This window comes from Hemicordylus capensis, chromosome 4 (genome assembly GCF_027244095.1).
Source record: "Hemicordylus capensis ecotype Gifberg chromosome 4, rHemCap1.1.pri, whole genome shotgun sequence".
NCBI classification, from domain to species: Eukaryota; Metazoa; Chordata; class Lepidosauria; order Squamata; family Cordylidae; genus Hemicordylus; species Hemicordylus capensis.
The window spans coordinates 52,647,274-52,713,428 of record NC_069660.1 but is presented as its reverse complement, the minus strand read 5'-3'; the positions used below and the strand labels follow the sequence as shown (position 1 = coordinate 52,713,428).

Genomic DNA, 66,155 nt, shown 5'->3' with positions numbered 1-66,155 from the left:
GCGCAGTATGAGATGATGTCTTTCAGTATCTTCCTATATTGCTGCTGCAAGACATAGGTGTTTCCCATAGTCTGGGAAACATGCCAGTGGGGATTTGAACTGACAACCTTCTGCTTGTTAGTCAAGCATTTCCCCACAGTAGCACATGGAGTTTATCTTCACAATGATCCTGTGGATCAGACTGTGCGATAAAGAGCCCTTTCTCATGTTCAGGGCGAGATTAAGCTAGTGCAGAGCCTGCAGCATATGTTTTAAAGGAGCCCTAAATTTTAAAAATGCACATAAATATTAAAACATAAATTATTTACTTGCATAGAAAAGTAACTCAGTGTTTTCATTTGCTATCATCATTCGAGGCCATCATTCAAGAAAGAACACCACAACGAGTTGGCTCGTGTATTTTCTCTTCCCCCTTCCCCCCTTGAAGCGGGCATTTACACTCGCACTCGCACTTACAATCACACTCGCAAGTCACAAAGTGACAGCAATTAATTGACAGTCACTGATATCTGACTGTGTCCAGCCCTGGAGTCGCACATCCCTTGTCACAGGCTTACCGTGGTGGCACACCCCAGCGGTGTAACAGCGCATGCTACCGCAGCTTGGGAGCGTGGGAGATAGCGCAAAGGACACCACGCCTGCACACGACACAACAAGGAGCCAACCAACACACGCCTGCACACACGCAGAACCCACAACACGTACCATGCAGCATGCAGCTTCCCCGACATGTAAACAGCAGCATTGCCAGATCGTGAGAATACGGTGAGAAGCCGATTTCACCAGACAGCAGGCAAACATTTACTGCGGGGCCCTCGGAAATGCGGGGCCTGTAGCATATGCGACTTTTGCTACTAGATTAATCCGGCTCTCAGAGCAGGGAGGAAGGCTGCTAGCACCTGCCTCCCTGCAGACAATCGTTCTGTCATTGCTGGATGGGCGGATTGCCCACCTGGATTGCTAGCTGCACCCAAGGTACGCAGTGCATTATGGAGATCCCCCCCCCCCGATGCCGGCTGGGAGCCCCGCAGTCTCCTAGCCCCAGCTGCTGGCAGACGATCCGGAAAACGGGGCTAAGAGAGTTTAAGAGGGTGGCCTTTAAGAGGGTGGCCTCTTTGCAGGGTTTGTGGCTGTGCTGCCGCTGGGAGCTGGCCATGCGGTTCCTGGCGGTACTTATGATCAGCAAAGCCTGGGCTTGGCTTTCCTAGCCCAGTTTAGGCTGATCGTAAGAACAGCCTCAAAGACTTGCTCAAGACTATCCAGAGAGTTACATGGGAATGGGAACCCAGCTCTTCCAGTCTTCCGCACTGAGATGCTGGCCATTGCATCCCAACATGCTGTTCACTACACTGCAAAGCGATGGAGGGATATACTGCTCAGTATGGTAAAACCAAGTCCATACGTTGTATGACACTGAACTCAGTTCTTCGTTCACAGAGGTCCAAAAGCTAATGCATTTAGTCCAGTGTGTGTGCAGTTCTCTATTCACCCAGAGTGAGCTAGTTAATCCTGCCAGCAAGTTGCTTGCCAAACCACACGACTGAGTCAGGGGGAACCTTTAGTGGTTTGGGAAATGTTCTGTCATCTGCCAGACTGTCATGGCCTCTATCCTCACTCACATATTACCTACTGAATTGAATAGGCTGCAGCCTGTCCCATGCTTTCAAATCCTACAGAGGTTTCAGAAAGGATCGCCCCACAGACTCAGTGCTGCATTCCACAGCTTAGCACACATGCAACTGTGTACACATCAGAGTTTCCAAGAAGCACATATAACGGAACTAGAGAGCAAACACTTGATGAATATGAAAAAGTGTGGTGTAGTAGCTTAGACCGGTTTAGCTTAGACCAGGGGTCCCCCGATGATTTTGGACTACAGCATCCAACATCCCCTGTGCCCTTGTGGCAGTGGATGATGGGAGTTGTAGCCCAAGTCCAACATCATCCAGGGACCCAAAGTTGGGAACTACTTAGACCTGGATTCAAATCCCTGCTCAGTCAAAGAAGCTGACTGAGTGACTTTGAGCAGGTCACTCAACTTAGCTCACCTCGCAGGGTTGTTGTGAGGATAAGGGGGAACCAGTTACACCAACCTGAGCTCTGTGGAGGAAGGATACAATGCAAACGTTAGCAAAAGAAACTCCTATGTTTTGGAGATGACTTCATGGCTTCTGCTTCAGCTGCACCATATCCATTCAATTTTAGCATCTTTGCTGATGTAATGGAAAGTTCTCTCCTCAGCTCATCTCATGGTCTTCCTGTGAAGCACAGAAGCATCCTCATAGCATGTGCTGCCCTGAAACAAAGTCTTTGCTGGAATGAAGGGGGGAAAGCCCGGTGCAGGGCCCCTTTAAGGACCGCATCTCCTCTTGGATGACAGATTTATGTCATAGAAACTCTGCCCACATCCATCCGCACATGAGAATCCAGCACTGACCTTTCACCCACCACACGAGGAGCACAAGGCCCCTATTGTGTCATGAACCAGGCCCGCCACCGTGCTTCCTGAGGAGTTAGTGATCTGCCAGTGATGCCCACCACAGAGCCCTTTGTGCTGCTTCAGTGCTAAAATATCCGTCCTAGCCAGAGATACTAATCATCCTGCACTTGTTTCAAACAGGCCTGGCTGCCGCTCTGCTGCGGGGCAGCTAGACAATTACAACCACAGTCAGCAGAAGCCACTGGCCTCTGGCCTAAAGACAGCCGACACCTCAATGTTTGCTGGAGGGCCGGCCAGCATACCTTGCCCCAAGAGCTCAAGTTAGGATCTGCCTGTCTCTGTAGCCCTAGGGCCCCTATGCACACATTATGTTAAATGGATGGACCATCTTGCCTTATCCAGACAGCATGTACATGCTCTTGTGTGGAGGAATGTAGATGTGTTTGTTCCCTTTAAAAGTGAACCTGGGTACGGGCCTCCCCAAATGCAGGCCGCAGATTGAAAGTGTACTGCTGTGTATATGTTTAATGTAGCAAGCATGAATTGCCCCCTTTGCTAAGCAGGGTCTGCCCTGGTCTGCATTTAAATGGGAGACTACACATGTGAGCACTGTAAGATATTCCCCTCAGGGGATGGAGCTGCTCTGGGAAGAGCAGAAGGTTCCAAGTTCCCTCCCTGGCTTCTCCAAGACAGGGCGGAGAGAGATTCCTGCCTGCAACCTTGGAGAAGCTGCTGCCAGTCTGTGTAAGTAGTTTTGTGGGTGGAGAGCTGGTCTTGTGGTAGCAAGCATGAATTGTTAACTTTGCTAAGCAGGGTCCACCCTGGTTTGCATTTGAATGGCAGACTATGAGGTCATTCTCATGACCAGGAGGGCGGGGCAGCAGGCGAGCGGGGTGGTGGGGGAAAGGCTTGGTACATGGACCTTCTCCCCAGATGACTGAGTTCTCCTGTTGGGGGCACAAAACACACTCCCAGCTAACAGTGCTGCGTACAGTGTATGCATATGCACATCTGTACACACACACACACTTATTCATTTATCTGTGCCTTGTATTGGAGGTTGCCTGTACCCAGGTTCACTTTTAAAACGAACACATGTACAGTCATTCACACAAAATCCTATACATGCACAGACCCAGTGGCACAGCTATAATTGAAGAAGTAGGGGACAAATGTCCCTGGGCCCATGAGGAAGGGGGCCCACTATCTGGGAAACAACCTGCTCTTTGTTCTCCCCTCCTCTGGCCTCCCTGAAGAGCTGCTGGCTCCTGATCAGAGTGTGGAGCGTGTGTGATATCATTTGCACAGGAGTGAGAGGACGGGCATGCCGAGAACATTTTGTTTCCCACCATATAGATCTTCTGCAGCAAAGGCATGGGGGGCTGGGGTGGGGGGGGAGAGGAGGGGGAGGAGAAGAAAGCAGGGGGCCCAGGGGCCCATCTTCAGTTCTTGTCCCAGGGACAAGAACTTCAACCTCCTTGCTACAACCCTCTGCAGACACTTGTACAAATGCACAGCAGAATGCCTGAATACGGCGCATGTGTCAGTCATTAAAACATCTCCTGATCAGGGGAAGAGCTACATTACCTGGTTCAGATTCAAGAAAGGCACACTGGAGCTCAGTTCCTCATGAACATCATGTTCTCTGGCCCAGGAGCCCTTCTATCTCCAAGATGTACCAATTAGGAGGCTGTGGTCACAGGCTGTGAAGTCACTCTTCAGATGTTTGCACTCCCCTCCATTCGAGTCAATACTGCAAATCTGATTGGCTGGCTGAACAGAGGCAAGGCCATGCCATTTTAAAACCCACCCATCCGACGTTTCTTTTCTCATATTCATTTCTCTCTTTTTTCTTCCCCCACTAAGCAGATTATCTTGTTTCCCTCCTGTCCTGTAGCACAATTCTCCTGGAATTCAGGAGGTTTTGAGGTTAACATCCCTCATTCAGTAGGTGTAGATTTTTGGACAAGCTGCCATTTTGCTGCTATCTCCGCCTCCCCAACCTGCCATTTTGTAAATGACTCCGCCTCCCCAAGCTGTGATTTTGTGCTGGGTGGCTCCCAAGGTTCTGGTTAAAATAAAGGAGCTCCTGCAAGTCTTAGGTCTGCCTGCTCCTGCACTAAACAAATGACAATGTGCTGCCCTTAGTGGTAGCCCCAAATTTGCTGCCTGAGGGAAGCATTCTCACCCTGCCAAATGGCAGGGCTGGCCCTGAGCACTGCACAGGAGGTATTGATTGGGTGACTCAACTCCCACTATGGTTTTTGATCAGGACTGACAAGACTGCCTCTCCTATGGAAACTGTAGGTGACTTCAAGTATTATAAATTTCCTATATGGATATAATTGAAGATAAACTATGAAAACCATATGTATATTGTCACATGTGAAAAATTGCAGTACACATGTCTAGTATTGAATTTGGCTACATGGCCAGAAGCTGAGACTGACCACGGCTTCCTAATGCATGTGTGCCACCCATGATGATTTGTGGATGGTTTGCAAGCTTTTTCCAAAATGGAAAACCAAGTAGGAAGTGTGCTATATTTGAAGCAGCCTACTTTTGTTCTCAATTCACTTGCCTACATAAATCAGACGGTTTTCATACTAGCTCTGGAGAAGTCCAAATGCAGATAAGACAAGGTATGCCGGATGCTGCTTCATACCGTGTCAGGCCCTTGATCCATCTAGCTCAGTACTGTCTACTCTGACCAGCAGCAGAACTCCAGGATTGCAGATAGAAGTCTTTCCTCGTCCTCACTGGAGATGCCAGGAACTGAACCTGGGACTTTCTGCATGTTTAGCAGATGCCCCATCCCCAATGCCCTGCAGAAGGGCATTTGTGCAGCTTGATCCAGTCACCCCCATGAGAGCCTATTCTGGACTGAAGGGTGTGGTTTAAATATTTCCATAAATAAAATAAATCCAGAACCTAGGCAGCTTGGAATTTACTTCTAGCAAGTGATCCTAGAATGCCAGCCCTCATCTTAGGAGGTCTCTAGCAATCAAGGAGGAGGCACAAATCTGATTTGAAAGATAAAAAACCTGTACAATTGGAAGAGGAAAGTAGGCCAGTGATGGGTTAAGGGGGCTTATAATTCTACAGTTTTATCCTGATTTGACCACTAAACTATACTCCCCTTTCAAAACCCAAATCAAAAACCAAGAGTATGAACTTTCTGCTATGTTAGACCTTATCTTCATACACTCCCACCTTAGTTAGAGCTGACTAAAGTCAACAAGTTCACAAAGGAGATGGAAAAAGCCTTGATATCTAAACCAGATGCATTGCATTCACCAACATGGTTTGCTCCCTGCCAAAGAAATACCAGAGGCAGAATGGCATCTCTACTGGACCATATAACAAAGTATATGGTTATACTGACACCCGCTGGCAGCATGTGTTCATTGCATTACTCATATTTTGATGGGCGGACGGGAAAGGGAGGACAACACTTCAAAGCCTAAGGCATTTATTTTGACATGTGCTTTTGGGAATTACAGCCTACTTCCTTGAGTGGTGCAGTCACATTTCCTGTTATCGGAAGAGCAGCAAATTAGGATATCAAAAGCAAATCAGTGCTGTAAAAAACAAAACAATTCTTCCCAACAGTTTTTGCTTGGGAGCTACGCATAAAAATTGCAAACTGCACAAAGCAAGCAAGCTTAAGCCCAAGGCATTTAAGGCATGCAGGATGGAAGTCTATGAAATAAACTGAGGAATATAATGCTTATTCCTCAAGAGAATCAAAAGCATTTTACTCAGGCTTTTTAAAACTGCACAATGGTATTTTAAGTGTAATTCACATGTGTAGCCATGCACTACCACAACAAACACACCTGAGCATTTACCTTGCCTGTGCACACATACTCTGTTGCCTAGAGTCACATTCCATGACATTCAGAAGGATGCATGGAGTGGGAGAAAATCCTCAGAACTGGGAAGCACTGTTGCAGAAAAATGTTCGCTTTATTGGTGAAGACAATGTGGGAAACAATGACTGCGTGAAGTGTCTTTGGCAGGGGGAAGAGAAATGGCTACACTTGATCAGGGTCTAGGTTCTAAGGTGACTAAGGGGAGACATGATCAAAGTGTATAAAATTACACATGGAGTGGAGAGAGGGAAATTTTTCTCCATCTCTCACAACACTAGAACCAGGGGTCATCCCATGAAACTGAAGGCCGGGAAATTTAGGATTGACAAAAGGAAGTACTTTTTCACACAGCACATAATTAATCTATAGAATTCTCTGCCATGGGATGTAGTGATGGCCACTAGCTTGGATGGCTTTAAAAGGGGCTTAGACAAATTCATGGAGGACAGGTCTATCAGTGGCTACTAGTCATAGGCCATTTCCAGCCTCAGAGGCAAGAGGACTATTCCATTTTTCTCACTGATCAGTCACGTTTTACAACATAATACAGCTTCTGCATGGCTTAAATTTTTGAACTATACAAGTGTTCTTTTGGAACTGAACATTGTTTCTGGTTGCCCTGATTTTATTTTTAATTTTTATTAATTTAACAAATTTTATGCTGCCCAAAACTCACGTCTCTGGGCAGTTTACAACAAAACAAAATAAATGACAACAGAAAAAGTTAAAACATTACAACAACTGAAACTTAAAATATTGTTTTAAAAGATTAACAATGTTAAAACTATCAAAACAGTATTTAATTAAAAGCCTGGTTGAACAGATGTGTCTTTAAAGACTTTTCAAAAGTTGTCAGAGATGGGGAGGCTCTTATTTCAGCAGGGAGCATATTCCAAAGCTTGGGGCAGCAGCGGAGAAGGCCCATCCCCGGGTAGCCCCCAGACGAGCTGGTGCCAACTGCAGACAGACCTCTCTTGATAGTTTCAATGGGCGGGTGGGGTTCATAATGAAGAAAACAAAGTTCTCTTAAATACCCAGGGCCCATGCGGTTTATCACTTGCCATCCAGAATTTTTGCTAGGATACAGCATGGAATGTTCTCTATTCATTGGGATGGGGAAAGATAAGGCTATGGTGAGCATAACAAAACCTGCAAGGGAGTTAGGCAACTTCCAGCTTTCCCTTCCACCATCTCTCCACCCAGCTTCTGATGTTCTGATGAACAAGGCTGATGTTCCTTCCTGGTTCCCAGTTCCTTATACAGTAGAGCTGTATGAGCAGCAGCCTGAAGTTTAAATTCCAAAACACGCTTTAGGTCATATCAGATCATCTACTTTCATAACCAAGGAACTGTCCCCTTTGATATCCTCTGTCTCTGCTGGCCCATGGCTCTGTATTTGTACAATGTGCAGGGAATGCTCCCAGATCATACCATACGTATTAAAGTGTATTGAAGAAAAACAGAGCCTTGGGCCAGAGAGGATCTTGGAGCCGCTCATAGGGGGCAATCTCTCATTCACAGGGGATTATTATTTGAGGAGGCCCACATGTTGTTTTGGAGGGGTTTACACTTCAGGTCCTTATTCAGACTACTTCATGCAATTCTATGTTGCATAAGAAAATGGGAACTAGGATCTAACGCTGGCCTTCTGCCAGCCTCCCACTGATCCTTCATCTGTCCTTATGACCAGGTCATTTCAAAACAAAATGACCAGCTCATTTCAAAATAACACATCAGTCATTCACAATGAGTGCTGGCAGTTAAAATTTTTTAGTACATTGTTATTGTAACTGACTTTCTATTAATCTTCTCAGCTTCTGCACAATCCTATATAATAAAAGGCTAAGTGAGTGGCCGTGGCCTTGGAACGTTGGGGATCTGCGTCCCTGTCTCTCTGGGCTGTTTTGGGCCTGTGCAAAGCGCAGGCCCAGAGCAGCCCAAGGGAGTCCGGACCCCCAACGCCAGTGTTCCAAAGCCACCAAACACTCGACCTCCTGCCGTCACCCGCCCGCCCTCCACCACCGTTCCGGCCCCACCGGCAACCATTTCGCGCCTATCACCGGTCCTCAGCGCTGTCTGCCCACCCGCCCGCCCGCCTCCCATCACTGTCCCGGCCCCACCCGCGGCAATTTCGGGCCAATCCCCGGTCCTCCTTGCACAGAACCCACGGGCGGCCATTTCACCCCAAGCACTGCCGTTGGCCACCCTCCCTCCCGCCCTCCCAACTGCCGAGCCCTCCTTACCCCGGCCCTGTCCGTCGGGTTAAAAACTCCTTAATTTCCGAGAGAGAGAGGAGCTCGCAAGCAGAGCTCCTCTCTTTGCAACGGCTCTGCCTGTACTGGCGGTTTGGGCGTAAAGGGCGCCCTTTATGCCCAAACCGCCAGTACGGGCAGAGTCTTTGCAAAGAGAGGAGCTCTGCTTGCGAGCTCCTCTCTCTCTCGGAAATTAAGGAGTTTTTAACCCGACAGACATGGCCGGGGTAAGGAGGGCTCGGCAGTTGGGAGGGCGGGCGGGCGGCCAACGGGCAGCGGTGGCGGCGGCGTGGGCCAATTTGGCCCGGACGAAGGACTCGGAACTTGGGAGGGAGGGTGGGTGGGAGGGCAGCGGAGCCAGCGGCAGAGAAAGAAAGAGAGAGAAAGAGAGAGAGAGAGAGATAGGGGAAGGAGTGAGGGAGGGAGATAGGACAATAGAAAGATAAAAAGAAGGAAAGAAGGAAGGAGAGAAAAGAGAGAGGAGGGAAGGAAAAGGACAATAGAAACAAGGAGGGAGGGAGGGAAAGTAGGAAAGAGAGAAGGAAGGAAGGAAGGAAGAAGAAGAAAAAGGAGGAAAAAATGAGGGAGAAGGACCAAAAAAAAAAAAAATGGGAGGGAGGGAGGAGCAGCCAGCCCCAAAGAACAAGCCCATTAAAGAAAGAAAAGAGGAAAAGACCAAGAAAACAGAAAGATGGGAGTTAGAAGAGGTGGAAGAAAGAAAGGAAGAGAGGGAGAGAAGGAAGACAAAGGAAAGACAGAAAAAAAAAACAAAATAAAAGGAAAGGAGGGCGAACGAGAGAGGAAAGGAATAAAGGGAACAACAACAACAACAACAACAACAACAGGTACTAGCACCTGTTATTTTAATGGGCTTAAAATTACTAGTCCTCTATAATAAGATACCTGTTTCCGTCCGTGGACACCCAGGCGTGTGTCCATGCCTCCCTCGGCCGTTCTGGGCATGCACGGAGCGCATGCCCAGAACGCACCGAGGGAGACACGGCCGCCAGCACCAGGCGGCCATGTTGGACAGCCAGAAGCGGCCGCCGCGAAGAAGCCGGGGAAGCCCTGCAAAGCCAGGGAAGAGGCGGTGGGGGAAACTGGCCGAGGCCTGGCCGCGCCACCGGAGCCGGGCAGGGGGAAGAGGCGGCAGGGGAAGCTGGCCGAGGTGGTGGTGGAGCCGCCGCTGAGGCCTGGCGGTGCCACCGAAGCCAGGCAGGGGGGAAACTTTGGGGCCCTTGCCTGGCCGGGGAGACCAGCCGCGGCATGGAGGCAGGCGACAGCGGAGGGAGGGGGAATGGTGGTGGGGGCCCAGAGCTCACAACTGCACTAGCACCCGTTATTTAACGGGCCGAAAATCACTAGTAGAGATTATAAAACATAATGGTTGTAACGTTCACTCTAATCCGCAAAAAGGAATCTTGACAGCAGACTACCTTGCAGGCTTGCTGTAAGCTTATCTCAGACCGCAACACATTGGTAATATAGGGATAATAACTCCCCAAACCACAATAATATCTGAGGCTACAATAATATCTCTGAGCCTCACCCCACTTACACGCACATGATCTGCAGTATAAAGGTAAAGTAAAGATAAAGAGTGCCGTCAAGTCAGTGTCGACTCCCGGTGCCCACAGAGCCCTGTGATTTTCTTTGGTCTTTACCAGGAAGGGTTTACCATTGCCTCCTCCCGCGCAGTATGAGATGATGCCTTTCAGCATCTTCCTATATCGCTGCTGCCCGATAACTACCAGTTGGAATTCGAACCGGCAACCTTCTGCTTGTTAGTCAAGCATTTCCCCTCTGAAGAATCTCTTTCCTCCTAGTGCAAGATGGCATTTGTGGCAGAGTAATAAACAAAACAAGTTTATTACTGGTTTTCCCCGCATAAGACGAGTTCGAAAGAGGACAAGCTTCGATCTTTGCTTCCGCTTTGGAGTGGAGTAGTGCGGTGGGACGCTGCTGCTGCTCCCCAGTCACCGCGAGAGCGGGATCTCTCCATCGTCTCTTTTAAGCAGCTGTCACTTACGAACCCTATTCAGACGTTACGTTGAGTGTGCACTCAGGTAGTCTCTGTTCACATGTCCACCACCTCTCTGTGTGAATGACCGTAGATGCTTTCAATTCCAAAATGAGCCTCTTAAATGCAGGGTACAGACAGGGAGTGCACTACTGTGCGTGGATGGACATAATCTGTGCAGAGCTATGTGTGCGTGCGCCCCGCTGCCACCGCTTTAAGAAGGGAGAATCACAGCATCAAAATAAACCAGGAAATCCGGTCTGCATACAAAGGAACTGCCGCACTCTTGAATTTTTTTTCCTTCCTTTTTAAAAATAAATACTCCTCCCGCTCGCTCCTCCCAGTGGGCGGAGTTGGACTCGCTGTTCTCCGCCCCAAGCGGCGTGCGCGGGCTTGCCTCTGCCTTCGCTCGCCGACCATGGCGGCCCGGGACCCGGCGTCCGCCTGCAGCGTCGACTCCTTCCAGCTGAAGCACATGCACTTGGGGCTGCGCGTGGAGTTCGGGTCGGCGCCGGGCAGCGGGAGCCTGCAGGGGTCGGTCCGCCTGGAGCTGACCTGCCTGCGGGATGGCGCGAGCGAGGTCGTGCTCGACTCGCATCCCACCGTGGAGGTGGAAAAAGCCGCCTTGGCGCCGCCGGGGAGCCGCTGCAACCGCGGCGGCGGCGGCGGCGGTGGAGACGGCCCGGAGTCCGGCGCGCTGCGCCCGCTCGCTTTCCAGAACCGCCCGTTCGCCCGCTTCGGCTCCGCGCTGCATCTCACCCTGCCTGAGCCCTTGACCTGTGGAGACACGGTGGTGCTGGAGATCTCCTACCAGGCCGGAGGCGGCCCCGGGGTGAGTGAGTGACGGATCCGCAAGAGGGCGGCTGGTTCTCCGATGCCCGCCTGTCCTTGAGCCCTGCCTGAACCTTTTCCCTGGAGGCTGAAGCGGCGTGTTCAGAGCACAAGTTCTGCTTTTTGACCTGAAAGCCCTCCCCGTCAATGCGGGAAGGTGGATGGAGCCTGGTCGTGGTGGTTCGCTGATGAAGGAAAAGGCACTCTGCGCACGCTCAGGAGTGCCGCTTGCCTCTAAGGCAGTGCTCTTCATTGTAGGATCCTGGGGCCAGCGGCAGCCCCCATCAGTGCTAAGTTCAGCCCCCTACTTGTCTATTGGGCCTATGTGTGAAGCTTCACCCAAAGCTGAATACTCTGCACACACTCCCTAGAAATGTGTTGAGATTGCCATTCTCTCTGTGCAGTGCTGCAATTTGCCCAGTGCTGGGGTAAGTGGTTTCCTTTAAGGGGAACAGCTCTCTTGAAGTGCCAAGCAGGGAGTGCTGGGGAGTGTGTAGCTCTTTCCAGGGCTTCCCTCCTCTAACTCTTAAGGGAGGGCTCTCTCTTGAGGGCTCTCACAGCACTGAGAAAAGTGCAGCAGGAAATGGCTCTCCCATTGAAGGGTCTTTGCCAAAGTAGGACCCGCTTGAAAAATAGTGAAGATCGCTGCTCTGAGGCTTCACGACTGTGTTTCCAAAACTGAAAGCTGCCTGGGACCTCTCACCTGAGAATATGTACTTGCTCTGATTAGGCCCTGCCTTTGTTTTAGTACTGAACCACTGTTCCTTACTTCACAATATTATCATATTGAGTAGGCTTGTGCTTCTTATATTTGGCCTCCTGTCTGTGTGAGAGAATTCTTGCCTTATAGCCACACCCTCCCCTAATCTGGAGCATCAGCAGTTCTGTGCAAAAAGCTTCTTGGACCAAAGGGTAAAGAAAAGTCGCTCCCTTGCATTTTCTGCACTCCCTGCTTATCTCATGACCAGCTCTTTCCCTTTCATTTTGCGTGTAAGAAGAAAAATGACATTGACAGGCTTTTCACTTCCTCTGCCAGTTTATTAAAATTCAAAGAGCAAGGCCTCCTCATTTGCACTTCCCCTAATCATAAGCTCTCCGCACACTTGGAAATGAGTCCCACGGGATGCAATGGGACCAGGTAAAAGTGTGTGCGATGTTCCCCCAGCCCTGCTGCTTAAGATGCTGAGGACTGAACCTGGTACCTTTTGCCACTGAGCTGTGGGATTGCAACATCTAGTACTGGGGTATAAGAAGTTTCTTGAGTCTTATTTTCTTACAATAAGCTGGACTCTCTGCAGGAGAGTCTTTTACAGGGGTGCACACAGCAGCTCAGATTCCTGTGCAGCAAGGCGGTGCTCTCCAGTGCAGGATATGAAGCTGCCTTCTGCAAACTATTGGTCCTACTGGCTGGCAGCAGCCTTCCAGGGTTTCTGATTGGGGTTCTCCTCCCACTGCCCCAATCTGGAGATGCCAGGAATTGCACCTGGGAGCTTCTACATGCAAAGCACTGCGCTATGACCCCCTTTCTGCAGAATATTCTGTGTGTTCCCACCCCACAGCTCTTTTCTTATCAAACCATTCCAGTTGAGAGGCTGAAGAGCCTGTCTTAAAGGGTAGCGTCACGGACTGGATACACAAGTCGCCTTAATGTGGGGGACAGTTGGTCTTGGTGTAGCACTTGACACCATGATTGGCAACCCCCAAGTCATCTTATTTAGCTGAGCCAGGATATCCTGCCTTGGTCCCGTGGCAGTGAAGTCATGGCTGTGATAACTCATCCAGTGAGTGGCATTAAACTAGACTGGCAGAAGGTAACATCTCCCCATGGCAATCCCCAGACCAGCGCTTGTTTTCCTATAACACACTTTAACCAGCTTTTTGTGTTTGTTTATTTCCACACTTCTATTCCGCTCTTCCTCCAAGGAGCCCAACACGGTGTATGTCTGTCCTCACAACAAGCCTGTGAGGAAGGTTAGGCTGAGAGATAAGGGACAGGCCCAGCGTCACCCAGTGAGTTTCATGACTGAACGGGGATTTGAACTCTGGTCTTCCTGGTCCTAGTCCAACACTATAACAGTAACTTCTTTGCCTCTCACCCCTTTTTCAGTGCCTGTTCATTGGTGGTGTGGACATTCTGAGCTATATTTTGAGTATTGACAAGAATGAAGTAGTTCCTCTGGATTAACTATGTGATGTGCAAGTGTGAACGTGAGCATACACTCCTAGCTCTTAGGAATACTGGGTCAAACTAGACATGATCAGGATTTCCTCTGTTTTTAAGTTAATGGAACTGTTGGCAAATAGGGGAAGGGGTGCTGTAGGGAGAGAGGTCTTAACCCTTGCCCTCAGAATCATTTTCCTGATCTAATTCCTTTCTGTTGGCCAGTGGCTATTTGCCATGGGGAGAAACATACAGGTACATGTGCATTTTTTCCTGCAGAGCAAGCTGGAGCTTGGGCATGAGGACATTTGGATTAGGGGAGTGCACAAAACTGGCTGGCCTGGTTCGGTTTGAGTCCAGTTTGGTTCTGCACCCCCTTGAACCCCCCCCCGGTTGGTGTGGGGGGGAGTTCTTGAACTTAAAAAAAAATATTTATTTGTATTAGCCCCCTCTGGGCCCAGGCCACACAGAGGCTCATTGGGCATGCACAATGGCCTCTAAAATGGCCAATGTGAAGGGGATGAGGCCTGGAACAGGCCAAAGATAGCCAGAACAGGGCGATTTGCTGCGTATTGGAGGCTGGCGGGGGGAGGGGGAACCTCTGGAGGGGCCCCCAGAGGGGATGAATTCAAAAAATAAAATAAATTTTTAAGACTGTGGAACCCACACCACCACCACTGGCCACGCGGCTTCTGTCTGATACTGAAGTGGGGGTGGGGAGGGGTTGAGTTAGATATCTGACCATCAAACCCGATAGGTTCAATGTCGAACCTGTTCAACATTGAACCTGTTCGCACATCCCTAACTTAGATTGAGAAAATGTCACAGGAATTCATGAGGTGACCCCCTCCTCCAGAGTCTCTATCTGAACTCCCTTTAGCTGCTTTTAACTTTTGAAACACAGAGGGAGATTCTGATCTCCCACACCTCCTCTAGTTTCAACTTCAGTCACTGCACCCAAATCTTTTTGGTAATCTCTGACCCATAGAACTTAGTGGTGCAAACCCAGCACAGGGCTTGATGTGTTCTGTCCAGGTCAAACTTAGATTGGCAAATAGTTCATAATCCCTTATTTTCTTAACCACGTGTACAAAAGCTATAGCCGTATTGAGGCTTTTCATACCTGCAGGCTTCTGTTTCTTGGGTGCCTCTTTATGGCACCTCCAGTCTATGCAGTTCTGATTGAATTAATGTACTCTTTTTGGAAGTCTGGATATCAACATGTTAGATCAGCACTGTGTGTGCATGTTCATTGTTCTATTAGAACTTATAACAGCTGCCTTTAACTTGAAGATCCAGTTCTTACTGATTGTTCCACTCTGGATTATTCCAGGGTACTTTGTGCTAAGGAAGCCATCTAATGGCACAGTGGGGAAATTACTTGACTAGCAAGCCAGAGGTTTCTAGTTTGAATTGCCACTGGTATTTTTCCCAGACTATGGGAAACATCTATATCGGGTAGCAGCGATATAGGAAGATGCTGAAAGGCATTGTCTCATACTGCGTGGGAGATGGCAATGGTAAACCCCTCCTGTATTCTACCAAAGACAACCACAGGGCTCTGTGGTCACCAGGAGTCGAAACTGACTTGACGGCACACTTTACCTTTTACTTTTACTTTGTGCTAAAGGACTTGGGTGTATGGAGCCTGATGCTTACCTCAGTTTTTCCACCTAGCAATGTTGGAAGGATTTTAGTGTTCACCAAGTTATATACTGGAATTCTCATCTTGTTCCAGCCATGAAGGAAGGCCATTAGAACAATACTTTTGTTGATCATGAGGCTGCTGTATTGGATAGTGAGCCAGTATGCTATAGTGGTTAGAGTTTTGGACTATGACTTGACCCAAGTTCAAATCCCCATTCAGCCATGAAGCTCACTGGGAGAGGAGAGCTGGTCTTGTGGTAGCAAGCATGACTTGTCCCCTTAGCTAAGTTGATGTGTGAGCACTGTAAGATATTCCACTTAGGGGATGGAGCCGCTCTGGGAAGAGCATCTAGGTTTCAAGTTCCCTCCCTGGCTTCTCCAAGATATGGCTGAGAGAGATTCCTGCCTACAACCTTGGAGAAGCCACTGCCAATCTGTGAAGACAATACTGAGTTAGATAGACCAATGGTCTGACTCGGTATATGGCAGCTTCCTATGTTCCTGTGACTCTGGACCATAATGCAAAAATAAATAAGGGTGAACAATAGTGTGTTGTTTGCTAATGTGCAAGTTGCGAGAGCAAAATGAAAGTGCTTGACAATTGATCCTTTGCCTGATCTTATAGATATCCTGCCTGGATTCTTGTCAAACAGCCCAGAAGGAGAAACCGTTTCTGTACACCTCTGGCTTCCCTGTGCTGAACAGGTCCTTTTTCCCTGGCTTTCACACCCCAGTGGTCAAGAGCCCGTACTCTGCACACATCCAGGTAAAGCTTCCTATGGTTCATGGAGGACTGTCTTTTGTCTCTTGTCAGGTGTGTTGGCTTACTCCTGAGCAGACCGCAGGGAAGCAGAAGCCCTATATGTACACCCAAGGCCAAGCTGTTCTGAATAGATCCTTTTTCCCTTGCTTTGACACCCCTGCGGTTAAAAGCACATACTCTGCTATAATAAAGGTAAGCTACTTCCCAAGTATAAGGGAGCAGAACAATTATTGCAAAAATTCCATGTGGGAAGGTGTATGGATCATGTCATCAGTGCAGAGTTCATGGAGGGGAAAATGAACTCTTCTTCTTTCACTTATGTCTCACTATGTTTTCATTGTGGAACTCAAGGCAGTGTATGTGAGGTTCCCAGGAGGTCCTGTATCCAGGCACTGACCAGTCCTAGACCTGCTTTGCTTCAGCAGAGCTGCTGCCTCGTGTGCTGCAGTTGTAATTCTCCTTCTGAAAGAAACCTGGAACCCAGCTGAGCTGGTCCCTGTGTGTGACTCTTATGCACACAGACTTATTATTATTTATTATACTGCTTTACAACAAAGAAGTTCTCAAAGTGGTTTACATAGCAAAAGCAATGAAGATGGCTCCCTGTCTCAAAAGGGCTCACAACCTACAAAGAAACACAAGGGGGAGACGGCAGTACCCATTGGGAGGGACTCTGTACAGAGTTAAACAGAGATAGTTGCTCTTCTCCTGCTTGATATAACAGAGCCAACACTTTGAAGGGTGTCTCTTTGCCCAGTTAGCAGGGGGTTAATGGCTTGTACAAATACAAGGACCCCACAGCTTGAGCCTTTGCTCCATTCTGCTGTAATTTCTTGTGTGTGTCCGTCCCCTGCATGCTCATCCCATGTCTGTCAAGATCTCTCTGTTGCTTTCACTGTGGTTGATCTCTCTGTTGGTTGACGACTTCTGTGCCTTAGGTCTCCACAACTCAGACTCAACTCTGTCCTCAAATGGCTTTCTTCCTGCTTAAATGTTTTTTCAGGGTGTCCACAGAAAGAAGTTCTTTCCCTTTGTCCATTGGGGTCCCTCAGAGCACTTTGCCCTCTTGCTATATTTTCTCTATGCATGTCCCTGGCTGACCGTATCAAATCCTATGAGTAAGTACATGCAAGGATGATACCCAGCCAGTGTTCCCTCTAACAGGGATTCCCAGATGTTGTTGACTCCCAGAATCCCCAAGCAAAAGCCATTGCAGCTGGGGATTCTGGAAGTTGTAGTCAACAACATCTGGGAATCCCTGTTAGAAGGAACACTTTACCCAGCTCTATTCTCCACCCCGAAAGTTTCTCCCTTCATCCAGTTGAACATCTACATCTGCCAGTCTGACACATAGGCTAAAACCAGGCTCCTCCTGAACCTCCTATGCTTGTCCCTCAACAGTATTGCCATCCACCCTACTGAACAGGCCCAAAGCCTTGGCTTCACCTTTGGCTCCTCTCCCTCCTTTATTTCCCCATGTTCAGTCTGTCATGCAGCTTCTCTCCTTACTGTATTGCAAGAATGAGGTTCTTCCTCTCTGCCTTTTCAACAAAAGCTCTGGTCATCTCAGCTGCTGCAGCCTGCTGGACATTCATTGACTCATGTCTTCTCACCTCCATCCAGCACTCTGCTGCTATAATTATTCACCTGTCTCATTGTGCTTACCATGTCAGCCTTCCTCCCCTAATCCCTTCCCTGTCTGCTCCCAGATCCAGCACAACATTCAAAGCCCTCCATGGCCTTGTCCTTCCCTACCACTCAGCTCTTGTATCCCATTACATTCTTGCCCATGACCTTCATTCCAGCCCGGTTCACACAGTCATTAGTATCTAGGTTTTATGTGGGTTACCGACATTGGCATGATTGCATGAACCCACACCAAGCTGCGAATCTCACATTCATCTCTGGCCATAAACCACCTTGGCATGGTTTCACACCAGCATGCTAATGTTGGTAACCCACATTAAACCCCGATTTGGATGATTGTGTGAACCAGGCCTCATTCAGCACTATCATTCTCAGCTGTCCAAAGGTCTCCTGCTTCCTTGAACTTCTCCACCATTTGTCCCTCACTGTCTCTTATGCTTGCAGCTCCTGCACAGTGCAGTGCCTTAGTTACTCTGGGACAATGCCTTTGCCACATGGCTTAGTCTCCACTTCCCTACTGCAGGAAATCCCGGCCTTGGCTCCTCGGATGGTGGTCTGTATTAGCTCTGTGTTCTTCCAACCACTTAAAGCAGCTGCATCTAGGACAACTAAAATTTAGCATGAAGAAACCAACTCTTGGATTGCTGCCTACGCTAGTTTGTGGCCTTGAACCACTAGGTTTCATGTTTTAGCTCTGAATCCTGACATCTTATGCAGGGTGCTGCATACTTATAAAATTAAGTGCTGGTGGTGTCTGGAATGCATACGTTCTGACCTGAAGAAGAAAAGCTTTGCAGACTAGTGACATTGTTCTGTGTTGCATTCTGGTGGTATGTTTACTATATGTCCTCAGCTCAAAGAACAGTAATTGCTTAGACCTGTGTGGCTTCTTTCCCCTGATGTAACTAGTATGCATATTCTGTTGTATTGCAGGTTTTATCAGGTTTGCCTTTATCTTGTTTGTTTCAAATCAACAAATAAAGAATTTGAAAGCAGCAAGGCTTTTCACAGTAGGCAAAACGAGATCCAGCCCTAATCAGTGAGTGGGCTTCTTTCCTCCACACAATAGGCATTGCTTACTAATTTCTTTGTTAGGTCCCTGAAGGGTTCACCGCTGTAATGAGTGCAATTACTTGGGAGAAGCAGAAGGACAACACTTTCCTCTTCAAGATGCCTTTGCCTATTCCATCCTATTTGGTTGCCCTGGTTGTTGGAGACATAGTTTCTGCAAAAGTGGGACCCAGGTGAGAGGCTGCTGCAAGGAGAAAGGTGAACCTTTCTGAGTGAGTGTGTGCAGGGGGGTATCTAAGGTACGGCAGGCAGGGCATGTGCCCCGGGCGCCACTTGAAGGGGGGGGGCGCTGTTTTTTAAAATGAAAAAAAATATTAAATGGCCACCAAAAACAAAATGGCCACCGTGCATGCTCAAATGGCCTCCGCAAGGCCCTAGGCCATGCCAGGCCTCACAGAGGCCAATTGAGCATGCACAGTGGCCATTTTGTTTAAGGCAGCCATTTAAAAAAATGATTTTAAAAATGGACACCGCACATGCTCAAATGGTCCCTGCAAGGCCCTCAGCCCAGGACAAGCTGCAGCGGTGAATTAAGAGGCTGGTGGGGAGAGGGGGAACTTTTGCAGACCACCCCCATGGCCTTTAGGAAGCCCCCCGAAAGGGCTACAGGTAAAAAAATTAATATAATATAAGACACTGTACACATATTCAGATTGGCACTATGTACAGAGAATCAGGGCTTGTGGATACTGAGCTGAAGCTTATGAGCTAGGATTGTATTCATTTTACTTTGCTTCTTGTGATAAGTGAGTTAAATGTGATGTCTTAATAATATGGCTATTAATGGTGAGTTTGTCTTTGAATCAGTGTGAAATCCTTAGCATTAAGGCCACTGGGAGTTTCTTGCTCTCTTTCTCTCATTTTAACTGTCTTTCTGAAATACTAGAATATATTCCAAGCAGTGACATAGTTTACTCTGCACATCCTCTAATTATTTTCAGAGTATCTGGGAAAAGTCAAATTCTCCATTGATTTTTAAAACTTATGTAATGGTGATGCTACAATGCATAGTAGAGCATTAGACAGGCACTTCTGTTTAGTTTTCCAAGTATATCTCCACATAGTATTTGGGTATTTCATGAGCCCCAGCATACTGAAATTTGTAGTTTCCCAGCATTTTTTGGTCTGGCTACGTCCACTGCTAAATAGTTTTTGAGATATTAAAAGATTAATGAGCTTGACTTGTATTTTTGAGCTGATATTATGGTAAAGTTATCTGAAAGATGGGTGTCGGATGTTTGGACTGGGGGCGCAATTTCAGTGCTTGCCCTAGGCGCTATTTTCCTTAGATATGCCTCTGAGTGTGTGTGTGTGTGTGTGTGTGTGTGTGTGTGAGACAAAACAGCAATAAAACTTCAACAAAAATATCTTCATTTAAACAAAAACACAGCTATGTTGGACAGAGCTGGCCTGGGGCTACTCACTAGGGATGTGCACGGAACCAGTTTAGAGGCCCTTTATGGGCTTCCAAACTGGTTCGAATGACTGACAATTTGTCTGGTTTGAAGGCGGTGGGGGGAGGGATACTTTAAGGGCTGGGGAGGGTGCACTTACTCCTGCTGCATTTCCCCCACCGGTGCTCCATTTAAAAGGTACCCAGAGGGGGTAGCAGCATACTTCCGTGCCGCCCCAATGTTGTCCTTGGCTGGAAGTACCACATTGCACTTGTTCGCACATCCGCCGGGTACTTCCGGCCTAGGAGGACACTGGGTGGCAGGGAGGTACGCTGCCGCCCTGACGGGCACTTTTAAAATGGAACACCGGTGGGGGAAATGTGGTGGGAGGGGTAAGGGCACCCTCCCCACACCCTTAAAGGTATGCCCCCTGTCTTCGAACCGCGCACCATGCATATCACTACTACTCACTGGCCAAAAGCCTGTATGAAAATGTTAATTTGCATGTATTTTTTCATGCCCCAAGTAATCATGTGAGTGGTTGTCTGCAAGCTGAGGTTAATTAATATGTTGTGTTCATCCCTGCTTATGTGGCTAAGGCTGTTTTCTTACAACCTTCAAACCTTCCATTTTGATTCTTCCCCTGCTAGGAGTCACGTATGGGCTGAGCGTTGCCGGATTGATGATGCTAAGAAAGAGTACGATGGTGTGATTGAAGAGTTTCTGACTACAGGGGAGAAGCTTTTTGGGCCATACGTCTGGGAAAGGTACCCATCATGCTATGGAACTTGTTACTATGGCTGTGAAAAGACGCCATTGATCCAAGATTTGTCAGAGTTAACCACTGCAGCAAGGTTCTCTTTTTCTCTGTCCCTTTCCTTAAGGCAACTCTACCTGGACTTTTGTTAGGGTTGGGGAATGAATTTCAGCAGGTTAACAACCATTCCCACTTTAAGAGAACAAGTTCTAGTTGATAGGCAACTGCCCAAACAAACAGTGCTTTGGCTAGGTGCAGGCATTTAAATTTTGCCCTAGCTCTTTGGCAAATTTGGATTCCAGTAGCTGGAACTTACCAGAATTCCCAGTTTAGGGATGGGGCTGTAGCTCCATGATAAAGCGTGTGCTTTGCTTACAGAAGGTCCCAGATTCATTCCCTGGCATCTCCAGGTAGGGCTGGGAAAGACTCCTACCTAAAACACTGGAGAAGCTGCTGCCAGTCAATGCAGATGGTACTGAGCTAGACGGACCAAGGGTCTGACTCTGTAGAAGGCAGTTTTCTATGTTCCTAAGTTGAGCGATGATCTCTGCTCCTGCACAGATGTTTGTGTAGTAATTGGGACTTCATAACAGGACATAAGGAAAGGAGCATTCATGGAAAATCATGGTAATGCGCTCTGTGTGGAAGGGCATGTTGAATGCTGATTCTCATTTTCAAAGTGGGGGGCGGAGGAGACATCTTGTTCTAAGAAGCTTGCTTTTGACAGGTACGACGTTCTGTTTATGCCACCCTCGTTCCCTTTTGGAGGGATGGAAAATCCGTGTATCACCTTTGTCACACCGTGCCTGTTGGTTGGAGATCGTTCCTTGGCAGACGTGATCATCCATGAGATCTCGCACAGCTGGTTTGGAAATCTAGTCACCAATGCCCAGTGGGGGGAGTTCTGGCTGAATGAGGGCTTCACGATGTATGCGCAGAGGAGAATTACTTCAGTAATCTATGGTGAGTTGCCTGTCACTGATGTCCAAGCTGCAGTTGGACTATTGTTACCAACAGGGTTCCCTGTAAGAGGGCTTCCCAGATGTTGTTGACTACAACTCCCAGAATCTCCAGCTACAATGGTCTTTGGCTGGGGATTATGGGAATTGTAGTCAACAACATCTGGGAATACCTGTTACAGGGAGCACTGCTCAGAGCACTTGCCCCTTTGTTATTCTTTCTCTACGCATGTCCCTGGCTGACTGTATCAAATCCTATGAGTTTGAGTACATGCAAGGATGATACCCAGCCAGTGTTCCCTCTAACAGGATTTCCCAGATGTTGTTGACTACAACTCCCAGAATCCCCAAGCAAAAGCCATTGCAGCTGGGGATTCTGGAAGTTGTAGTCAACAACATCTGGGAATCCCTGTTAGAGGGAACACTGGTTACCAACACCAGTAGAGCCTGACTACGTACCAGGCTGAAGCTCTGGCTGGGAACAGAGATGTACAACTTGGGCCCTCCAGCTGTTTGTGGACTAAACTCCCATCATCTCTAGGCACAGTGGCCATTATACAGGGATGGTGGGAGTTGTAGGTCAACATCTGCAGAAGGACTGAAGTTGTGCAGCCCTGACCTGGAGACTGACCTCGCCAGGACAACACGCTGAGGAACCACGGAGCTGTGAATGGCTACATTAATACCTGGGGAAGAAGCAGGCTTTTTCAGACGCTGATTATTGGTAACTGGCTGAGGAAACTGTGAGCCAAACTGAATACTCTGCAAACCGATTGCAGTCAGTGGGAGCTTCCCTCCCAGGGAAAGTAGAAACAGTAGGGCCCTGATGCAGCCCCATGCATCAGGCTGCTGTTTATGTTTCAAAAACCAAATGTGCAAGCCTCAATCATGCAACCTGCCAATCTTCTAGTTTGGCCTCCACTTGAACTTTCTAGCAGCAACTGTTCTTTCTTCCAGAGAGTCTTACTGCTGGATATCTTGCAGAATTTGTTCTGCAGCTTGATATCAGTCTATCTGAACCAGCATGTAAACTGGGAAAGCTCAAATACAGGACACTTTCGTTTATTATCTGGCAAGTCCCAAGCTGCAGCTAACTGAAAATGTGGCTTTCTGGATTATGATGATGAATATTGTTTCCCATTGAGGTTAAGCAAAAATACTGGGTGTTGCACGAAGCTTCAGAAACTAGTGCACACTTTTTTGTTTTTTCTTTAAACTCAGGTGCTGCTTACACCTCCTTGGAAGCTGCTGCAGGGAGGGCTTTGCTCCGTCAGCACATGGACGCTACGGGGGAAGATCATCCTCTCAACAAGCTCAGAGTGAAAATAGAGCAAGGTCCGTGTTGACAAGACTGCCTGCAGACCCCACCCCCCCTGCCCACAAAAGAAGTTCTGCATTGGGAGATCTGAGGTTCCCAAACATAGCTAACATGGAACAGGGAATCAGTAAGATGTCCAACAGGCAGAGGATTGATTGATTGATTGATTGGATTTTTATACCGCCCTTCCGAAATGGCTCAGGGCGGTTTACAATTAAAACAGAAAACATTAAAAACAATTAAAACAGAGATACAAATATAAATACCAATTTAAAACAACTTAAAAAACAATTAAACTATCAAAACAATTAAAACCCTGAAAACCAGGTTAACATTAAAACAATTAAAAACTGATTAAAAACCCTGAAAGGCCAGGCCAAACAGATGGGTTTTAAGATTATTGTCTACCCTCAGGCCCTGTGTAAGAGCCCCCCCCTTTGTGAGAATGGAGGACTCTAAAAGAACTGTAGTCCAATAGACTACATGATGTACCATTAATTCCATGTCCAGCTGTAGAATCACTGAGTGGCTTCCAGCAGATTGCTGACTCTTTGAGGTTGTTCACATAGACAGGCAGTGGGGAAGGCAGGTTGAACTCAGCTTCCCCCCCCCCCCAAATGAGCACTTGACCTTGCTGGGAGTGCAGATTTGATTATGAGTGCGAACATCCCAGATGACCCATGCTTTGTGGTGCAATGCAGAGCTCTGGAGGCAATGTGTCCCGGCCTCCAGATATCCCACAGTGCACCAAATGACATGCATGATGCATTGGGGGATTCCCCCAGGAGATGGATGCTCTAGGCATCTGTCTTTGTGTCCGCTGGCGGCTGAACATAGCCTCAGTGAACACACTATTCCGGAGCCTGGGCTAAGCGCTCATTCAAGCCCTTAGCCCTGGCTAAGAGCTGGATATCAAAGCGGAGCTAGGCGGCACTGCCCCGCCAGGATCTGGCCCAGTCCTGGTGGTTCTCACACACAGCCTAACGCAGGATGGTCTTCTCTAGCCTGGGTTATGGTGCACGTGAGAATAGCCTCTTTATCACTTATTTACTCAAGAAAAGAGACTACTTGTAAGAATGGTAATGGAGGAATGGTAGGAATGTAGCCTCTTCAGATCCTATGTGTGAGTCAGTGTGGTGTAGTTGGAGAGTTGGGCTAGGAGCAGGGAGACCCAAGCTCAAATCCCTACATGACCATGAACCATGGGTGAGCCAGGACCAGTTGCCTTCTCTCAGCCGAAGCTACTTCTCATGGTGACTGTGTGCTTAAAATGGATGTTCCGTTGAGCTCCATGAAATGAGGAAGGGTGGGATAGAAGTGTAACGAAGAACCCTATTAAAAAATACTTGATCATTTATAATGGGTATTCCCCACTCATTGTAATAGTTTTGTAAGTCTTGGAATTTTTATTGCTTCCTACCAGGTGTTGATCCTGAAGACACCTATAATGAGACCCCTTATGAAAAGGGCTATTGCTTTGTCTCCTACCTTGCTCACCTTGTGGGGGACCAGAAAAAGTTTGATGCCTTCCTTCAGGTATTGTATGTTCTGGGGGTTCTCTGTGCTTTGTGAGAGTTTGAGGAAACTGTCTTCTGCTCATGTATGCTTGCAAGGGATGTTGCTCTACAAGTGATTTATGAAGCTTGCTTGCATCATGCCATTTGGTAAAAGGTGCTGCTGGCAGGCAGGGCCATGCCAAGCAAGCTAGAGTTCCCGTAGCTGCCATAATCCTATCAGGCATTGCTCAGAATTGAAGCATTACGCCTGTGGAGCTTGTTGGAGGGAGAAGCTGCACTGGAGAGACGCCTTCCTAAGCCACTGGAGAGACGCCTTCCTAAGCCTTCCCCCACCAGCGCTGTCTTTAAAAACGGGTCCCATGGGGCGGCAGCATACCTCCTTACTGCCCCAGTGCACTTTGGACCAGAAGTTCCTGGTGCATGAGCGTGATGTGTGCACATGCACCAAGCACTTCTGGTCCAACATGCACCAGGGCGTCAAGGAGGTACGCTGCCACCCCAAGGGACCATTTTTTAAGACCGCACCGGTGGGGAAAATGTGGCGGGGGAAGAGCACCCTCCCTGCGCCTTAAAGGTAACACACACACACCCCGGCCGTCGAACCGGTTGAATCACTGGTCATTCGAACTGGTTCAGAGGTCCATAACAGGGCCTCCAAACCGGTTCATGCACATCCCTAGCAGTGTTCTCTCTAACAAGAATTTCCAGATGTTGTGGATTACAACTCCCATAATCCCCAGCCAAAGGCCATTGCACGTTAGGTTGCTGGGAGTTGTAGTGAACAACTTCTCGGACTCCCTGTTAGAGGGAATACTGATCCCTAGTTCCCATCATCTCTGACTATTGGCCACTGTGGCTATGGATGATGGGAGTTGTAGTCCCAAAACAGCTGATGGTCTGAAGTTGTGCAGCCCTGTTCTAGAGGAAAGTTCTGTCTTTTTACTCAGGGGTCGGTCGGTAGCTTAGCAGGAAACACCTGTGAGGCTATGGCTCTGTGCATTAAATCCTTTTTTTATCTGACAGCAAAAAATCCTGGCTCATCATTATTTTTGTGCCAAATCTAGTTTGTGCAGGTTGCAGCTGACAGTCTGAACTTGAACTGTTATGCTCTGATACAAGAGCGGCTCATGAGTAATTGATATTGGGGGAAATGCCGGCGGTGCTCCAACCAGCCCACAGCATAACTCAGACCAATCTCTCTCTACGGCAGGCTTATGTCAACGAGTTCAAGTTTCAGAGCATTACAGCCGATGATGCTCTGGAGTTTTACCTGAAGTATTTCCCGGAACTGAAGGAACGAGGGGTGGATACCATTCCAGGTCTGCAATATTACCTCTTCTTAGATTCCCTCTGCTATTTGGGGTCTTAGTGGGTAATTTACGGAATCATTGGAGTTCAGGGCTTAGTATGTATGTATGTATTTATTTATTTATTTATTTAATACATTTATATACCGCTCAAAACATAAGTTCTCTGGGCGGTTTACAGGACAATAAAAGATTAAAACATTTCAAAAATTAAAATTAAGAAGTTAAAATTATTAAAACACAATTAAAACAGTATCTAATTAAAAGCTTGGATGAACAAATGTGTCTTGACTGCCCTTTTGAAAGTTGTAAGAGATGGGGAGGTTCTTATTTCAGCAGGAAGTGTGTTTCAAAGCCTCGGGGCAGCAATGGAGAAGGCCCGTCCCTGAGTAGCCACCAGACGAGCCAGTGGCAACTGCAGACAAACCTGCAGTAGACGGCTAGTAGGTATAGCCTTCTCAGTTCATCTTTGTAGAACCAAGACATCCATCCATCTGTTATGTTCTTTACCAAAATCTGTAGCTGCAAAGAACAATTCCAGAATATTAGCCAAGTATAGCCCTTATAGACGCATCATTTTGAGTTAGGAGAAAGATCTTAGTAGCAAGCACACTTCTTGTTTCTCATAGCACTTAGGGCAACTGAGTGCAACATTCCTCCCAGGGTTCTCTTGGGTGATCACATAAGCCAATAAGCTCCATCCTTGCATGCTAGCTTTTGCCAACTTGCATTCAGTGGCTTTGTACTGAGATTCTACCGGCCTGTTTGGCCATTCCACTTTCTCTCCAAGTTGTTTTTTTATCTGCTAGTTCTGAAGGGCTAAAGGTAGCAAAAGTCTTGCAACCTTTAAAGGTGTTGCACATGGATACTAACAACAGCATTAAGGATTCAAATAAGGGGCTAGCTGAAAAGCATCTGAATCTGGCTTCTGAAAGGCTTGTCATTGGGATGTTGCTGAATTCAGCCTCCCTCTGGCAAACTCTCATATGAACTGCCTTGTACTGAGTCAGGCTGCTGGTCTATCCAGCCCAGTACTATGTCTTCCAACAGAAAGTAGTTCTCTAGGGTCTCGGGTTTTTCCATGTACCAGTGGCTGAGATTCTTGCTGAAGATGCCACAGATGGAAATGGGAAATCATGCCTGCAAGTCATGTGGCCTACCCCTGAGCTATGGACCTGCCATCTCTGCCATGGACATAATGTATAGAATTGATTGCCACTCAGGTTGCTGCCCTCATACTATATTCCTGATTGCTTCTGGCAGGAGCCTGGAAGCCCTTGATGTGATAAGTGTAATGTGCCACTGACCCTAGAGGGGATGAAGTCTGCAAACTGATGCCACTGAAATCTGGGTAAAATGCAGTGACATTGAAACAGCCTCATGCCCCCTGCCCCTAGCACAAACACAGTAGTATCTCACAAGTATTTCTCTTCTCTGCCTGGTGCTTTCTACTGCAGTTCTCTCCAGTTCCAACTGCATGTCTGAAACCAAGGGGTGGGGGGAAAGTTCAGTGGGTTGCAGGAATTAAAGTGGGCAAGGAACATCCCTTCCTGAAACTGCTTTTATTTACAAAAACTGGCCACTGGGGCTTTGTTAATATATGTTGGTGTGCAATATGGAATTTGCCCCAAAGGTAATACAGTGGGGAGCAGGCTGTGTTAGTCTGCCTTTAGCCAAAAGGCAGACTAACACAGTGAATTTGGTAATATTACAGTATCAACAAAGAATCCAAATATTGTATGCTAATGTTTTAAAATGATACTAATAGTCTTCAATTATAGTTTTATTATCTTGACCACATAAGGTATAATTGGTTAAAATTAATAAAATATGTCCATGCATCACAATAAAGAATAATCAGAGATCTCATAAAAGTGATCATATGTCCAATTAAAAAAATTAGATCTGATTCATTTCCAAAATATTATGCTGTCTATAGATGGGAGAGGTATATGATTGCAGTGTCACGTTTTAATTGAAAAATGGGATATCTGTCTTGTAGTTATGCCAAACGCTTTTTGACTGAAATCGGTCATCTTCAGTGGCAATTAACAAGAACATTTTCACTTCCACTAGTAGTCTCTCATGGGGACTGAACTGGCAATAGCTTCTCCCTTCAGCTCTCCTTTGGCTTTCATTGTTAGAGGAAGTGGACCAGGTTCATCCAGAGAGAATAATCTGAAATGTTAGAGTAATAATGGATGAAAATATCATTGCAAACATATTGCTGCCAGTGTGGCAAGTCAGTTCTGCTGTGAATAAAATAATTCCCAAATGACTGCTTCTTGGGGCTTCTACTCTCAACCTGACTCTAGATTGAACTCCAGTGTGCATATGGTAAGTGAGTGTGTGCACATGCACACATACAGCCCAAGTATAAATGCTGACTCAATGCATAATGTATATATGTATAATGTATACAGTGTGCATTATATTACTATAACATAATGTAGAACTGCTGACACAATGCTGGGCATCTGGCAGGAATCCAGAGGCATCTCTACTAATGGAGTAGAAGTGCCTGGTGGTATAATCCTTGGGGGAGGGACATAGGAAGCTGCCATATACCGAGTCATCTAGTCCATCTAGCTCAGTATTGTCTACACAGATTGGCCGAGGTTTCTCCAAGATTGCAGGCAGGAGTCTCCCTCAGCCCTGTCTTGGAGATGCCAGGGAGGAAAACTGGAACCTTCTGCATGCAAGCATGCAGGTGCTCTTCCCAGAGTGGCTCCATCCCCTAAGGGGAGTATCTTATAGTTCTCACACATGTAATTTCTCATTCATATGCAACCGGGGGGGGGAGGGCCCTGCTTAGCAAAGGGGACAAGTCATGCTTGCTACCACAAGACCACATAATCTTGTTGGGCAATGAATGAAAGGTCTTCTCTGATCTCTCCCTGCCCTTCCTCTTGTACCTGATACAAGTTAAAGGCTCTGTCCTTCTCTGTTGTTGCCTGAATTGACCTCCTTTCTTCCCCCCCAGTCAGACTGCTCCCTTTCCTGTTGCCACAACCCCTTCCCCACTCTCGAAGGCGAGGAGCCACTGATCATGTCCGATGTCTTCCGTACTGGAGGACTGGGACCAGCCTTACTCTTTCTCCACCTTTTTAACTTTTTATTCAGAGAGAACAATTTTAACAACATATATTGAGATATATAAATATAACTGCTTTTAAAATTACAACTTTCAGCATAGTACAATATTTCTCTCTCGGCTTTATATAATACATAAATACCCATCTCACCCTTTTAGATAAACAAATACAATATAACCAAAAAATAAACACACTTCTCCACTTTAGCAAAGAGAAGAGGAGAGCAGTCCTTCCCCACATCCCAGCAACAGTGAGGGTCAATATTATCACAGAAACAACACAGTTGTCTTGGTACTTAGAAATTGTATTGTGAGCTAGTCTGCAGTGATGTAGTGGCAAAGAATGCATGCTGGGAAGTCCTTGCTTTGAATCTTGCCTCTGTAATTTACAGATTGCTGATATAATGTATATGAAGCACATGGAACAGTCGAAGCATCCTATATAAATCCTAAGTATTATGCTTCCAACTTCTGCTATTAATTCTGGTGAGCTTCCTTTTTACCTTGTTCTCACCGTAGGCTTTGAATTCGACCGATGGCTGAGTACACCTGGTTGGCCTCTGTACCTTCCTGACCTTTCACCTGGAGAAGAACTGATGAAGCCAGCTGAGGAACTGGCAGAACTCTGGGCATCTGCTGATCCCAACATGGAGGCCATTCGAGCAGTGGATATCTCTGCTTGGAAAACCTACCAGCTGATCTATTTCCTGGATAGGATTTTAGAGAAGTCCCCTTTGCCTGATGGTAAGATTCCTTCTGCTAGTATAGCACTGTCAGGACACATGGTGGACTCTGGCAAACTGGTGACAACTGGAGCTAGAATTCAGTGCCAGGGGCTTCTGGGCAGTGTGTGTGGGAAGTGAAAATGTGGCTCTTAGATAGTCTTTTTGCTATGGGCATGGGCATGAGCACAAGCACTTTTCTAAAGATAGAAAGGTCTGGGATAATTAATACATATATTCCAGAGGGGTAACTGTGTTCACCTGTTACAGCAAACATAAAACAATTTTGGGTTTAAAAGACACTCAGAATTACTATGGTATACACCTATGGAGGGGGAATGGTAAAAAAAAAAGTGCAAAATGGCTCTGAAATACATAGGATATACCTTGTGTATTTGTGAATACACAAGGTGCATTTTGTGTACTATGGATATTGATATACCATTTTCCAGCAAAGTTCTCAAAGCAGTGGAGAGCGAGAGAGAGATGAGATAAATACACTGGCCATTCACAACATTAGTAACCAGAGGCGTATCTAGGGAAAATAGCGCCTAGGGCAAGCACTGAAATTGTGCCCCCCTGTCCAAGCACCTGACACCCATATTTCAGATAACTTTACCATAATATCAGCTGAAAAATACAAGTCAGGCTCGTTAATCTTTTAATATTTCAAAAACTATTTAGCAGTGGACTTAGCCAGACCAAAAAATGCTGGAAAACTAAAAATTTCAGTATGCTAGGGCTCATGAAATACCCAAATACTATGTGGAGGTGTGCTTGGAAAACTAAACAGAAGTGTCTGTCTAATTTTCTGCTATGCATTGTAGCATCACCATTACATAAGTTTTAAAAATCAATGGAGAATTTGACTTTTCCCAGATACTCTGTAAATAATTAAAGGATATGCAGAGTAAACTGTGTCACTGCTTGGAATATATTCTAGTATTTCAAAAAGGCAGTTAAAATGAGAGAAAGAGAGCAAGAAACTCCCACTGGGCTTTAATATTAAGGATTTCACACTGATTCAAAGACAAACTCACCATTAATAGCCATATTAGCAAGACATCACATTTAACTCACTTATCACAAGAAGCAAAGTAAGAGCAATGAATACAATCCTAGGTCATAAGCGTCAGTTCAGTATTCACAAGCCCTGATTCTCTGTACATAGTGCCAATCTCAATATGTGTACAGTGTCTTATATTATATTAATTTTTTTTACCTGTAGTCCCTTTGGGGGGGCTTCCTAAAGGCTGTGGGGGGCGGTTGCAAAGGTTCCTCCTCCCACCACTGGCCTCTATGGCCTCACAGGTACCATTTGAGCATGTGCGGTGGCCATTTTTAAAAATAATCTTTTTTTTAAAAAGGCCACTGAAAACAAAATGGCCACCGCGCATGCTGAAATGGCCTCTGCAATGCCTGGCATAACCTAGGGCCTCACAGAGGCCATTTGAGCATGCACGGTGGCCATTTAGTTTTCAGCAGCCATTTTTAATTTTTTTAAGATTTTACAAAATGGCGCCCCCCCTTCAAGTGGTGCCAGGGGTACGTGCCCTGCCTGCCCTACCCTAGATACGCCCCTGGTAGTAACTGATGAAAGTACAGTCTGCCTAGCTTTGCTATGTTGGTGTTCCACCTGTAGTGGGAGAAAACTTACATTAACTATCCTTTCCTGTTAAGGCACTGTTGGGGAAATGAGTCGTCTGTACCCCAAGATCTCAAAATCTCAGAATGCAGAACTGCGTCTTCGTTGGTGCCAGATTGTCCTCAAGAACAATCATGAGGCTGAGTTCAGCCACGTGAAAGACTTCCTTCAATGCCAGGTTTGTGGCTGGTGGGTGTTTGTGTGTGCGCACACGCGTGCTTCCTATGTATACTAATCCACTTGCTGAATTGCAGGGCAATATCAGTCCTTGGTCAGAAGCTGTGGGGCTGGCTTGGAATTGTCTTTGCATGCTCCCTCCCTCAGAGTTTTTAAAAAACAACTAGATACATTTTTTAAAAGAGGCTTTTTAATGTTTTATCTGCTGCTTATATCTGGTAGGTTTTCTGTGTGTGTGTGTGTGTGCGCGCGCGCGCGCACGCACGCATTTTAGTTCTTAGTTTTTAGCTTTTTATTCACTTCTTAAATTTAAAACTTTTTAAACTTCTAATTTTAATTGTGGTTTTAGCTTGGTCGCTTAACTTGTTTCATTTTATTAATTTTTTACTTTATATTGTATCTTATTTATTGCTCGGGACGGCTCACAACATTAGTGTTCTGGAGAGGCAGAGTATAAATATTTTAAATTTGCATAGCAGGAAGTCCCATGCTCTTCTCCTCCACGACACACACCCCTCTCCACAGTGAAATCAACCCAGCTGAATTTTCCTTTTGTTGCTGTGGAGGGAACAGTGTCTACTGTCAGTGTCAGTGCTACGTGAAAAGCTCTGGGAGTGCTGCTGAGTTCCCAGCTAATGCACCATTGGCACTCACATGAGGGAGAGCAAATTTCAATGACCTCCCCTTTTCCTGAATGTGCTCTGTGCTATTTGGGAATGTGGCCCTGAGAGTTGCACTGCCTTCAGGGACTGTTACAGAGCAAGTTTTGTGACACGCCTTGGGAACCAAGTAGTTTTTGTTTGGCATATAAATAATTAAATAGAACTGCTTGGTCTCTAAAGTGTGTCACAAAACATGCTCTGTAACAGTCTCTCTCAGTGACTCTCTAGTGGCACAGAGCACTTTCAGGGAAAGGGGAGGTCATTTAAATTTGCTTAAGTTTTTGGTTTTACAAGAGGAAAATATTTAATTCATCAAATTGTAGGCAATGGTCTTGGGTATAAAAATAAAGGAAATGACATGTAATTACTTTAAGTCACCTTTCGATTTACATGTACTTGTTTTATCTGGCTCTCTTTCTCCTGTGTCAAAATATTCCCACACACTATTCCTCCCCTTTTGGTGAGTGAAGTTCATGCCATCCTTGTTCTGTGTCTTACTGTGTTCTTTTAATATGCAAACTTCATGTAGAAATGAAAAGGCAGTCTCCCAGCCTTCCCAAAGTTTAGTAGTTTGTTCAAAGCATCTGAAGAAGCCATCTGATACTCTCTCATTCATATATCTATATCTATCGATATATCATTGTTTAGTCCCGTTAGGATTTCCATTTAGACTCTGTGCTTCTTCACCCCTTAAATGTTTGCCTCAGAAAACTCCTACTAATTCACCAGTTCCCTCTCTCCATCCTCGAGCAACTGTAAAAAGTAAACACACACAACCCTTCCAACTGAACTCTCCTTCCACCTGTCACTTCCTCCCTCCCTCCCTCCCACAATGACGGCCCCAGCCCAGATAAAGCCACACCCCCAGCAATCTCCTTGGTAATGGGGATATGCACAGAACCGGTTTGGAGGCCCTTTATGGGCCTCCGAACCGGTTTGACAGCGGGGGGTGTCTAACTTTAAGAGTGGGGGAGGGTACACTTACCCCTGCCACTGCTTTCCCCCCACCAGCATCCTCCCCCCCCCCAAAGCCCATCAGGGCAGCAGCGTACCTCCATGCCATGTCTCCGACGCATCTGTGCATGCCGGCACAGGCGGAACATGCACGCCCGATACTTCTGGTCATATTCGGGTGGCAGGGAGGTACATTGCTGCCCCAATGGGCTTTGGAAAAATGGACGCCAGCGGGGGGTGAGTGGTGGGAGGGGTAAGTGCACTCTCACCCGCCCTTAAAGCAGCACCCCCGCTGCCTTTGAGCCTCCCCCTTGCAGTTCCGTGCACATCTCTACTTGGCAAGATTAAGAACTTCACAAAGTCTGAAGGGTAGACCCTCGCTTATTGGAAATGGTAAGCAGATGGTGGTCAGATTCCACCATGGGGCCATAGCTCAGTTATAGAGTATCTGATTCGCATGCAGAAGGTCTTGGGTTCAATTCCTGACATTTCCAGGTAGGGCTAGGAAAGACTCCTGCCTGAAACTGGGGGAGCTGCTGCCATTCAGAGCAGACAGTAATGAGCTAGATAGACCAATGGTCTGACTCAGTTCAAGGCAGCTTCCCATGTTCCATGAAATATCTGGTGCTGCAGTCACATTTAGCCTATATGATCTCATGGGCTGAATAAGCCCATTTTCCTGTAATCCTCTCTCTGGCTACTTCCTCGATGCAAGGATCTTAGTTTGAAGCTCTCCTTCAGTATACTGAATAATGGGTAGCCATGGTCTGATCTGTTGCAACTAGAATATATCAGCTGGCTGCATATCTAACAATCAGATTTGGAGAATTTCCTAACCTCCTTCCTAGGAAGCTATGAGATGCTGGAGGCAGCTGAGGTCTTGATGGCAGTGAATCATTCTAAATCCTTGTCTGTTTGCATTTTCTTATAGGGAAAGCAGAAATACACCCTTCCCATCTACCGGGCCATGGTGAGTGGTTCAGAGACTGCCCGTGCACTAGCCGTGAAAGTGTTTGGTGCCACAGCACCCCAACTCCATGTGAACGTCCAAAACTATGTTAAAAAAATCCTAGGCTTGAATACTGAAGAAAATTAGCAAGAAAATCGCAAAGCCAAAGCAATTTATTATCCGAGCTTCAGCAAATGTCTGTTGTCAAACCCTTTTTCCAGGTTCATAAAGTGTGAGGATGGGTCTCGCACTCCACAGAGTCACGTCTCTTCTACAGGACTCTGATAAAATGCTGGGATTTTTTATTCCCTTTCTAGGATTTCCTAGAAAGTGAAACTTCCTCATGGATAACTTGCTGGTTTAAATGTTTTTTTAAATTGTCTTTAAAGTTTGTAAACATAAAAGTTACAAAACTATATACACAAAGTTTATATGTCAAAGTATGTTTTGAAAATGTTAGATTGAATTAAATAATAATATTTGTGTGTTTCAATTTTTAAAAAAGCAAGGGTTGGTGGTTTTCATTAAATCAGTGACACTTTTGTCTGCCTTCTTTAGTCTTTGCATAGCCATCATGGAATATGATTCACCCAATCTATTTCCCCATGCTTTTATTGTGGGTACCTCCTTTTGCATAAAGAATCCTTGCAACAGTTGGTTGCTAATATAAGATAATTATTAATACAATGTTCATATACACTTGAAAAGATTAGAACATCCATCATATTGTTTATGAAGCACTTACAATTATTAGGTACTTCCTTTTTAAATGAACTGCAAGCTTCTGGGTGGGATCAACCAATTGGGAGGAAGTGGGCATGAAAAGTGGGCACAGGAACAAACCAGAGCCAAAATGGGGAAAATGCGTTCTCAACCAAATGCTAGAACAGCTGGAGTGTATAAAGGAAGTTGTAGTGCAGGATGAGTATGTCTGAGAAAAGGAGATAATTAAGAGGCAGGGCATGTCAAACTTGGAAAGAAGAAGCCAAAGCAAATGGCTCTAAATGCTGAGAAAAAGGGAAGTCTAATCAGAAGTTTACATTGAGTGTAAAGAACTAGATGGCAGCACTGAGGGCCATGGGCCTCCAGGAGCTGCCAGCTGCCCCCTCCCATTACCCCTGCACTGGGCACTTCTGGTTGCCACACTGCCCACTCTCTGATGTTACTAAGCTTGCAGAAGCTGCCCTGATCCTATCAAGATGAACCCTAAGACAGTAGCCCTTTGAGGCAGGTCTGTTCTTACTGCCATGGGTATTGCAGCCATGCTCTGTGATGTCGTCAGGCTGCATCGGGGAGCTGGCATGGAGTCAAGGCCAAGCGCCCAAAGGTAGGCATTGTCCAGGTTGGGCAGCACCAGGCGGGGTGTCCATTCTCAAATATCACCTCAGGGTTGCCTCCAGCATTGCTACACCCCTGAGTTAGCTGTATCAAATGCTGCAGAAAGCTTAAGAAAAAACAAGTGCCTTTTAATCTAAGTCCACCTGGATTCCAATTATTCTGTCAACAGATTTGCCAGTATCAGACTAATCCCTTTGGCAACCATGCAGGCCAGTGGCCACACCCTGAGTGGGCCGTTTGCCCTATTGTAGTTTCCTTCTACTGTCTACAGTTCTCCATTGCTATAGGGCAGGCCTGCTCAACTTAGGCCCCCCAGCTGTTTTTGGACTACAACTCCCATAATTCTCAGCCACAGCAGCCAATAGTCAGGAATTATGGGAATTGTAGGCCAACATCTGCAGGAGGGCCGAAGTTGAGCAGGCCTGCTATAGGGGCTGGCTGGTGAGCATGTGGTGGAGAGGCCAAGGGGGATAGAGGAGCCTCCTAGGTTGGTTCCAACTGTGTTCCTCAGTTGAACTTCTTGTTCTGTTCAGTTTAGCAACTTGGGATTTCTGAAGTGTTGCTAGGAGGCAACACTACCATTTTGTTAACTTGAAACTATTGCCTGATAAAATGGAGAAAGAGAAAACAGAGGGGAAGTAGATGGACTCTTGGGTAAGAAAATGAAAACTGACTCAAGCAAGTCTGTGCTAGAGTCTGACCCCAAATCAAACATAAATGAATACAAGCGATCAGTTTTTCGAAACGGTCTGCTGTACAGCAGCAATGAACTCTCATTAACCTTGACTGGATAATGCCCTGACATTAACCCTGCAAGAGATCAGGAAGATCAGTGGTGCAGTACTGATCGCCTCTAACCAGGCATAGCCTGGATTTCTACCCCCTCAGACTGCTGTTCGGGATGGAGCCACCACAGCCAAGCCTAGCAATGTCTAAAAAAATGAGGTGGGGGCGGTGCAATTGGTCTGCTCAGAATGCACATACAAAGGAAGTGGCTAGTCTGCTGCTTATCTCTGTGCAGTCCAGCAGGTGGCAGTAAGCACTGTGGCTTGAGAGAGAGAGAAGGGACGGATGCTGCTGAGGATCAAAGTCCTTGCTGGCTCTGCTAGGAATCCATTTTAACAAGCAGACGGTACAAGCCTAATATTGTACCACCACGGACTGCATGGAATTTGGCTTATGTCTGCTTTCTCATTTTCTCCATACTTTCAACAGCCACACATTATACTGAACATAGGTAGTCCAGAGCAGGCCTGCTCCACTTTGGCCACCCCCCAGCTGTTTTTGGATGACCACTCCCACAATCCTCAGCCACAGTGGCCAATAGCCAGGAATTATAGGAGTTGTAGGCCAACATCTGCAGGAGGGCCGAAGTTGAGCAGCCCTGCTCTAGAGCAAGGGTTCCCAACCATGGATTGCCAGATGATGTTGGACTACAATTCCCATCATCCCCAGCCACAATGACCTTCAGCCTGCTTTAGAGCCCATTGGCACAAAATGAGAACAGGGGTGGTGCTAGATACTCAGAAGGTCTGGGCCTAGGCTCACAGCCTCCTTTTGATAATTAAATTCAGGTGTTTTTTTGTTTATAAACCCAAATAAGTATGGTTTTTAAAGTCTCTAATATTATAGTATAGCGCCTATGAAGGTGGAAGCAACAGAGAGCAAGGTGAGGCTGGGAGCTCTCCCCTGCTTGGAACAGGTGCCTCCCCTGTAGCACTTCCTTTCCGGAAGAGGTCATGGAGGACGAGGAGTCATTTGAGTCTCTGAGGCGAGTTGAGCTTTGAGCTTTGGTTTGCCCAGAGACGAGCACGGCCCAGTTAGAACTGCCACACCCCTGCGTGCAGCTGAGGACTGGGCGCCACCATGAGGCCCAGCTAGGTTCGGGCACAGCTGCTTGGCGGGCGCCACGTTCCAGGTCCGGCACTGGGCAGGGAAACCCCAGCAGGGATCTCCACATCGCTGCCGCTGGTGAGAGGCCAAGGCTGGGTGCAGGGCTTGGGCTGATGACCCCAATTCACACCCTCAAAGGACAGCAGTGAATAATAAATACCTCGATTTATATACCCCAATTTTCTAGAACACTAGGGTATATCTTCTCAAGATTTACTTGCAAACTTCATACAAGGTGTGAGACAATGCTCTACATACTTTGCTGGGGCCCTGCATGCCCCCGCCTCTCTTCCTGGGCCCTGAGTCCTGCTTTTCACGCCCCACTTCCCTGGGATGACCCTGATTATTATTTCTTTCTTTACTAAGAATAAGAGAGGAGATGTCTCTGCCCCAGGGAGCTTGCAGAATTAAACTAGACACAGAGGAAGGGGAGGGAAACGGAGGTGGTGTAAACAGGGCACACACATGCAATTATTTCAATAACATGTCCTCAGGCTTCGTTGCAGTGCCCTATGGGTGAAACTAGATTGTAAAGCTGGATAGATGATATAAACAACAATAATTTCAAAGAAAAAGATATTGCAGGAAGTTCCCAAGGCTACTGTCAGGTGGTAGAGATCAGACCATGAAGACAATTTTGAGCCATGTATAATGGTAACCCTGTCACAAATGCACTGCAAGAAGATGAGTGTGTTAATTCACCAACAAAGGGCTTTCTTATTTCTGGTTATTACTGAACTTCTGTGGCAGAAAACAGCCATGTGACTGACTGAACCAAGAACCTGCGAATCCTGGACCAAGGTAGATGTAGCAAGTTCCACGTCTGAGTAATTATGATTGAGGCTCTTTGAATGTTTAGGCTCTTAGAAAATCTTGAATATTTAAGCTCTTAGATCAGGGTTTCTTAACCTTGGTCCCCCAGATGTTGTTAGTATACAACTCCCAGAACCCCCAGCCACAAAGACCATGTCTGGGGATTCTGAAAGTTGTCCAACAACATCTGGGGGACCAAGGTTAAGAAACCCTGTCTTAGATTATTATGGGGATTCACCTTTAGTGGCACAGCGAGGGAAGTGGCACAGCCTAGGGAGCAAGAGGTTGCTGGATCGAATCCCCACTGGTATGTTTCCCAGACTATGGGAAACACCTATATCGGGCAGCAGCAATATAAGAAGATGCTGAAAGGCATCGTCTTATACTCCACAGGAGGAGGCAAAGAAAACCACAGGGCTCTGTGATCACCAGGAGTCGAAATCGACTTGACAGCACACTTTACCTTTACCTTAGATTATTATGGGGAAGATGTTCACACACACACACACACACATTGTGATTGCCTTCTAAGAGGTGGGGGCTTAAGTAAGAAACTAACAGGGAATCACTGTGGTGTGATGGAGTCACGACATGCATATGTGATGATTAGTCAGGCTTTTGTCCTTGTTTTGGGGAGTGTACTCCCTTTTCCCCTGGATGTATTCTAGCTGGAATGACCCAAATCTGTCTGATTATATCAGAGCTTCAAGATGAATTCTGAGCTGGTTGTTCAGGCTCTACTGGCAGGTTGGTTGGTTTTGACTCAGAGCTGACTGACGTAATTTAAGAGAAGGCTTTGAGAGTCACTGAGCCATAGGATTCCATGACAACACCCACTCATCACTAGGACTCACACTAACACCTTGGTGCCCAGTTTAGCAAAGGTGGATGTAGTTCCCAGGCAACTATCCAGGGTTTTCCTCTTTGCCCTCCCACTCCTGCCTAACAAGTCTTGAACGTATTTGGGGCCTTTGGCAATAGTGGCCTGTGAGCATCGGGGGGAGGGGCAGCAAAGGAGTAGAGAATGACCCTCCGTTGCCAGGTACTAGGTTCGTTCCTATGACCAGTAATTAGGCAGGACAAGCATCCTTCCTGCCCAAGTTTTGGGAGATGTGCACGCTGCCATTTTGCAGTTGTATGTGAGTAAAGAGCAAGGTAGAAGGTGGGGGAAGTGATTGGGTTCCAGGCTCCCGCTGGGTAGGAGGGCTTTTCCTCCTGCCTGATTAAACAGCTGGGTACAGCTGCTGGGTAGGATGGAGCCCTCCTATCCAACAGGAGCCTTGCACACAGTCATTTCTCCCACCTCCTACTTTGCTTTTGACTTGCACACAATTGCAAAACCCGGAAATTTATGACCAACAAAAGGAAGCCCTTTTTCACACACTGCATAATAAATCTATGGAATTCTCTGCCAAGGGGCTTGGACAAATTCATGGAGGGCACGGACAGGTCTATCAGTGGCTACTAGTCTGATGGCTATAGGCCACCTCCAACCTCAGAGGCAAGATGCCTCTAAATACAAGTTGCAAGGGAGCAACAGCAGGAGAGAGAGGGCAGGCCCACATCTCTTGCCTGTGGGCTTCTCAGAGACATCTGGTGCACCACCCTGTGAAATAGGATGCTGGACTAGATAGGCTTTGGGCCTGATCCAGCAGGACTGTTCTTATGTTTTTATGTAAAATGGGAGCACACACAACTTCTAAACCTGGGTAGGAGATGTGTCTTACCCTACTGCTCATCATGTTAGTGAGTCTACTATATGAGGGCAAAAGGCACACTGCAAGAGTTCTTGCAAACCTGTTGTCCGGGCCCAAGGAACAACCACCATGCCATAAACAATGGGGTGGGGGGTGGGAATGGACACATTGCATGGGAAGACCACCAGATCTTTATTCCATATCTCCCCCCTTTTGCTACGAAACTTCTGTCAGGGTGTGGGATTGTCAGCCTGTCCAGGCAACCCAGAGACATGCCACAAGACACGGCCAGAAGCCTCTTCATGAGCCTCTGGTGCATGCAGGGCAAAGCCAGCATCGGGAGCAAGCCTGCAGAACACACCGGCAAGTGCACATCATCTGGCCAGAAGGGAAAGGGAGGATGGGTGGGGATGGGGAGGGTGTAAGAGATAAAGGACCGGGTTACCTAGGAGAGCAGAATGCCATCTTCTGCATGATCCCCACTGTACATTAAGGTCATCGAGAGTGGACCATCTCCAGATGCCACCAGTTCATCTGGCAGTAACTAGGGAGCAGGCCTTCTCTGTGGTTATTCCTGGGCTGTGGAATGTGCTCCCTACAGACATTTGTGGCTTAACATCTTTAAAGGTAAAGTCGTGCTGTTGAGTCGGTGTTGACTCCTGGTGACCACAGAGCCCTGTGGTTGTCTTTGGTAGAATACAGGAGGGGTTTACTTTTGCCATCTCCTGTGTAGTATGAGAGGATGCCTTTCAGCATCTTCCTATATCGCTACTGCCTGATCTAGGTGTTCCCCATAGTCTGGGAAACATACCAGCAGGGATTTGAACTGGCAACCTCTGGCTGGCTAGTTAAGTCATTTCCCTGCATCATTACCAGCCTTCAAAAGAGCCCTTAAGACACACTTTTTGAAGCCTGGCTTCAAATTGTTTTAAATTGCTGTTTCGGCCGTTTATTTTGTCTTTATAGTGTTTATTTTTGTGAACTGCCTAGACTGAGCCTTTGCAGCCAGGTGGTATATAAATTAATTAATTAAATAGTCAAAGATCTCCCCAAGAGCAGCAGCAGATCTCTGCAGGATTCCAGGCTATCAGGCAAAGTCAGGGAGAGTTTCTGAGGATGAGCAGGAAGGGGCAGCAGCCCAGCAGGAGCCTTGGCCCTTGTAGAGAAGCCAGGCTAATGGGAGGAGAAGAGTGTGTCAGAGGAGGAGGAGGAGGACCCGGCTGGAGACAGAGCCCTCTCCTCTCCATGCTGAGGTGCTGGGGTAAGGGGGAAAGCGACTGGGAGCCAACTGAGAGTCTGACAACTGCCTTGGAGACACTGGTGGAAAAGCACTATATTATAATGAAGGACATTTTTCAATGTGCTACAATAATGGCATTCATGCTACAAGCCAGCATTAGGGGTTGGTATCATTGGGCAGCTGTCAGAGGCCCGGGGCCCCCCAGAAAGACCCCTTTCTGGGCCCATCACTTTCATATGGTGGTGGCCGAGCGCCTCTTGAAGAACCAACCGGCCAGGAGAGGGCCCACAGAAGCCAGTGTGTGGAGGGGCCCCTGGAACCTGGAGCCAGCCTTTCCTAGCTGCAAAAGAGGCATGTCTAAAGTCCGCTCTGTGATAATGCTGCCTTGATAGAACACTCGGTGGGACTGGAATGCATCGCTGAAGGCAAACTGGGGAAGCAGTGAGTGTGTGACCCTTCCAGGAGGAGCATCATTTTTTCCAGGCCCTGGTTAATGAAAGGACTTTTACAGGGCCAGCCCCTCCAAGAGCATGGTGAGGCAGTTGTCTGGGGTGATGGATAACGGGGGTGGGGGTGGGGGTGCTAGTAGCTGCCACTGCCACCGCACTAGTAGCAGCAGCACCAGAGAGAGTGGTAGTATTCAGGTCCCACCAGGAAGGAAGTCGCTGGAAGTGGCAGGAGCTCCAAGAAGCCGCTGCGGAGCCAGCAAAGGCTGGCTGCAGATGGAGATGTGATGAGCCAGGAGCTCCGCCCCTTTCTGGAGCTGAGGCTGGCCTTGCTCCAAAACAGGTGCCTGAGCTAACCTCCTCTTGAGTAGTCCCACTGGGAGGGGAGCCCTGAACAGCGAAGGGAGCGCTTTGTCTCTGGTGTTGGAGTTCAGCCCTGGCACCATGTCACTTCGGCCCCTGGGGTCCCAGGAATAATGAAGCAGGGGTTCTAGGGGCAGCTCAGCCTCGTGGAGTCCAGGGGGGATGAAGGGGGCTCACTGAGTCCCCAGAGCTCCAGGGCTTCTCTGCGGGGGCAGCTGCAGGGAGGGGAGCAGGCCAGGACGAGCTCTGGCTGTTAGCAATAGCACTTACATTTATATACCGCTTTATAGCCGCTTTATAGCCGGAGCTCTCTAAGCGGTTTACAATGATTTTAGCATATTGCCCCCAACATTCTGGGTACTCATTTTACCAACCTCAGAAGGATGGAAGGCTGAGTCAACCTTGAGCCCCTGGTCAGGATCGAACTTGTAACCTTCTGGTTACAGGGCGGCAGTTTTACCACTGCGCCACCAGGGGCTGTTGGATCCAGGGCGCTTCCATTGGACCAGGGATCTTGGCTAGGGGGTGCTCAGGGGAGAGGAAAGTAGAACCCGGCTGGTGAACAAAGCACTGGCTGGCCAGCTGGGAAAGGGCAAGGGCTGTGCATCCATGCCTTGATGTCGTCCACACTCCCTGCTTCTGCTGCTAGTACATGGCAGGCATGCAGTGCACCGCATATGGGTGGGGGAGCAATGTGAAGTCAGGCAGCAGCAGTGGTCTGACCCAGGTCACCGCCAGCCTCCCTACACCCTGCTTGTAGCGAAGGATGTGCACAAAACGTAATTCGAGCTCCGAATTGTGGCACATTCCCTGCACCTTTAACAGGGAGGAGAGCAGGTCCATACCGGCTCCTCTTCTGCTCGCCGCCACCACAAGTTCGTCAGAGTTCCCCCCCCCCCAGCTAAGATCGTGCACTGGCAAGGCAACTCCCAGCTGCCCTCACACGATACTGACCTTTGCACATGTACAGTAGCCATTTGCATGGACCATGTGCATGCTGACGTCACGTGAGAGCAGCTGGGAGATGCCCTGCTGGCACACAATCTTAACTAGTGAGTGCCGCCAAACTTCCTGTGGTGGGGAGTGGAAGAGGAGCAGGTATGGACTTACTCTCCTCCCTGTTAAAGTTGTGGGGAATGTGCCATGATTTGGAGCTCGAATCACGTTTCAGGCACATCCCTACTGATAGGAGAGGCATTTCGACAAGAGAGTTTTGCTCTGTTCTTCATGACTTTGTTCCCCTCCCCAAGGAAATCAGCTGCTGTTTATGTAGCAATCATCACACCCAGAACAGTTGTCCTCTTTATTTTCAGCCTCCTGGATCACACACCTTTACATCTCTTTGAGCCGAAAGAAAACATAGTCGTTTGTAATGTGTACCGGCCACTAGAGGGCAGTCGTGTCTAGGGTTGCTTCCTCCAATCCACCTGTTTTGCCTTTCTTAAAAAATCGGGTCCTGCTGGAGCTTGGGAACTCTACTCTGGAAGAGTAATTGACAAGCATCAGAATGTGAGCAGCCACAAGGATGCTCAGAACTGAACATCCACAGCAGCAACACAATAATGATTCAAATAAACCCCGGGAGCCCTGGGAGCTAGAAGGATGAAAGTGATATAACAGGTGAAAGCTGTAACAATTGGCAAAGAGCCTTTCCCAGACAACAAGAGTGTCTGGCCAAGGCTGCTCCCAGCCCTTGCAAAACCTCTTGTGTGGCCTCTCTGCACTGCTGTGCAGAGGGAGATTCTCACAGCCTGATTCTCAATCTCAGCCATTGCCAACATAGAGAGGAAGAGTTCCATAGCAAGCAAAAGTCCAGGCACCTGGGGGTCTTGAAGCAGAGGCTGCAGGTATGCCGGATGAGCAGCCGAGTTTGAAAGCTCTGTAGTGGGCAAGGAAGCAGTAAGATTCCTGTGCCATGTTGTTTTCAGAGCGGGTGTCTGGAAGCCTTATCGCCCATCCCTAGCAAACAGGAGCCCTGCTCACAGGACCACCGCCATGAGAATAAATGCACGGAGCGAGGAGATTAACATCTGCTGACCTCCTCTCTTCAACTCCCAGTGCATGGTGTCTACCTTCTCTTTCTTTTTTAGACTGTGAGCCCTTTCGGGGCAGGGAGCCATCTATCTATCTATCTATCATCCATCCATCCATCCATCCATCTGTCTATCTATATCTCTGTAAACCGCTTTGGGCACTTTTGTTGAGAAGCAGTATATAAATACTCTGCCTCTCTGAAGAAGATGGGGGGGGGGGGCGCGCAGGGACCCATCTTTACTTTTTGTCACAGGGCCCACTCCAACCTTGCCATCCTCCTACTGGGGACCCCTGTGTCTACATAAGACTGAGCTGTAAGTAAGACAATATCCTAAGCATGCATAGTTGGAAGTAGACAGTATTAGCAATAGCACTTAGCAATAGCATTTACATTTATATACTGCTCTATAGCCGGAGCTCTCTAAGCGGTTTACAATGATTTCAGCATATTGCCCCCAACATTCTGGGTACTCATTTTACCGACCTCGGAAGGATGGAAGGCTGAGTCAACCTTGAGCCCCTGGTCAGGATCGAACTTGTAACCTTCTGGTTACAGGGTGGCAGTTTTACCACTGCGCCACCAGGGGCTCATGTATTGAGATCAATTGCCCTTGTTTCCACATAAATGTGTCTAAAACTGGGCGATTCTCACTGTTGCTTCCCCTCCACACCTTTGGGGATTTGTAAATTAAAGAAACAAGCAAGGAAGTACAGAAACAATGTCTCTAACTTAGAACTGAGGTTACACTTTTAACTGTTTTTCTCGTGCTCTAACAGATACACGCTCAACAGAAATTCAGCAGACAAAGCTTTCAGCATTATGGAAGCAACATATGGAAAAGCTGAACCTTATGAATTGCTAACTGCCAAGACATGCAGATGCCCATAACCCCATGGAGCGGGGTGTGTGTGGGGGAGCTGGTGACCTTGTTCCCAAGGTGCGACTAGTCTGTGCATGAGCTTAGGATACCTGGCCTGCACACCCAAGCAGTGTGCCCTCTAACAGGGATCGCCAGATGTTGTTGGCTACAACTCCCATAATTCCCCAGCGATTGCAGCTGGAGAAACTGGGAGTGGTAGTGAACTGCATCTAGGAATCACTGTTAGAGGGAACACTGCACCCAAGCTTTCTTGCTACTTCCAAGCAGCAGGTATAACACACAAAAGACGTGGGTTCTACTATTGGTTGGGAAATGCTGGAGTCAAGCAGGGGAATTTGCTAGCCTGGTGCCTCCTAAGTGGCATCAAAGTACTGGGGCAAACCTCATGCCAGGCCACATTCCCAGAAATGCCATTCTGTCAGGTCTTGACGTCAGCAGGGTGTGACATTCATCTTGTTTGTGGCCTAGCCAGCTAGTCAGGTTGGCGGGTTGTTTGGATTTCCAGAAAGCTGTCGCTGCTATGAGTACATAGTTCACTTCACCCACTTGTAAGCACTGCCATCCTTGTCACATGACAAAAAGAGGAGAAAGAGATCTGCCCAGCTCAAAACAATCTGCAGAGCAGCCTCTCCTCAATGTGCACACAAAGCAAGTCACAATGTACACACAAAGCCCTGCACCCACAAAGCAAGTTGCCTCGATCCCAGCTTGACAATGGATGTTTCCCACAAGGGAAGTCTCCACTGGTTTTTGCATGGCACAAGTTGCCTGACAATTGAGTCTGGAACCTATACATGGACTAGAATGCACCTCCATGTGATTTTTTTAAAAGGCTCTCTCCCACCCACTAGCGCAAGAGTCCCCGGCCCCCTGGGTTGCCCAGCTGTTGTTAGACTACAGCTTCCATCACCCTCAGCAGGGGATGATGAGAGTTGTAGTCCCACCACATCTGGGGTCCCAAGTCTGGGAACTCTGCTCTAGCTCATGACGGCAATATGAACAAGGCTTTCCTGACGAAAAATATTCTTACTGTGACCTGTGAAACACTCTGAAAAGGGCAGTGGCAGAGAAAGGGGCTGACAAGCAGGGCTTGCGGGGGTGGGGGGACGACAAGGAGGAGCAAGCACCCCCTGACAAGTAGTTTTTCCCACCCACCCACCCACCCAGCCCCTCCTGCTGTTTCAGAAATCTACAGTAATATGTGGGAAACAGCTTGCTCTCCCTTAAATGCACTTTGCCTCTTCTGTGCCCTGCCTCAGGTGTTTGTTTGTTTTAAATGGTACCACCACTGGGAGCGGCACAGCATTCTCCTGTCTGTCTGTCTAGGGTCCATCTAGTCCAGCATCCCGTATCCAACAGAGATCAACTAGATGTTTCTCCCCCTGCATTCAGAGGCATTCCTAGTTCCAGTTTAGGCACAATAAATCTGTTTGTCTTTAAGGAGCCATGAGCCCTTCTCCGAGTGTTGGACTGGGACTGGAGAGACCCGAGTTCAAATCTCTACTCAACCATGAAACTCACTGACAAACATAACCACACCACTCTGGGCTCCTAGAAGAAGGAGTGGGATATACATGTGAAACTTAATATATATATATCAACAAGGCTGCTTCTCCAGAATTTGCCTCTAAGCACAGGGATTCCTTCAACTCTCTCAGAGGTCTCTTCTTTCTCCACATTTTTCTGCACTCTGTTTTCTTGAAAGTAACCCAGCATCAGCGCAGGAGCAAGAAAGGCCAAAGGTGTCTTTGGCAAATAGTCACAATAATGAACCCTCCACAGAATCACCACTTTTAAAAGCTGCCCCTTTGCCCAGTTAGCAGGGGTGGACTGCATGCCACACTGGAAACAATGAGATTGAACTAAAAGTCATAACTAACCAAAGGTCCCAGCATCAAATGTGTGCTGGATTCCAGTGGGGTAGCTGTATATTAGCCCAGGGACTCCCAGCTTTGGGTCCCTTGATGTTGGACTAGCATTCCCATTATCCCCAGCCAAAATGGCTTTGGATAATGGATAGATAGATAGATAGATAGATAGATAGATAGATAGATAGATAGATCTATATCTTGACCTAGACCTAGACCTAGACCTCAGCATGAGCTTTCATGGAATACAGCCTGCCTCATCAGATGCATGAAGTGTTGCTTTGATTGATTGTATTTGCTGAAGTTCATGGGAAGCATTGATAAAATCCTGGCCTCGGCATAGATGGGGGTGTGGAGAGTGCAATTTACAAGCCGTGTGAAAAACTGATACATTTCCAAAGCAAGTGATGAGCCGGTTTTGACCCCCAGATGATCCTGGCATAACCTTCACCCTGTGCCCAGCTGTGGGATGGCAAATGGTGCAGCTGCCCCTTCCAACCCCATTTTATATAGACCTATTCTTGGCAGGGGAGGGAGGTGGGCCGTTTTATCTGCTTTGATGAGCAAACAAACAGTAGTGATATGAAAGGTAGAAAAACACCATCCTGGGTGAAACTGGCACAGGCCCTGCCAGCTCTCTGGTAATGATTAAACTGTCAGCCTAGATTTCCCGGCAAGGTAAGCTGGCATCGACCCAGGTGGCACATATTATGCAAATTCCCTTGGGCGGGAGCTGAGTACCTGTGCTCGGAATTCCCCTAAAGGTGGAGATCGGGTTACTGGAGTGGAGACGCCCTATAAAGGGTCAGCCATGGGGAGGGGCTGAGCCATACAGGCAGTGGAGTCACAAATACCAGGGCACAGGTGAGCAGGAGCCGAAAGCTCAAAGCTCTCTGGGATCTGCTTGAGCAGCCTACTGCTGTGTGGATTAATTTAATGGCTGTGGAGTACTTGCCTGGTAGGTAACCAAAGTGGGCTAAGGGACAACAGCGAGGGGTGGTGGTGGTGGTGGTGGTGATGGTGATGGATGTGCTGTGACTGTATCTGAACAGGGTCTGTTGTTCTTGCTGAGGATGTTGCTGCTGCTGTTGCAGAGAAATAGATGGTTTGGGGTTTGCTTTTGCTTTCCCCCCTCTTCCCCTGAGAAGCTGCTTCTGCCAGGGTCACTTACACCTCTGATGAAGACAGGACAAGCACTGGGATGTCTGTTACTTACCATCATGCCCTGCTTTTGAGCATCTAGAAACGTAGGAAGCTGCCTTCTACTGAGTCTAGCCATTGATCCATCTAGCTCAGTATAGTCTGCATGGCGTGGCAGCCCCAGAGTTTCAGGCAGGAGTCTTTATATTATATCTAGGTTTCCTACCTAGATCTAATAGGCTATCATGCCCATTGCTGGAAACCAAACCCTGGGCTGGATGCCCCAAGCACGGCTCTTTCATTCCTGTGGATTCTCAGAAGCCAAAACCTCTTGCCTCCAATTCCAACCGATCACCTGGCAGCTTCCAGACTTCAAGCAAGGGAAGAGGAAAATAACTTTTTTTTTTTTAAAAAAAGAGCAAAAACCCAAGGAGCCAGGCTAGCAAAAGCAATCAGCAATAGGGCCATCACCCCCTGCCTATTTAGCATTTGTATACCTTCGGCGGTTTTGCCCGACAGATCATCAACCTGCTGGGATTCCTTCCCTAAGAGGATTTACCGTTTGCAGTGCATTGACTGAACGCGATGAGGGGGGGTAGGAGGGCGATGAGGGGGTGGCAGTGGTGGGGAGCAGTGGTGGTGGTGATGATGATGATGACGACGCGTGAGAGTGGTGGAGCTGCTCAGGTGAGGCTGGGATGATGAGGAAAGGCTCTTTTCAGAGACCGCCATGAGCCAACAGAGCCTCCTTTCCCATCGCCTGGAGCAAGCAGGAAGGTTTGGCAAGAGGCTTGCCAGGAACACTACCAGGAGGCTTTAGAAGCACATGAGCAGTCCCTCGTAGCTCGCCTGGGCCTACAAAGGAAGCCAAATAGCAGACATCCAGGCTTCCTAGAGGTGGCTATGAATCCCTAGTAACTGTCAGAGCTCAAATGTGTCTCTTTGGTTTTACATTGCTATCCTGCCCTGCCCTTCTCCCAAGGAGCCCAGAGTGGTGTCCACGGTTATGTTTATCCTCACAACAACCCCTTTTTATTTATTTATTTATTTATTTATTTATTTATTTATTTATTTATTTATTTATTCAATTTCTATACCGCCTTTCCAAAAATGGCTCAGGGAGGTTTACACAGAGTAATAATAAATAAAGAAGATGGAACCCTGTCCCCAAAGGGCTCACAATCTAAAAAGCAACGTCAGATAGACACCGGCAACAGTCACTGTAAGTACTGTGCTGGAGGTGGATCGGACCAGTTACTCTCCCCCTGCTAAATAAAGAGAATCACCACGTTAAAAGGTGCCTCTTTGCCAAGTTAGCAGGGGTGAGGTAGGTTAGGCAGAGAGATAAGTGACTGGCCCAGAGTCACCCAGTGAGTTTCATGGCTGAATGGGGATTTGAACTCCCTGGTCCTAGTCCAACACTCTAACCACTCCACCACACTTGCAGTATTGGCAAAGCCTGGCGAAATGTAATTGCCATGCCAAAGTAAAGTTGTTGTGGCTATTCCTTTTTATTTCAAACTGAAGGCTGACACTGGACACTAGGGGAAATGGTGGTAACTTCTTGCTACCTTGGTTGATCGGTTGTGTGGATTTTCTCCGCTAGAAATCTGGGGGTTTGTGTTTTGAGGCCTGATCTCAAAATGATGCCTGGACAGAGCCCAGCTGCAAGGGACTTGAATCTGGAGGAGCAGCTATGTGCTAAGAATCCGGCGGCACCTTGCAAAACGGATGCATGCATAAATGCTGCTGAAGAAAAAAAGCTGCGTTTGACCAATGCACGCTTACAAAGTGACAAAGTCTGGGCTGTACGGGCAGCTTCTTGCTTGTGCAGTGGGCTAGGTCTGTCCCTGAGTCTTAACCATTTCAATCTTCTGGCAGAAAACTCCATGGCGGGATCCTGTGAAATCAGCAACCTCATCTCAAACTACTTCAGTGCCATGTACCAGCATGAGGAAGCACCGCCTAACCCAGACCTGCTGACCCACCTTGGAGACGAGGACAACAACCTCCCTCTCCCTCTGTCGAATGCACAAGTGTCTACAGAGACAACAGGTAGGTGTCTAGGGCGGAGTGCTGCAGGGCAATCTGGGCAACAGGATTACAGAGAAGACGGGACATCTTGTATCCTCCAGGGAACATTTTGAGCCCCAGGAAACTGGCCCTGCCAGGCTTTGCTTTCCAACAACAAAAAGATGGAAGAGCTGTCTTAGCAGAAAGCCCACTGGGGTGGAGGCTACGAGGCTCATTCCAGGCTCACCTTCAGCTTTGACGTGTGATCTCACTCTTGGCTCTTAATGAAGCATTGTGCACAAAGTGCTTTCAGCACTTGAAATGTGCTATATAGTTCCCCAACTATAGTCTGAGGGTCCAGGATGCAGCCACCTTGTTGAAGCTAAGCAGGTCTCAAACCACATGAGACCCATGGATGCCACCTTCCATTCCAGGATGGAAAGAAGGTGGGATATACATGCAATGATTTTTTAAAACCACCACAATACTAGCTTTTCTCTCTCTGTAAACTGTGGGGCATCTTATTTAAAAGCTCCACCCTGCAAGGATATAAGAGACTACGGCTATGAATATTTACATACCACTTTTCAGCAAAAGTTCTCAAAGCGGTTTACATAGAAAAATAAATCGGGATAAATAAGATGGCTCCCTGTCCCCGAAGGACTCGCAGTCTAAAGAGGCGAAGGTCTTTAAAGCATTTTCTTAGAAATTGTCTGAGTCAATAAACGGAGGTGCTCAGTGTTTTTAGAAAAGGTGCACAGTGGGAAGTTCCAAGTTTGTTGGAAGTTCCTTGAGTCTTGTCTTTCCAAAAGTGAAAAACAGAAGAGTGGAGAAGGAGGGGGAGCCCCCTCTATAGATAGCCTGATAGCTGGTGCTGATAGCCTGAGGCAGGCTGTATACGTGTATAATGGAGTCCTGACTGATTGAACTGGGAGCTGGGAAGTTGCTGTCCTAAATGACCTCACCCTGGTGGGGAGGGGCACGCACCGAGATAAGGGAACAGGTGACAGGTGTACGTGTTAGGCCAACCACAGTGACTAAGCAAGATAAATCCAGTGCGTAAATGAACCGGCCGCACCCTGTGCTGTTCAGGCAGCAGACTGTTCCAGAGGCTGGGCTGGCTGAGCAGCATGCAATCCGGCATCTATGGCCCTCAGTTCACTCTTCTCTTTGCCCCTGGCCCGCAGGCAAGCCCACATGGTATGGCGAAATGCCTCAGTGCTGGAGCAGGTCTCAAGTGTTGGAGTGGATCAGCTACCATGTGGAGAAGAACAAGTATGATGCCAGCGCCATTGACTTCTCCTGCTGCAACATGGATGGGTACACCCTTTGCCAATACTCGCGGGACCAGCTCGGACTCATCTTTGGGCCTCTCGGTGACGAGCTCTACGAGCGCTTGCATGAGATCAGTAAGTGCTGGTGCCCCCTCTCGAGGCAGGAACTCAAGAGCTGAGGACATGGGGTGGGGTCTAGAATGGTACATCTGGCTGGACCTGAGAGTACCTCGGAGAGGAGATGCTGAATATTTAGTCTCTGGACCTGCATTCGGGCTGCCCATTTCTGTGACGGGTGTCACGTCACAAATGCAACTGACACTGATGTCTCTGGCGCCTTAGCAGCAGCCAGATGCAAGGCGCTTCCTCCACCCCCATCACTTTATCTCCATGCCAGAAAAACATCACCTGTTCTGCTGCTCAAGGCAAAAGAGCAGGGCCAGTAACAAGGTCATGGCAGGCAGCCACATACAGTCCAAACATCCCCTTATTTACCAAGGACAGCCCCTGTTTTCTGGCCCTTAGTAAATCACTCCCCCTACTTTATCTCCACTTCCTTAAGAGTCCAGAGATTGGGAAAGCCACTTGTAACTGGTCCCTGGATGAAGGAGGGAGGGGCACTGGGTCATCACTGGGTGGACCTGGTCTTATCATCATTCACAAAGAATCCTGAGGTATATGTTTTTTCTCCACATCTGTAGCCTCAGTTCCCGATGAACTTGGCTGGATCATGTCTGTGCTAAGGAATGAGGAAATATCTCCAGACACACTTCTGGATGCCAGCCCTTTAGGTGAGGAGAAATGTCTGGGCTTATTCTGTCTTGTGGATGTTGTCCATGAGGGGTGGGTGTATATATGCACACATGTGTGTCTGTGTACGCTTGTGGATACCTAACCCTCAACTTCCTTCTTTCCTGTTGCTAGAACTGGGAAGCCCATGCATTCAGGAGTACCCAGATGATCTGAAGCTAGCCAGCCTTTTCTTGCAGCCTGACCCTGGCTATATCTCAGGGGCCATGTCACCAGACAGCTCTGCATCTCTAGCAGGTATGGTTCCCATTGCCTGTTAGTGTCTTCTGCTTCTTGCCAAGCTCTGGTTTGGGCCTCACAGGGCTTAACAAACACGTGGGTGGTCAGCATCCTGGGAACAGTTGCCTTCACCCTTCAGGATAGAAGCCTCCTGCCTATCTCTCAGTAGCAAGGAGTCTCAGGCTCTGTAAGTGGGATTACAGGACAAGCATTCCTCAGTCCGCAACACTGCACCAACCTTCTTCTAACAGAGGACACTCGGTGCATCCCACCAGTACAGCTGAACTCTGCTGGCCACAAGAGATTTCACTCCCTTTTCCCCCCATGCAGGGACAATGTCTCAGAGCCCTCGGTCTCAAGACTCCGGTGGAAGTGACCTAGATCTCGACCCCATAGACATGAAGCACTGCAACTTTTCTGACGGTGAGAAATGGGTAGGCTTATCAGTGGGAGGTCTGGATTTCAGGGATGTGTGTCTGTGCATGTCTGATAGGCAAATTTGCCTTCAGCTTCTTCACCATGACAACAGTGGCACCATCAACACAGGTGTATCAGTTAGATGGAATACAAAGATGCCTGGCCCTTCCCACTACGGGCAACATAATGGAGCCATGTAGCAAAAGAAAACATTGAAAAGGGACCTTGCAACCCTTTGGGGCTTGCTACTATTCCAAGCACCCTCATTCTTAAAAACTAGATTTCCTAGCTGTCTGGGAAAGGTGAGATTAAGATAGGACCAGGGATTAATCTGAGAGTAGTAGGCTCTTCACAGCCTAATTCCCGAATCTGTTTTTAATGTTAGGGCTCAGTCCAAAACAGAACAAGTCTTAGAAGTCCTATTCACACCTTATGTTCAACATATTCAGTATGTGTACAGGTACACATTTACAGGTCTGTACCTGTACAAACAGATACATAATGTGGCACGTACAGTCACTCCCACATTAGGTTCTGCAAACATACAGTAGTACACTTCCTATCTGTAGGCCACATTTAAGGGGGCCTATTCCCAGGTTTACTTTTTAAATGAATGCATGTACAGTCATTCACACAAAAACATGCATGTGTACATATGCCTTGTAAATCTCTGAATGGGGCTAACGAGGAGTGTAGTTTGAACATGTGAAGGTGTTTTGCATTATCATTGTGTAACCAAAAGCATGTATCTAGTGAGGAAAGGGCTCCCAGGACAGCATGACTTCCCAAGACGTTGGAATCCTAGCATGTTTAGAAACAGCAGTGCCCTGGTGTTCTGGAGTTATATTCTGTAAACACAAAATGTGGGCCCCTCGGGCAACTCCAGTTTTTTATCAATAGGCTAGGGAAACCCATCACTATGGTAAAGGTAAAGTGTGCCATCAGTCGGTGTTGACTCCTGGCGACCACAAAGCCCTGTGGTTTTCTTTTGGTAGCATACAAACAGGAGGGGTTTGCCATTGCCTCCTCCCGTGTAGTATGAGATGATGCCTTTAAGCCGCTTCCTGATAGAGGTGTTTTCCATAGACTGGGGAACATACCAGCGGGGATTCGAACCAGTAGCCTCGTGCTTGCTGGATATTAAGTCAAATCCCAGCAATACTTCTTCAGGCAGAAGGAAGGGTTGGAAGTTCTTCATATAACATATAATCAGCCCATAGATGGAAGTATGAGGCACCTTAAGTGGTGCAGCGGGGAAATGCTTGACTAACAAGCAGAAGGTTGCCAGTTCGAATCCCCACTGGTACTATATCAGGCAGCAGCGATATAGGAAGATGCTGAAAGGCATAATCTCATGCTGTGTGGGAGGAGACAATGGCAAACCCCTCCTGTATTCTACCAAAGAAAACCACTGGGCTCTGGGCTTGCCAGTAGTTGAAATCGACTTGAAGACACACTTTACCTTTACAAATATAATAAATAAATAAAATGCGTTTGTGGCCTACAGAAGCAGGACTGTTATAGAATCTGAGGCTGGATCTATCCTGTGTTTATACTTAGGCCAAAGTATAAACATGCAGTTTACATGCAGTTGTAATATAACTACCCCCTGACTTTTTAAGGACAATAAATAGTAGCAGGAGGCTGAAATTTTAATCAGAACATCAGCAGGGGAGGGACTGTTTAAAGCCTGAGATTTTTATACATGCACACCTTTTACTCCAGACGAGAAACGATCAGGGAACTGTATCCCCCCCCCCCGCCCCGGAGAATTGGCAAGTAGCCACTGTTCCCTCTAAGGCGTGCACACATGCACGTGCTCACAAGTTTTTTGGTGTCCGCTCAGTTAATTTTTGATCCCGCTCAGGCTGAATTAGGAAGGCCCCACTCTGAATGCAGGTGCGCACACAGTGCCTTGAGACTGCCGCCCAGAACAAAACTCATTCCACACAGAGATTTAAAAAAAATTAGAGGGACCACTGTGAGTAGCTTGTGGAGAGAAGGGATTTTGTGCAGGAAAATGGCCCAAATGCAAAGGGGATTAAGAAGACCCCCGCCCCCTTTGTCAGTGACCTGCTGCATATTGCAGGCTCTCCCACCTGCTTTATGTTGAAGGGGAAAGTTGCACACAACTGTGTGAGGGAAGGCGTCGCTCTGGCAGACTGGGAGAAAGGCTAAACCGTGGCCACTAAACCTTGTGGGAAACTTACTTCTAATTGGGCAAAGTTGGCTCATCTTTACAATTGGCTCATCTTTTAAAGTGAGCGTTGTCTTATGCTTAGCAGGGAGAGAGCAACTGTCCTGATTCAGCCTAACTTAGCATCCCTCTCAGTGGCTGGTGTCTCCCTTGTGCTCTTTCTCGATTGTGAGCCATCATCTCATTCCTTTTGCTATGTCAACAATTTTGAGGACTTTTTGCTGAAAAGTGGTTTATACGGTTCTAAATAATCATTCTTCCATATTGCAAATTCAGGCTCCCCACTGCTTCACCCCCCTCCACTCCCCCACCCTTTTGGGGTGCAGTGAGTCAGCAGGGATGTGTTCTGTGACTTGAACCAGATGGGTGTGCTTTGGGGCAGAAGCGTAACTGTGTCTTGCTTCTCCTGCTCCTTCTACAGGTGACTATGCAGAATATAAGAAAGAGGATCCCAAGAAGCGGAAGAGAGGAAGGCCCAGGAAAGTCAACAAGGAGAACAGAGACTGCCTGGAGACCAAAAAAAGCAAACACTGTACGTGAATCCCATGCCTGGGCAGGAAGGGTTCAAGACATTTCGCCACTGCATGCCATTGAAGAGTTTTGCACCCTCCAGCATGCTAGGGTGGAGTGCTCCTTTTGGATTGCATGCTGCTTCATTGGTGCCCTTGCAAATATGGCTGCCCCAAGCTCTCAAGCCACAAGGCAACTGCAAAGATCCAGACACTCAAGCCATTAGGACAACCCAAAAGGCCCAGTCACACCCTTAGTGTTGGCACCAATGCCTTTTATTCCAAAGTGCATAAAACTCTTGTTGTGCACCACCCAGAGCTGCTAGATAGGGTGGTATTAAAATGCAACCAATTCATTAATTAGGTGGAACAGGGGGTATATAACTGATCTGGCTCAGGTCTGCCCAGATTGCCTCCCTGCATCAAAATGGCTTGAATTCAACTTCAAGCAGAGTTGAAGACCAAATGACACGTTCTATTAAAGCAATCATTAAGAGATCGGCTTAAAACAGGAAGTCTCTCCTTTTTGTAAAAGAAAACAACTGGGGGCCTGATCAGTGTAGGGACCGTGGCATGCGAAATGGGGGCCAGGGGGTTTACACTGTTCCTCTGTGCCATTTCCCCCCTGAAAATCCCCCTTGGAGCAGCTATTTGCCCCCAAAGCAGCTCTTTGCAGTAAATAAGACACTTTGGAGGGGACATTTTGGCAGAAAAACAGTGCAAGGGGGAATGTTGACTTGTCCCCTGCGCGCGCGCACACACACACACCATGGTCCCAACTCTGATCAGGCTGCTTTTTGACAAACATACAGGAGTCACTTCTGGTCCACTTCCTTTAATAAGCTCATCTCTTAATGACAGGCTTAATGGAGGAGTTCTTAAACTTGGGTCCCCAGATGTTGTTATTAGACTTCAGCTCTCATCATACCCAGTCACAATGGCCAAAGGCCATTGAAGCTGGAAGTCCCACAACATCTGGGGACCCATGTTTGAGGACCCCTGGCTTAACATATTGTATATTTTGGCCCTGAGAAAGGCCAGCTCGACCATCAAGTTTCCTGCATCCTTGGAGATGTAGAGTCTGCCTTAATGCATAGGCCAGTTGCTTGTGCTGTGACAGCATCTTCCTACCAGGGGGAGTTATGCCCCAAGTTGGCACTCCATTGGGATCAAACACTTTGCTTTTGGCATCTAGACATCTGGTCCTAAATGGGGGCTCTTCTTTACGTTGCCTTTCTGCTCTCTTTCATAACCAGCCCCAAGAGGGATCCACCTATGGGAATTCATCCGGGACATCTTGATTCACCCAGAGATGAATGAGGGGCTGCTGAAGTGGGAGGACCGGAGAGAGGGCATCTTCAAGTTCCTGCGCTCTGAGGCGGTGGCTCAGCTCTGGGGGCAGAAGAAGAAGAACAGCAGCATGACCTATGAGAAGCTCAGCCGGGCCATGAGGTAGGTCTCCTCAGAACTCTGCAGTTCCCTCAAAAAGCACTACATAGGAGGGGTTTAAAAAAAAAAGTATAGAGGGACCAGTCCTCTCCACAGTCTTATGCTATGGGTACATTTCCCTGCAAGTTATTTCTAGCTGCTGTGATCTATAGCAAGTACTTTATTTGTTATGTTTATATCCCACCCTTCCTCTAAGGAGCTCAGAGTGGTGCATATGCGTACACACACTGCTCACAGCAATCCTGTGAGGTAGGTTTGGCTGAGAGGGAGGAATTGGCCCAAGGTCACCCAATGAGCTTCACAGGTAAATGGGGATTGGAATCAAGATCTCCCCAGTCCTAGGCCAACACTCTAACTGTTGGAGCAGATGCAACATTTACCTTGTGAGTGGAAGAGGGTGTGCCTCTTCTCCACCCCCTTCTTTTTAAAGCCGGGTGGTGTATTTATCCCATCAGTGTACACAGTGCATTACAGAGTAACAAAATCACAGGAACACAGGAAGCTGCCATATACTGAGTCAGAGCATTGGTCTATCAAGCTCAGTATTGTCTTCACAGACTGGCAGCGGCTTCTCCAAGGTTGCAGGCAGGAATCTCTCAGCCCTATCTTGGAGATGCCAGAGAGGAAACTTGAAACCTTCTGCTCTTCCCAGAGCGGCTCCATCCCCTGAGGGGAATATCTTACAGTGCTCACACTTCTAGCCTCTCTTTCATATGCAACCAGGGCAGACCCTGCTTAGCTAAGGGGACAAGTCTTGCTTGCTACCACCAGACCAGTTCTCCTCTACCCCTCTAATCAAAATAGTCAAGTCCCTGCCCCAAGGAGCTTCCAATCTAAATTTAAATTACAGGGGTGGAGATGCTAAAGGAAAGGGAGATAATGAAGGATCTAAATCAACTCGGGTAGAATTCTCTGCCAGAAGATATGGTGACAGCCAACAACCAGGATGGCTTTAAAAAGGGTTTAAATAACTTCATGGATGAGAGGTCTATCATTGGGTACTAGTTAGAGGGCTAAAGGCCACCTCCAGCCTCAAAGGCAGGATGCCTCTGAGTACCAGTTGCAGGGGAGTAACAGCAGGAGAGAGGGCATGCCCTCAACTCCTGCCTGTAGGCTTCCAGTGGCATCTGGTGGGCCACTGTGTGAAACAGGATGCTGGACTAGATGGGCCTTGGGCCTGATCCAGCAAGGCTGTTCTTATGTTCTTATGTTCTTAAGAATAGGAAGGAATGTGAGCAAATGGAGTTGCAGATGTTTAGGCCTATTTGCCGTAAGGGATGTAAATCTAAACTGCAAAGATTTCACACACACACAAAAGTAGGTTTTAAGGATGGATGGGGAGGAGGAGAAAGAGGTGACACCTCATTCTGAGAGAGAGGTGACACCTCATTCTGAGAGAGATATCCCAGCACAGAGGGCAACAAAAGTGAGAATCTCTAGAGAGTTAGGTTTATATCAAAGAAAGTTGGATTCAAATCCTCACTCAGCCATGAAACTCTAATTATCTCTCAGCTTTGCCTACCTCACAAGGTTACAGTGGGAATAAAATGAGAACTCCATGTGAACTATTGGAGGTCCTTGGAAGACGAGGGGGTATAAATCTGACAGAAACGCACATTCCCCCAACCCTTGTAGCTTTCTTTCCCCCACCACTCCTCTCTCTGTGTAACAAATGCCACCAAAGCTCCTAGTCCTCTTTATTTTTTGGGGAAATGTGTGCATAAAACCCTGACTCTCTCTCCCCCCTCTCCCCTGCTCAGGTATTACTACAAGCGGGAGATCCTGGAGCGAGTGGATGGCCGTCGGCTTGTGTACAAGTTTGGCAAGAACTCCAGTGGCTGGAAGGAGGATGAGGTGCAAGACAGGAGCTAAAGAGCTGGGAGAGCCACACACAGACTTGGCCTTGGCCCACCTTGGCTCAGAGGACCCATTCTGAGCACCATGCACTGACAAGGGCTCTGGCCCCTTTAAGCTGCTGTCACAGGCAGTGTGTGTTAGACTCCAGCCCCTTCGTGGGGCAAAGTGTGTGCGCTGGCTCCTAGCCGGAGCTCAGGTAATTACGGCTGATATTTTGGCTCAAGTAGGTTATTGTGAACCATTATTACGTTGTTGCAATGGGACTCTGGCTGCCGTTGACTCTCTCGATGGGATTACAATGCCCGTGGCTGTCCGAGGCCCAGCCCTGAGCTCATCCAGGCAGAAGGAACAGGCCGTTCTCCGTAGCTGCTTTGTCCCAGAGGGCTGTTCACAGGACATTAAACGGTCTGCTGATTCACAGGGGAATGCTGCAGTCAACTGGGCATGAGGAGCTGGGAGTTCCCCCTGTGCCACTGAAGGACGAAGATGCCTGAGGTCCCCTTTGGAATGGTGGCAGGACAGGTGGCTTCCCACACAGCTGCAGACAAGTCCCCAGCTAATGCTCTTGTATAACAGGAGAGCTGTTCTTGTCCTTGCAAGCCTGAATTGTCCCCTTTGCTAAGCAGGGTTAAGCAGACTATATGTGAGCACTGTAAGATATTCCCCTTGGGGGATTTGGCCGCTCTGGGAAGAGCACTTGGATGCTTGCAGGCAGAAGATCCCAAGTTCCCTCCCTGGCATCTCCAAGATAGGGCTGAGAGAGATTCCTGCCTCCAACCTTGGAGAAGCCGCTGCCAGTCTGTGTAGATAATACTGAGCTAGATGGACCAATGGTCTGACTCGGTTTATGGCAGCTTCCTATGTTCCTTTGTAAGAGGCAGAAGTGAGCTGGGTACTCTTTTAATTTCTGCCTGAGATCCTAGTTAGTCTCAGACAGTTGAGGAGGCAAGGCTTATGAGCCCTTTCCTTGTCTCCTCCCCAGCCACGTGGAAACCACGTCCCTCTTCCAAGAAGCCATGGCAGCCTTCCCCATGAATACTTTCTTCTTGCTCCTAATTTATGTGATATATGTAAGTGTGTTTATATAATGTACATAGCTATCTATTTTTTTTTTTTTCATAACTGAAGTGTGATTGTGTCAGGAAGCACTGGGCATTTTCAATACCGATGATTGTTGTTAATATTCAGCTGGGCTGAAAATAAAACAAAAGGAAATTATTATTTTGGAATCGGAAAGTGTTTGCAGGATGTTGTACCTGCTCGTTGGTGACTCCAGGAGAGCCCTACGTGATGTACAGGCCTCCTGCTTTTTAATAATTAACCAATAAATCACGGTTTTGTTGGTTTTTAAACTCTGTGTACTGCCTCTTTATAAATGTTCATTTCTGGGGATAAAAGCAAAGAATGGATTTTCACGGATAGGTGCATCTCCCTTCCTGTCCCTTCTTGTTCTCAACATGTCTCTCTCATGTGGGCATCATGGAAAGATGTCTTTCATTTACAGACGTTCCTGCCTCTCTGGCTGCCCTAGATAGGGATGCAAGTGCACATTGACATAGGAAATCCCAGTCTTGGGTAACCTTTTTTTTTTAGTACAACTCCCATCACCCCCAGCTTTGGGCCATTGTGGCAGGGGATGATGGGAGTTGTAGTCCAAAACCAAGAAGTAACCCAAGACTGGGAAATCCACATTATCATCAGTGCACATCTATAGTACTTTTTCAGTAAAAAGCAATGCCCCCCCCCCGCCATTGCCAAACATTGCTCTAGTTCGGCATCCCCGCCACCACCCCACACCTCAGTGGCCTCTGGGCATAAAAGCAACAGCTCTTCCCTGTTTGTCCCCTTCACTCATAATCTTTCCTTGCCAGTGTTGTTCTCACACCTTTTGGAATCTGCCCTCTGGACTCCAGAAACTCAGCAGCAATGGCAGTCTGTTCCTCACATGAGATCCTTGCACAAAGGATCTCCCTCCCCTTCTCTCTCCCTTACCTGAAACTACACCTAGATGGGTGGTTAGGCCATGTGTCTTGCATGAAGAAGTTCCAGTGGTCCCAGGCACAATACTAAGCCAGGCATCTGCAGTTAAAATGGTAGCAGAGCTGAGAACAACCTTCCCTGGAAATATGCCACCAGTCAGCATAGAGCTGGATGGACCAACAGTCTGACTCTGGATAAGGCTACAGATACGATAAATACTTATATACCACTTTTCAACAAAAGTTCCCAAGCGGCTTCACATGTTCAACATCAGGACACTGCAGCAGCCTTTCCTAGCTCCCTTTCCTGATCAAGATGGGGTGAGGGTTCAAACATCCCTGTGAAGCTGTTGAGATGTGAGCTGTTCCTTCTGAGAGGTGAGCTGTTCCTTCAGTGGCTACAATACTCTGCAAGGGTGGAGGACAGTGTTCCCTCTAATTTTTTTCATCAGTGCGTGGAATGAGTTTTGTTCTGGGTGGCAGTATCAAGGCAGTGTGGGCACATGTGCATTATTATGTGCCACTATAGATACAAAACACACACACACACACACCATAAATATGTAAATACTAGTAATTTTAAGCCCGTTATAATAACGGGCGCTAGGTGTTGTTTTTTTAATTTATTCCTTCTTCCTTTCTCTTGCCCTTTTTTGGGGGGGATGCTTTCAATTTGCCAACAGCCATTTTTAGAACATAGAGATTAAGCCGTGCCATATTTCACACTAAAATCCATTTTGATAAAATACTGCTTACCTATCGCAGTTTTCTTGTCAGATCAAGATTGGCAGACAGAACACCTAACCCCAACTGTTGCATATTAAGAAATATTTATTAAGCAGACAGATAGATTCATAATACTGGGGCAGCGATGTTCTGTGAAAAGCAACAGTACTTTCCTCCGAGTAAACTTGCACAAACTGCAAACTTAAAAAGAGGAAGTGCTACACTCGGTTGGAGAACGTACCTGCATTATTAAAGTGCTGCAAATAAAATCCGCTTATTAACATGCCACATTCTGCGGTGATTGTTGTTTTAAATGATCAATATTGAGACGGCAACTTCTGTGTTGAGCAACCGCCCGCCCTCCCAGCTGCCGAGACCTCTTCTGCCCGGGACCATGTAGAGAAGGAGAGAGGAGCTCACATGCAGAGCTCCTCACTCCTTAAAGCCTCTTCACGTACTGCCGCTTTGGCCGAAAAGGACGCCTATTGCGTTCTTTTCGGCCAAAGCGCCAATACAGGAAGAGACTTTAAGGAGTGAGGAGCTCTGAGTGAGCTCCCCTCCAGTCCTCTCGGCCGCCGCCAGTGGGGCCAGGCTTCTCGGCAGCGGCCGCCGCCAGCGGGGCCAGTGTTCTTGGCGGCGGCTCGGCCTCCGCCAGCGGGGCCAGGCTTCTCAGCAGCGGCTCGGGCGTCACCAGCGGGGCCAGGCTTCTCGGCCTCCGCCAGTGGGGCCAGGCTTCTCGGCGGCGGCTCAGCTGTCGCCAGCGGGGCCAGGCTTCTCAGCCACCGCCAGCGGGGCCAGTCCTCTCGGCCGCCGCCAGCGGGGCCAGTCTTCTCGGCGGCGGCCACCGCCAGCGGGGCCAGTCTTCTCGGCGGCGGCCACCGCCAGCGGGGCCAGGCTTCTCGGCCACCGCCAGCGGGGCCAGTCCTCTCGGCCGCCGCCAGCGGGGCCAGTCTTCTCGGCGGCGGCCACCGCCAGCGGGGCCAGGCTTCTCGGCCACCGCCAGCGGGGCCAGTCCTCTCGGCCGCCGCCAGCGGGGCCAGTCTTCTCGGCGGCGGCCACCGCCAGCGGGGCCAGGCTTCTCGGCCACCACCAGCGGGGCCAGTCCTCTCGGCCGCCGCCAGCGGGGCCAGTCTTTTCGGCCACCGCCAGTGGGGCCAGTCTTCTCGGCGCGGCGGTGGCCGCCGCCAGCGAGGCCAGTCCTTCCTGCCGCCGCCACTGCCTCTCCCTGCTCAGATACAACATGGCCACCCGTGTCTGGGCAGCCGTATCTTTTTGGCAGTTCTGCGCACGTGCTCCGCGCATGCGCAGAACTGCCCAAAAAGACACGGGCAGCACGGCCGCACACCTAACCATTTTATGGTATAGGATGGAAGGAAAGAAGTGTATTTTGCAATTCTATTTATAAAATTGGATTTTTACTTTTTTTTCCACTTTACATTTAATCTTCATCATCGTCATCATCCATCATCATCCCTGCTACCTTGCCATGCCTTTGTTTGCAGACTGACTATAAACAAAGGAATGTTTAGGTAGCAGGGAAGATACAAGGTAGCAGGGAAGATACACTGGAACCAGGGGTGTATCTAGGGTTGGGCAGGCAGGGCATGTGCCCTGGGTGCCACTTGAAGGGGGCGCAATTTTAAAAAAAATTTTTTTTTTTAAAAAATGGCCCCCCAAAATAAAATGGCCACCACACATGCCCAAATGGCCTCTGTGAGGCACTAGGCCATGCCAAGCCTTGTAGAGGCCATTTGAGCATGCACGGTGGCCATTTTGTTTTCAGCGGCCATTTTTAAAAAAAAAATTTTTTTTAATGGCCACCACACATGCTCAAATGGTCCCTGTGAGGCCCTAGAGGCCAGATGGGGAGGGAACCTTAGCAGACCCACCCCATGGCCTTTAGGAAGCCCCCCAAAGGGGCTATAGGTAATTTTGTTTAAAAAAATTAATATAAGTCACTGTACACATATTCAGTTTGGCACTATGTACAGAGAATCAGGGCTTGTGAATACTTAGCTGAAGCTTATGAGCTAGGATTGTATTCCTTTGTATTAAGGCCCACTGGGAGTTTCTTGCTCTCTTTCTCTCATTTTAACTGTCTTTCTGAAATACTAGAATATATTCCAAGCAGTGACACAGTTTACTCTGCATATCCTTTAATTATTTTCAGATTATCTGAGAAAAGTCAAATTCGCATAGTAGAGAATTAGAGAGACACTTCTGTTTAGTTTTCCAAGTGCACCTCCACATAGTATTTGGGTATTTCATGAGCCCAAGCATACTGAAATTCGTAGTTTTCCAGCATTTTTTGGTCTGGCTACGTCCACTGCTATATAGTTTTTGAAATATTAAAAGATTAATGAGCTTGATTTGGATTTTTCAGCTGATATTATGGTAAAGTTATCTGAAAGATGGGTGTCAGATGTCTGGACAGAGGGCGCAATTTTAGTGCTTGCCCTAGGTGCTATTTTCCCTAGATACGCCTCTGACTGGAACATCTGCAAAAAATGCAAGCTACCTGTAGCCAAAAATTGGTGGGCTATAAAATTGAAAAAGTTGTAGAAAATGAAGATGAAAGAATATTATGGGACTTCCAATGACAAACAGACAAACATCTGCCACACAATACTACACCAGATATAATTGTAGTCGAGAAGAAAGAAAAACAAGTCACAATAATCAACATAGCAATACCAGGTGATAGCAGAATAGAAAAAAAGAAATAGAAAAAAATCACAAAATACAAAGATCTACAAATTGAAATTGAAAGGCTGTGGCAGAAGAAGACCAAAATAATCCCGGTAGTAATTGGCGCCCTATGTGCAATTCCAAAACACTTTGAAGAGCACCTCAACACCATAGGAGCCAAAGAAATAATCATCAGTCAATTACAAAAAGCAACTTTACTGGGAACAGCCTATATTTTGTGACGATATCTATAATAATAATAATAATAATAATAATAATATCTATTTACACACAGTCTACCAAATGTTATTGACTGGATTTGGTACTTTAATTATCCAAGGGTCTAGGATAACTTAAGAAAAATTAAAGATAGCATCATAGTATTCATGCTGTCCCGAGTAGTGTGGCCTTCTGTAGCTGATGTGTTGTAATTTTATCAATGCCCAAGGTGTCAAGATGGTGTTCAAGTTCTTTTGGTACTGCACCAAGGGCACCAACAACTATTGGCACCACTATTGTTTTCTTTTCCCAGAGCAGCTCAATTTCAATCTGAAGGTCCTTGTATTTAGTTATTTTCTCCAATTGTTTTTCCTCTTCTCATCTATCCCCTGGGATTGCAATATCAGTTATCAGAACCTGATTCTTCTTGATGACTGTCAGATCTGGTGTATTGTGTGCTAAATGCCCATCGGTTTGTATTCTAAAAGGATTTTTGCCTCCTCATTTTCTGTGACCTTCTTAATCAGATGATTCCACCAGTTCTTGCTTGCTGGCAATTTGTAATTCTTGCAAAAGTTCCAGTGGATCATCACAGCAACTTTATTGTGTCTTTCATTATTTTTATTTTTATTTTTATTATTATTATTATTATTATTATTATTATTATTATTAATCAATCAGATTCCTCTGTCAGGCATTCAACCCTCCTAGTTCTTAGCTGGTTGGAGGAAGGCTCTGCCTCGCTCAGCATTTCGCCCCATCTCAGAACCCTTCAGGTGGTCCAAATTTCAGAGCCTAAAGCTGAACTCCCAGACATGACAAAGTGAGTAACTGCAGTAGTGCAGAGTGTGCAACCACTCTGCAGCGCCAGGGCTGCCTTATAAGTCCACAGCACAGCCCTGGCACAGCATACAGTAGCATCACACTACTGCGCATCATGTCAGCCACTATGTCCAATTCTGGCCCTTGCATTTCAAAAAGGACATTGATAAACTGGAATGGGTTCACAGGAGGGCAACAAAGATAGTGTTCGTGGAAACCAAGTCCTCAGAAGAATGGTTAGAAGAGCTGGATAGATTTATAATGGAGAAGAGAAGGCCAAGGGGGGGAATATGATAGACATCTTCAAGTCTCTGAAGAACTGTCACATAGAAGGAGGACTGGACCTGTTCTCTGTTGCTCCTGAAAGCAGGACTAGAACCAATGAGTTGACATTGCAAAGAAGGGGATTCCTGCATGACATTAGGAGCAGCATTGGACAATGGAACAGTCTGCCTTGTGTAGTGGTGGGCAATCCTTCTCTTGAGGTTTTCAAACTAACAGGGGGTTGGCCAGCCATCTGTCAGGCATGCTGTGGCAATTTCCTACACTGAGCAAGGGGCGGGGCTAGAAGGCCTAAAAGAGTCAATGATTCAATTATTCTATGATTCGGTGAACAAATCCTGAAGTCAAAATGTTTTTGCTTCCACTGTCTTTGGGAAGGTAGGAAAACATGACATTCCTCCAACATGTAAGGGAGTTGAGCTGGGGGTTCAGGGCAGACGCAATCTCACCATTCTACAAAGCTTGCTTGCATTGAAAGGGGAGAGGGATTTCTCTTGAGAGCCTTGATAAAACTTGTGAGAGTGTCCATGAACCACCAGCATCAAGCAATTTCTTAATAAAATTACATCTGTACAACAAAATTTTTCACCTGATGTGAACTTCTAAATCTACTGCCTTGTAGATTTATGTAGAAGTATGAAATATCTGGCAGCTGTTATCATCTGGCAGCTGTAAATACACACACATTCAGTTTTAAAAACCTTACCCTGGTTTGAATATCTTCACAAACAACACTTTCTGTCTAAGACTAATATGTTAAATAAAGAAGGCATGAAACAATATTTGAAAAAATAAGTGGAACATCTTATATGAAAGGTG

At 47.4% G+C, this 66,155-nt stretch overlaps 2 protein-coding genes across 6 annotated transcripts; both read left to right on the top strand.

Moving 5' to 3' along the window:
* Positions 1 to 10,914: 10,914 nt before the first annotated feature.
* RNPEP (arginyl aminopeptidase) lies at positions 10,915 to 34,704 on the top strand. Of its 3 annotated transcripts, none has more exons than XM_053250218.1 (11): positions 10,915 to 11,419; positions 16,041 to 16,181; positions 18,732 to 18,880; positions 20,752 to 20,868; positions 21,586 to 21,821; positions 23,039 to 23,152; positions 24,559 to 24,671; positions 25,863 to 25,971; positions 29,573 to 29,797; positions 31,456 to 31,609; positions 34,145 to 34,704. In XM_053250218.1, the coding sequence occupies exons 1-11, from the start codon at positions 11,006 to 11,008 to the stop codon at positions 34,185 to 34,187; spliced, it is 1,815 nt and encodes a 604-aa protein (XP_053106193.1). In that variant the 5' UTR covers positions 10,915 to 11,005; the 3' UTR covers positions 34,188 to 34,704. The 3 variants fall into 3 exon arrangements, with proteins under 3 accessions (XP_053106193.1, XP_053106192.1, XP_053106191.1); XM_053250217.1 differs by lacking the exon at positions 16,041 to 16,181 and adding an exon at positions 15,852 to 15,992 and having other exon boundaries at positions 31,456 to 31,598; XM_053250216.1 differs by having other exon boundaries at positions 10,917 to 11,419; positions 31,456 to 31,598.
* Positions 34,705 to 37,550: 2,846 nt separating this feature from the next.
* ELF3 (E74 like ETS transcription factor 3) lies at positions 37,551 to 59,972 on the top strand. Of its 3 annotated transcripts, none has more exons than XM_053242680.1 (9): positions 37,551 to 38,194; positions 49,757 to 49,930; positions 51,076 to 51,297; positions 51,864 to 51,953; positions 52,087 to 52,209; positions 52,522 to 52,614; positions 55,227 to 55,337; positions 56,571 to 56,766; positions 58,524 to 59,972. In XM_053242680.1, the coding sequence occupies exons 2-9, from the start codon at positions 49,765 to 49,767 to the stop codon at positions 58,633 to 58,635; spliced, it is 1,113 nt and encodes a 370-aa protein (XP_053098655.1). In that variant the 5' UTR covers positions 37,551 to 38,194; positions 49,757 to 49,764; the 3' UTR covers positions 58,636 to 59,972. The 3 variants fall into 3 exon arrangements, with proteins under 3 accessions (XP_053098655.1, XP_053098654.1, XP_053098653.1); XM_053242679.1 differs by lacking the exon at positions 37,551 to 38,194 and adding an exon at positions 46,993 to 47,693; XM_053242678.1 differs by lacking the exon at positions 37,551 to 38,194 and having other exon boundaries at positions 48,531 to 49,930.
* Positions 59,973 to 66,155: the final 6,183 nt, after the last annotated feature.

Bases quoted from the DNA above. Each gene is read 5' to 3' on its own strand.
- ELF3 (XM_053242678.1), top strand. From the start codon at position 49,519: ATGATGCCTGGACAGAGCCCAGCTGCAAGGGACTTGAATCTGGAGGAG. The intron at 51,954-52,086 runs GTGAGGAGAAAT...TCCTGTTGCTAG, and splicing joins TCTGGATGCCAGCCCTTTAG to AACTGGGAAGCCCATGCATT. The intron at 55,338-56,570 runs GTACGTGAATCC...TTTCATAACCAG, and splicing joins GACCAAAAAAAGCAAACACT to CCCCAAGAGGGATCCACCTA.
- RNPEP (XM_053250217.1), top strand. From the start codon at position 11,006: ATGGCGGCCCGGGACCCGGCGTCCGCCTGCAGCGTCGACTCCTTCCAG. The intron at 15,993-18,731 runs GTAAAGCTTCCT...TTTCTTTGTTAG, and splicing joins CGTACTCTGCACACATCCAG to GTCCCTGAAGGGTTCACCGC. The intron at 25,972-29,572 runs GTCTGCAATATT...TTCTCACCGTAG, and splicing joins AGGGGTGGATACCATTCCAG to GCTTTGAATTCGACCGATGG.